The 69,552-nt window shown below is 46.1% G+C and overlaps 6 protein-coding genes across 7 annotated transcripts; 2 read left to right on the top strand and 4 right to left on the bottom strand.

The window, feature by feature from the left end:
- The first annotated feature begins 15,041 nt into the window (after window positions 1-15,041).
- On the top strand, window positions 15,042-15,753 carry LOC100277333 (uncharacterized). The gene has a single exon (NM_001150928.2). It carries the CDS (start codon window positions 15,195-15,197, stop codon window positions 15,504-15,506), a length of 312 nt encoding a protein of 103 aa, NP_001144400.1. The 5' UTR covers window positions 15,042-15,194; the 3' UTR covers window positions 15,507-15,753.
- Window positions 15,754-18,306: 2,553 nt separating this feature from the next.
- LOC100282734 (uncharacterized) lies at window positions 18,307-21,173 on the bottom strand. Its single transcript, NM_001155640.2, has 8 exons — window positions 20,772-21,173; window positions 20,468-20,608; window positions 20,252-20,367; window positions 19,843-19,934; window positions 19,489-19,510; window positions 19,348-19,416; window positions 18,708-18,776; window positions 18,307-18,633 (listed from the first exon to the last, which is right to left on the bottom strand). Exons 1-8 carry the CDS (start codon window positions 20,959-20,961, stop codon window positions 18,553-18,555), a joined length of 780 nt encoding a protein of 259 aa, NP_001149112.1. The 5' UTR covers window positions 20,962-21,173; the 3' UTR covers window positions 18,307-18,552.
- Window positions 21,174-22,868: 1,695 nt separating this feature from the next.
- LOC100274892 (uncharacterized) lies at window positions 22,869-25,356 on the top strand. Its single transcript, NM_001149150.1, has one exon. It carries the CDS (start codon window positions 23,130-23,132, stop codon window positions 25,128-25,130), a length of 2,001 nt encoding a protein of 666 aa, NP_001142622.1. The 5' UTR covers window positions 22,869-23,129; the 3' UTR covers window positions 25,131-25,356.
- Window positions 25,357-25,656: 300 nt separating this feature from the next.
- Window positions 25,657-27,987, bottom strand: LOC100193796 (uncharacterized). The gene is made up of 10 exons (NM_001330768.1): window positions 27,608-27,987; window positions 27,440-27,507; window positions 27,252-27,344; window positions 27,049-27,120; window positions 26,915-26,986; window positions 26,732-26,791; window positions 26,582-26,634; window positions 26,267-26,464; window positions 26,027-26,130; window positions 25,657-25,926 (listed from the first exon to the last, which is right to left on the bottom strand). The coding sequence occupies exons 1-10, from the start codon at window positions 27,879-27,881 to the stop codon at window positions 25,820-25,822; spliced, it is 1,101 nt and encodes a 366-aa protein (NP_001317697.1). The 5' UTR covers window positions 27,882-27,987; the 3' UTR covers window positions 25,657-25,819.
- A 562-nt stretch (window positions 27,988-28,549) lies between these two features.
- Window positions 28,550-32,730, bottom strand: LOC103641797 (protein NRT1/ PTR FAMILY 4.3). 2 transcript variants are annotated; one of them, XM_020545588.1, is made up of 6 exons: window positions 32,486-32,729; window positions 31,237-31,454; window positions 30,692-30,920; window positions 30,474-30,559; window positions 30,206-30,300; window positions 28,550-29,971 (listed from the first exon to the last, which is right to left on the bottom strand). In XM_020545588.1, the coding sequence occupies exons 1-6, from the start codon at window positions 32,574-32,576 to the stop codon at window positions 29,194-29,196; spliced, it is 1,497 nt and encodes a 498-aa protein (XP_020401177.1). In that variant the 5' UTR covers window positions 32,577-32,729; the 3' UTR covers window positions 28,550-29,193. The 2 variants fall into 2 exon arrangements, with proteins under 2 accessions (XP_020401177.1, XP_008663353.1); XM_008665131.2 differs by having other exon boundaries at window positions 30,474-30,920; window positions 32,486-32,730.
- Window positions 32,731-34,056: 1,326 nt separating this feature from the next.
- LOC100285429 (membrane transporter D1) lies at window positions 34,057-39,721 on the bottom strand. Its single transcript, NM_001370712.1, has 6 exons — window positions 39,164-39,721; window positions 38,656-38,726; window positions 38,233-38,568; window positions 35,427-35,534; window positions 35,156-35,341; window positions 34,057-34,976 (listed from the first exon to the last, which is right to left on the bottom strand). Exons 1-6 carry the CDS (start codon window positions 39,306-39,308, stop codon window positions 34,293-34,295), a joined length of 1,530 nt encoding a protein of 509 aa, NP_001357641.1. The 5' UTR covers window positions 39,309-39,721; the 3' UTR covers window positions 34,057-34,292.
- Window positions 39,722-69,552: the final 29,831 nt, after the last annotated feature.

Raw genomic sequence — 69,552 nt, forward strand, 5'->3', positions numbered from 1 at the left:
AAAAGGTATTGAGTCGCTTTGGCTTTAGTGACTGTGATCCTGCTCCAACACCTTATGACCCTAGTGTGCTATTAAGAAAGAATCGAAGAATAGCAAGGGATCAATTGACATACTCCTAGATCATTGGCTCGCTCATGTACCTTGCAAGTGCAACAAGGCCAGACATCTCTTATGCTGTGAGTAAGCTAAGTCGGTTTGTGTCGAAACCAGGAGATGATCACTGGCGTGCTCTTGAGAGAGTGTTGCGGTATTTGAAAGGTACTATGACATACGGTATTCATTATACCGGAAACCCAAAAGTGCTGGAAGGCTATTGTGATGCCAACTGGATTTCTGATGCTGATGAGCTTTATGCCACAAGCGGATATGTGTTTCTGTTTGGAGGTGGCGCTGTTTCCTGGAAGTCTTGCAAGCAGACTATCTTAATGAAGTCTACAATGGAAGCAGAACTCGCAGCATTAGACACTGCTGGGGCTGAGGCCGAGTGGCTTCGTGATTTCCTATTGGACTTACCGGTAGTTGAAAAAACGATACCGGCTATTTCCATGAACTGTGACAACCAAACGGTGATTACAAAGGTTAACAGTTCTAGGAATAACATGAAGTCTACAAGGCATGTTAAGAGGAGATTGAAATCTGTCAGAAAGTTGAAAAACTCCGGAGTTATAACTGTGGATTATGTCCACACATCGAATAATCTAGCAGATCAATTCACTAAGGGTCTGTCACGCAATGTGATAGAAAGTGCATCGAGGGAAATGGGTATGAGGCCCATGTGAGATCTACTCTAGTGGTAACCTGCTCTATGTGATCGGAGATCCCGTGAAGTAGAGTGGAGAAACAAGCTAGGAGTAGATTGTGAGGAAAGATCCCTTCTTTAACTCATTTCTGATGCACATCTTTCCTATCTGTAAGGCAGGATGGTTTTTACCTTAATGTATTCCAAGAGTCTTACAAAGGTGAGATGTTGTCCTACAGAACATCTTCTGAGGAATACACCTATATGAGTCAGACTGCTAGTCACAGTCTATGGGACTTGGGTAATCCCTAAATACTCATGAAAGGCACTGAAGTGTGACTTATATGCTTCTAAACAGCGGGAATACCCTTTTGCAGCCTAGTATCAGCAAAGGATTTGAGTGAATCTTATTTCGCACAAAACTATCAATTCAAGGCATAGTCCATTATTCAGTTGTGAATGAGTGAAACTCTTATTCTAGATGGATGTTCAACTTAACAGTCTCCATCGAAACACTGGTATATCAAAGGATTGTGATTCTGATACTTCATCATTACAAACCCTAGAGTTTGGTGGGGATTGTTGGATCTTTTATGGGCTTGGCCCATTTATTGAATAAATTCTATGGTGTGTAATGGTGGAGAATACCAATAGTACCACATTGGAAGTCCAGGGGTGATAGTCGCCTAGAGGGGGGGTGAATAGGGCGAAACTGAAATTTACAAATATAAACACAACTACAAGTCGGGTTAGCGTTAGAAATAATAATGAGTCCGCGAGAGAGGGTGCAAAACAAATCTCAAGCAAATAAGGGGTGTGACACAAGGATTTGTTTTACCGAGGTTCGGTTCTTGCAAACCTACTCCCCGTTGAGGTGGTCACAAAGACCGGGTCTCTTACAACCCTTTCCCTCTCTCAAACGGCCCTTCCGACCGAGTGAGCTTCTCTTCTCAAATCAAAGCCGGGAACAAAACTTCCCCGCAAGGGCCACCACACAATTGGTGCCTCTTGCCTTGATTACAATGGAGTTTTGATCACAAGAACAAGTGAGAAAGAAAAGAAGCAATCCAAGCGCAAGAGCTCAAAAGAACACGGCAAATCTCTCTCGCTAATCACTAAAGCCTTGTGTGGAATTGGAGAGGATTTGATCTCTTTGGTGTGTCTAGAATTGAATGCCTAGCTCTTGTAAGTGGTTGGGAAGTGGAAAACTTGGATGACTTGAATGTGGGGTGGTTGGGGGTATTTATAGCCCCAACCACCAAACTAGCCGTTTGGTGCAGGCCGGCTGTCGTATGGTGCACCGGACAGTCCGGTGCACACCGGACAGTCCGGTGCGCCAGCCACGTCACCAAAGCCGTTGGGTTCCGACCGTTGGAGCTCTGACTTCTGGGCCCGCCTGGATGTCCGGTGGCGCACCGGACATGTACTGTAGAGTGTCCGGTGCGCCAGTATGGGCGTGCCTGACCTCTGCGCGCGCTGGCGCGCATTTAATGCGCCGCAGGTAGCCGTTGGCGCCAGAAGTAGCCGTTGCCCCGCTGTTACACCGAACAGTCCGGTGTACACCGGACAGTCCGGTGAATTATAGCGGAGCAGCCGAAGTGAATTCCCGAGGCTGGTGAGTTCCTGGGGCCGCTCTTCCTTGGAGCACCGGACATGTCCGGTGTACACTGGATAGTCCGGTGAATTATAGCGGAGTTGCCTCTGGAATTTCCCGAAGGCGACGAGTTTGCGCTGAAGCCCACTGGTGCACCGGACATGTCCGGTGGCACACCAGACAGTCCGGTGCGCCAGACCAGAGGTGCCTCCGGTTGCCCCTTTGCTCTTTTGTTGAACCCAATACTAGGTCTTTTTATTGGCTAACTGTGAACCTTTGGCACCTGTATAACTTGTACACTAGAGCAAACTAGTTAGTCCAATTTATTTGTGTTGGGCAATTCAACCACCAAAATTATTTAGGAACTAGGTGTAAGCCTAATTCCCTTTCAATCTCCCCCTTTTTGGTGATTGATGCCAACACAAACCAAAGCAAATATAGAAGTGCATAATTGAACTAGTTTGCATAATGTAAGTGCAAAGGTTGCTTGGAATTGAGCCAATTTAAATACTTACAAGATAGGCGTGGATTGTTCCTTTATTTTTAACATTTTGGACCACGCTTGCACCACATGTTTTGTTTTTGCAAACTCTTTTGTAAATCCTTTACAAAGTTCTTTTGCAAATAGTCAAAGATGAATGAATAAGATTTTGCAAAGCATTTTCAAGATTTGAAATTTTCTCCCCCTGTTTCAAATGCTTTTCCTTTGACTAAACAAAACTCCCCCTAAATGAGATCCTCCTCTTAGTGTTCAAGAGGGTTTTGATATATCATTTTGAAATTTTCTCCCCCTTTTTAACACAATAAGATACCAATTTGAAATTTACCAATTGAAAATCTCTCCAATTTTAAACTAGGTGATGGTGCGGTCCTTTTGCTTTGGACTCATACTTTCTCCCCCTTTGGCATGAATCGCCAAAAACGGAATCATTAGAGCCCTCGAAGTACTTTCTTCCCTTTGGTCATAAATAAATGAGTTAAGATTATACCAAAGACGAAGTCCTTTTGCTCTCTCCCCCAAAGATGGAGAGTGACACGGAGCGACGGCGAAGGATGAGTTACGGAGTGGAAGCCTTTGTCTTCACTGAAGACTCCAATTTCCTTTCAATATACCTATGACTTGGTTTGAAATAGACTTGAAAAGCACATTAGTCATAGCATATGAAAGAGACATGATCAAAGGTATACAAATGAGCTATGTGTGCAAATCAGCAAAAGAAGTTTCTAGAATCAAGAATATTGAGCTCATGCCTAAGTTTGTTAAAAGTTTGTTCATCAAGTGGCTTGGTAAAGATATCGGCTAATTGATCTTTAGTATTAATGTAAGAAATCTCTATATCTCCCTTTTGTTGGTGATCCCTTAGAAAGTGATACCGAATGGCTATGTGTTTAGTGCGGCTATGCTCGACGGGATTATCCGCCATCTTGATTGCACTCTCATTATCACATAGCAAAGGGACTTTGGTTAATTTGTAACCGTAGTCCCGCAGGGTTTGCCTCATCCAAAGCAATTGCGCGCAACAATGGCCTGCGGCAATGTACTCGGCTTCGGCGGTGGAAAGAGCGACCGAATTTTGCTTCTTTGAAGCCCAAGACACCAAGGATCTTCCCAAGAACTGGCAAGTCCCCGATGTGCTTTTTCTGTTAATCTTACACCCCGCCCAATCGGCATCCGAATAACCAATCAAATCAAATGTGGATCCCCGAGGGTACCAAAGCCCAAACTTAGGAGTATAAGCCAAATATCTCAAGATTCGTTTTACGGCCGTAAGGTGAGCTTCCTTAGGGTCGGCTTGGAATCTTGCACACATGCATACGGAAAGCATAATATCTGGTCGAGATGCACATAAATAGAGTAAAGAACCTATCATCGACCGATATACCTTTTGATCCACGGACTTACCTCCCGTGTCGAGGTCGAGATGCCCATTAGTTCCCATGGGTGTTTTGATGGGCTTGGCATCCTTCATTCCAAACTTGGTTAGAATGTCTTGAGTGTACTTTGTTTGGCTAATGAAGGTGCCCTCTTGGAGTTGCTTGACTTGGAATCCTAGAAAATACTTCAACTCCCCCATCATCGACATCTCGAATTTCTGTGTCATGATCCTACTAAATTCTCCACATGTAGATTCGTTAGTAGACCCAAATATGATATCATCAACATAAATTTGGCATACAAACAAATCATTGTCAAGAGTTTTAGTGAATAAAGTAGGATCGGCCTTGCCGACTTTGAAGCCATTAGCAATAAGGAAATCTCTAAGGCATTCATACCATGCTCTTGGGGCTTGCTTGAGCCCATAAAGCGCCTTAGAGAGCTTATAGACATGGTTAGGATACTCACTATCTTCAAAGCCGGGAGGTTGCTCAACATAGACCTCTTCCTTGATTGGTCCATTGAGGAAGGCACTCTTCACGTCCATTTGGTAAAGCTTGAAGCCATGGTAAGTAGCATAGGCTAATAATATGCGAATGGACTCAAGCCTAGCTACGGGTGCATAGGTTTCACCAAAATCCAAACCTTCGACTTGTGAATACCCCTTGGCCACGAGTCGAGCTTTGTTCCTTGTCACCACACCATGCTCGTCTTGCTTGTTGCGGAATACCCACTTGGTTCCTACAACATTTTGGTTAGGACGTGAAACTAAATGCCATACCTCATTCCTAGTGAAGTTGTTGAGCTCCTCTTGCATCGCCATCACTCAATCCGAATCTTGGAGCGCTTCCTCTACCTTGTGTGGCTCAATAGAGGAAACAAAAGAGTAATGCTCACAAAAATGTGCAACACGAGACCGAGTAGTTACCCCCTTATGAATGTCGCCGAGGATGGTGTCGACGGGGTGATCCTGTTGGATTGCTTGGTGGACTCTTCGGTGTGGCGGCCTTTGTTCTTCATCCTCCTTGTCTTGATCATTTGCATCTCCCCCTTGATCATTGCCGTCATCTTGAGGTGGCTCATTTGCTTGATCTTCTATTTCATCAACTTGAGCTTCATCCTCATTTTGAGTTGGTGGAGATGCTTGCGTGGAGGAGGACGGTTGATCTTGTGCATTTGGAGGCTCTTCGGATTCCTTAGGACACACATCCCCAATGGACATGTTCCTAAGCGCGATGCATGGAGCCTCTTCATTACCTATCTCATCAAGATCAACTTGCTCTACTTGAGAGCCGTTAGTTTCATTAAACACAACGTCACAAGAAACTTCAACTTGTCCAGTGGACTTGTTAAAGACTCTATATGCCCTTGTGTTTGAATCATATCCTAGTAAAAAGCCTTCTACAGTCTTAGGAGCAAATTTAGATTTTCTACCTCTTTTAACAAGAATAAAACATTTGCTACCAAAGACTCTAAAATATGAAATATTGGGCTTTTTACCAGTTAGGAGTTCATACGATGTCTTCTTGAGGATTCGGTGTAGATATAACCGGTTGATGGCGTGGCAGGCGGTGTTGACCGCCTCGGCCCAAAACCGATCCGAAGTCTTGTACTCATCAAGCATGGTCCTTGCCATGTCCAATAGAGTTCGATTCTTCCTCTCCACTACACCATTTTGTTGTGGCGTGTAGGGAGAAGAGAACTCATGCTTGATGCCCTCCTCCTCAAGGAAGCCTTCAATTTGAGAGTTCTTGAACTCCGTCCCGTTGTCGCTTCTTATTTTCTTGATCCTTAAGCCGAACTCATTTTGAGCCCGTCTCAAGAATCCCTTTAAGGTCTCTTGGGTTTGAGATTTTTCCTGCAAAAAGAATACCCAAGTGAAGCGAGAATAATCATCCACTATTACAAGACAATACTTACTCCCGCCGATGCTTATGTAAGCAATCGGGCCGAATAGATCCATGTGGAGTGGCTCAAGCGGTCTGTCGGTCGTCATGATGTTCTTGTGTGGATGATGGGCTCCAACTTGCTTTCCTGCCTGGCATGCGCTACAAACCCTGTCTTTCTCAAAATGAACATTGGTTAATCCTAAAATGTGTTCTCCCTTTAGAAGCTTATGAAGATTCTTCATCCCAACATGGACTAGTCGGCGGTGCCAGAGCCAACCCATGTTAGTCTTAGCAATTAAGCATGTGTCGAGTTCAGCTCTATCAAAATCTACTAAGTATAGCTGACCCTCTAACACACCCTTAAATGCTATTGAATCATCACTTCTTCTAAAGACAGTGACACCTACATCAGTAAAGAGACAGTTGTAGCCCATTTTGCATAATTGAGATACAGAAAGCAAATTGTAATCTAATGAATCTACGAGAAAAACATTAGAAATAGAATGGTCAGGAGATATAGCAATTTTACCCAATCCTTTGACCAAACCTTGGTTTCCATCCCCGAATGTGATAGCTCGTTGGGGATCTTGATTTTTCTCATAGGAGGAGAACATTTTCTTCTCCCCTGTCATGTGGTTTGTGCATCCGCTATCGATGATCCAACTTGAGCCTCCGGATGCATAAACCTACAAAACAAGTTTAGTTCTTGACTTTAGGTACCCAAACGGTTTTGGGTCCTTTGGCATTAGAAACAAGAACTTTGGGTACCCAAACACAAGTCTTGGAGCCCTTGTGTTTGCCCCCAACAAACTTGGCAACTACTTTGCCGGATTTGTTAGTCAAAACATAAGGTGCATCAAAGGTTTTAAATGAAATGCTATGTTCATTTGATGCATTAGGAGTTTTCTTCTTAGGCAACTTAGCACGGGTTGGTTTCCTAGAACTAGATGTCTCACCCTTATACATAAAAGCATGGTTAGGGCCAGAGTGAGACTTCCTAGAGTGAATCCTCCTAATCTTGCTCTCGGGATAACCGGCAGGGTACAAAATGTAACCCTCGTTATCCTGAGGCATGGGAGCCTTGCCCTTAACAAAATTAGATAATCTTTTAGGAGGGGCACTAAGTTTGACATTGTCTCCCCTTTGGAAGCCAATGTCATCCTTGATGCCAGGGCGTCTCCCATTATAGAGCATACTTCTAGCAAATTTAAATTTTTCATTTTCTAAGTTATGCTCGGCAATTTCAGCATCTAATTTTGCTATATGATCATTTTGTTGTTTAATTAAGGACATGTGATCATGAATAGCATTAATATCAACATCTCTACATCTAGTACAAATAGATACATGCTCAACAATAGATGTAGGGAGTTTGCAAGATTTTAATTCTACAACCTTAGCATGCAAAATATCATTCTCAGTTCTAAGGTCGGAAATAGTAGCATTGCAAGCATCAAAATCTTTAGCCTTAGCAAGCAATTTTTCATTCTCAATCCTAAGGCTAGCAATGGAAACATTTAACTCACCAATCCTAGCAAGTAAATTAACATTATCATCTCTAGGGTTGGAAGTTGAAACATTACAAACATGAGAATCAACCTTAGCAATTAATTTGGCATTTTCATTTCTAAGGTTGGCAATAATGTCATGGCATGTGCTTAGCTCACTAGTTAATTTCTCACATTTTTCTACCTCTAGAGCATAAGCATTTTTAACCTTAACATGTTTTTTATTTTCCTTGATTAGGAAGTCCTCTTGGGAGTCCAAGAGATCATCCTTCTCATGGATGGCACTAATTAGCTCATTTAGTTTTTCTTTTTGTTCCATGTTGAGGTTGGCAAAAAGGGTACGCAAATTATCTTCCTCATCACTAGCATTATCATCACTAGAGGACTCATATCTAGTGGAGGATTTAGATTTAACCTTCTTCCTTTTGTCGTCCTTTGCCATGAGGCACTTGTGGCCGACGTTGGGGAAGAGGAGTCCCTTGGTGACGGCGATGTTGGCAGCGTCCTCGTCGTCGGAGGAGTCGGTGGAGCTCTCGTCGGAGTCCCACTCGCGGCACACGTGGGCATCACCGCCCCTCTTCTTGTGGTACCTCTTCTTTTCTCTCCTCTTGCCCTTTTTGTCGTTATCCCTGTCACTATCACTTGATAATGGACATTTAGCAATAAAGTGACCAGGCTTACCACACTTGTAGCAAACCTTCTTGGAACGGGATTTGTAGTCTTTCCCCTTCTGTTGCTTGAGGATTTGGCGAAAGCTTTTGATGATTAAAGCCATCTCCTCATTGTCGAGCTTTGAAGCATCGATTCGTTGTCTACTTGGTGTAGACTCCTCCTTCTTCTCCTCCGTCGCCTTGAATGCCACCGGTTGTGCTTCGGATGTGGAGGGATCATCAAGCTCGTTGATCTTCTTTGATCCCTTGATCATACACTCAAAGCTCACAAAATTCCCGATAACTTCCTCGGGGGTCATTAGTGTATATCTTGGGTTGCCACGAATTAATTGAACTTTAGTAGGGTTAAGGAAAATAAGAGATCTTAGAATAACCTTAACCACCTCGTGGTCATCCCACTTTTTGCTCCCGAGGTTGCGCACGTGGTTCACCAAGGTTTTGAGCCGGTTGTACATGTCTTGTGGCTCCTCCTCTTGGCGAAGACGGAAGCGACCGAGCTCCCCCTCGATCGTTTCCCTCTTGGTGATCTTGGTGAGTTCATCACCCTCGTGCGCGGTCTTGAGTAAGTCCCAAATCTCCTTCGCACTCTTCAACCCTTGCACCTTGTTATATTCCTCTCTACTTAGAGAGGCAAGGAGTATGGTTGTGGCTTGGGAGTTGAAGTGCTCGATTTGGGCCACCTCATCCTCATCATAGTCTTTATCCCCTACGGATGGTACCTGTGCACCAAACTCAACAACATCCCATATACTTTTGTGGAGTGAGGTTAGATGAAATCGCATTAAATCACTCCACCTAGCGTAATCTTCACCATCAAATGTTGGTGGTTTGCCTGATGGGACGGAAAGCAAAGGTGTATGTTTAGAAATGTGAGGGTAGCGTAGGGGAATCTTACTATACTTCTTGCGCTCTTGGCGCTTAGAAGTGACGGACGCCGCGTCGGAGCCGGAGGTGGATGCCGATGAAGAATCGGTCTCGTAGTAGACCACTTTCCTCATCCTCTTTTTCTTGTCCCCACTCCGATGCGGCTTGTGGGAAGAGGATTTTTCCTTCTTCTCTTTGTGGTGTGAAGAAGATTTCTTCTCCTTCCCTTTGGAGGAGTCCTTCTTCTTCTCCTTCCTCTTGGTGCGGGACTCTTCCGATGAAGTGCTCCCGTGGCTTGTAGTGGGCTTTTCGCCGGTCTCCATCTCCTTCTTGGCGTGATCTCCCGACATCACTTCGAGCGGTTAGGCTCTAATGAAGCACCGGGCTCTGATACCAATTGATAGTCGCCTAGAGGGGGGTGAATAGGGCGAAACTGAAATTTACAAATATAAACACAACTACAAGCCGGGTTAGCGTTAGAAATAATAACGAGTCCGTGAGAGAGGGTGCAAAACAAATCTCAAGCAAATAAGGGGTGTGACACAAGGATTTGTTTTACCGAGGTTCGGTTCTTGCAAACCTACTCCCCGTTGAGGTGGTCACAAAGACCGGGTCTCTTACAACCCTTTCCCTCTCTCAAACGGTCCTTCCGACCGAGTGAGCTTCTCTTCTCAAATCAAAGCCGGGAACAAAACTTCCCCGCAAGGGCCACCACACAATTGGTGCCTCTTGCCTTGATTACAATGGAGTTTTGATCACAAGAACAAGTGAGAAAGAAAAGAAGCAATCCAAGCGCAAGAGCTCAAAAGAACACGGCAAATCTCTCTCGCTAATCACTAAAGCCTTGTGTGGAATTGGAGAGGATTTGATCTCTTTGGTGTGTCTAGAATTGAATGCCTAGCTCTTATAAGTGGTTGGGAAGTCGAAAACTTGGATGACTTGAATGTGGGGTGGTTGGGGTATTTATAGCCCCAACCACCAAACTAGCCGTTTGGTGCAGGCCGGCTGTCGTATGGTGCACCGGACAGTCCGGTGCACACCGGACAGTCCGGTGCGCCAGCCACGTCACCAAAGCCGTTGGGTTCCGACCGTTGGAGCTCTGACTTCTGGGCCCGCCTGGATGTCCGGTGGCGCACCAGACAAGTACTGTAGAGTGTCTGGTGCGCCAGTATGGGCGTGCCTGACCTCTGCGCGCGCTGGCGCGCATTTAATGCGCCGCAGGTAGCCGTTGGCGCCAGAAGTAGCCGTTGCCCCGCTGTTACACTGGACAGTCCGGTGTACACCGGACAGTCCGGTGAATTATAGCGGAGCAGCCGAAGTGAATTCCCAAGGCTGGCGAGTTCCTGGGGCCGCTCTTCCTTGGAGCACCGGACATGTCCGGTGTACATCGGACAGTCCGGTGAATTATAGCGGAGTTGCCTCTGGAATTTCCCGAAGGCGACGAGTTTGCGCTGAAGCCCTCTGGTGCACCGGACATGTCCGGTGGCACACCGGACAGTCCGGTGCGCCAGACCAGAGGTGCCTCCGGTTGCCCCTTTGCTCTTTTGTTGAACCCAATACTAGGTCTTTTTATTGGCTAAGTGTGAACCTTTGGCACCTGTATAACTTGTACACTAGAGCAAACTAGTTAGTCCAATTTATTTGTGTTGGGCAATTCAACCACCAAAATTATTTAGGAACTAGGTGTAAGCCTAATTCCCTTTCAAGGGGTCTTTTGGCTTGACTTATATGGTGGGATTTATTCTACCTAACTTGAGAAGTCAAGAAATGGACAAGGACGTGCCACACGCGCGCTCGCCGCCGCCGCCGCCGGCCGGGCCGGGCGGGGCGTGGCGTGGCGAGGCGAGGCGAGGCAGGCGAGCGGGCGTGGTGTGGTTGTGTTAATTTTTAGCACTCACTAACCGCGTTAACCTTTCAGTTGCCTGTCTCTTCGTCAGCCGAGTGACCCTTCTCCTTCAGCTGACCGACTCATGGCGTGACTCGGCGAGAGCTAGCCGACTCATGGCATGACTCGGCGAGAGCTAACCAACTCTTGGCGTGACTCGGTGAGACCTTTCTCTTTCAGCTTCCCTCTGCGAGAGGTTAAATAGAGGAGCACCCCTGTCACTCGGTACACGCGAGAAAACACTTTCAGAATCACAGTCCAGCCGCCGAGTGAGGGTATTTCCATCTCGTGACTCTGCGCGCACAGAGAAGCGAGAGGGCAGGTGCCTCCGAAGCCGGTGCCGTTCGAGACCTTGCACGGGGATCGGCAATTAGGTTTTTGGGGAGCGTCTACGCGACTGCCCAAAACATCTCCAACATGACAAAAGAAGCTGGCCAAGGATCTGGATCATCAGAGCGCATGAGAGGGTATGATCAGTTTATTTACTTACTGTTTTGTGTTCTGGAGATTATATATGTTTCATATATTCATCTATGATGTTTCATATGTAGGAATGATTTTATCTTATCTGTTCTGTCTTATTATAATATGATATATATATGTCTGTTTTAATTTTACAGTCATGTTGTTTATGTTTCTATGTGTTTATTTTCAATTGTTCAGTCAGTTTACATATTTATCGTATTTATATGTTTTATATAATTCATATGATTTATGTTCTCATGATCCATATTGTTATGGATATATTTAATGTCATGATTAATTATCTTTTATATGTCATCATCATAATATTAATTTATGGAACTAAAATGATACGGAAAATGTCTATAATTCTAACAGCCACTGGTACTGTCTGAAACATCGAACTATCTATAGGATTTCATTTCACAAACAAAACATGGGAGTCTCCAACCATCCTTGCCCTTTCCATTTTCATCCCCCTCGCCCTCCCTGCTCTTCCAGTTTCGGACTAGTTTGGCAGCGAAGAGAAAAAATTCCCTTGGAAACCAACCTAGGAGGGGATTTTAGATGACACCTTATTTCCCGGAGAGAATCTCCCCTCTCCGGTGTACTTTCCTGGCGTTATTTGGAAAGTAAGGGGCTAAATACCCCTCTTGAGCAAAAATACATCAAAAATTCAGAAAAAATCAAACAAAAAAGGAATATTTAGAAAACTCATAAACAATAAAACATCACTAAAAATCCAAAAATATGAAGCATATATCAACACTGCAATGTCCGCTTAATATCACCATCACATAATATCATGTAGTATTCAACGAAGCTAATCCATCCATCATCACATCACATAATATCATTATCTCCATCCACACGTACAGATAGACAATATAATATAAAAATAGAGTATTAGAAAGTTTGGCAGTAGAATAAGACATTTAAAACATGCACGCCACATGTCAACTTAATGCATTTTAGTTTTATGCCAGCTTCCTTCTCCATGTCCGCTTCATGTGTTGCTTCCACTTAACACACTGCAAGTAACACCAATTGATACACATTTTAGTTTGTATGGTTACACAATTATATAGTTCAATGCTAGTAACATAGCATAGCAGTGTGGTTAAACAATATATAGCAGTAGGAGTTAGTAGCTGAAATAAATCAATTTATTCTAGTTCCACTAAATAAATTCTCTAAAACCAGAACATATGTGTTGCTTCCACTAAAACCAAAACATATTTGTTGCTTCCACTGAAAAAACTAGAATACCATATGTGTTGCTTCCACTAAATAAATTCACTGAATAAATTCTATATAAAAAAACTTGTGTTAATGCACTAAAATCAGAAAAATAGCAAAGGCTCCTCCTTTTATTCTAGTTCCACTAATAAAAGCTGAAACAGAAATATTGTATCCTTACTAGTAATGTTAAACCTTACTGTATTTAACAAAAAAACTGAATAATTTACTGACAAGTGGCAATGCCAGATATATGAAACAGTTTTAAGTTTGGGTAGCATTTTAGTTCATGGATACTTTCCAAATGTTTGATCCTTGTCATCATCAGCTAGCAGTTACCATCAGCAGCTACTAGCAGTTGTTAAAAACAGTTGTTAAGAAAAATACCTGTAAGCCTATCTCTTCATCGCCACATTCACCTCACATCACATGATAGTAGTGAGCGCTCTACAAGCACTGTGGAGAAAAATAATCAGCAATAATCATATAAACAACCTTCAATTGCATACAAACTAAGAATTAGAACTTACCTAATTTTCCTCTTCAACCAAAGTAATCTAGCATTGTGGTTTTTTGACTTTATAAACACCTCTCGGTTTATCGCAGATTCAAAGACCTCCATTGCATATGATCTATCCTCATCTGTAAACCCATCAATTCTATCCAACTTGCCTAGGACACTTTCCCACTGGTTTGCAGTCAAAGAACATGAGAAATAATCAATTAAATTCAAGAGTGAAGGAACACTTGGTTACCTTAGGTAGCTTATCTATTCAAGGATGATAATTCAGTTATCCTGGACCAACAACCTGTCACATAACATGAAAGGAACTTAGAAAATACCAGAAAAGCAATTCAGTTCAGTTAAACTGCATTGGAGTGTCACATAACAGGAAATCAGTTCAGTTCAGTTAATCTATTAGCTCCGGATACGTCATTATGAACCACACTTAATAATGAAATTACAAGCGCACAGAACTGAGAAACTATGATCATCTCTTATCTCTTAGATAAAAAATAGGTAAAGAAACTGAGGTAAACATGAGCTGCCTGTAAAAGTTGTTTTTTACTGGTGGTTCTATTAGCCACTACAAACTTAATTTACCACGCTATTCCAATGAAGACCAGAAACACACATATATATATACGACCGGAAGGTACATGAAGACCATTTAAATCTGGGATCATTCGATCACACAATGGGTACAGATGAAAGGATTACGCGGTCGTCTCCTAGGAAAAAATACAAGGGAGAAAAATAAAGCTGGCCAGATTATAATCCATATAGAACATGTGGAAAATGTATATCCTATCTATCCCGTGTCTTGGCTCACACACAATCAAATTCAGAGTATCAAACCATATAATTATCTGCGCCCATTTCAGCTTTCACAGCAAAGCATAAAGAATCAACAAAATAAATTCAGATTGCATACGTACAAGAATAAAGCATAGTTAAGGAGGAAAACAAGAAATAACCGATCTAACTTATTTGTGCCGCCTCACTGCTAGTACTAAACCTATTGATCTTGGCATGTGACTTTTTATTACAAAATATCTCTAGATTAATTTTACCGTGGATTGTATGTATTAACTCGGCCACAACACTGCTATTAAAAATTGCTGGATCGTAGCAGGAATTTATAATAATCTTGGCATGTGACGCTAGTAGAGGGAAGAAGCATAGTTAATATCCCTGGATTGGAGGAGGCAGATCTTGGAGGAGGCTGATTATAATACCTCACTGCTGTTACCGAGCGGAACTTGAAAGAGAGCAGAGGAGATGACAGAGCATGTGTGAGTAGAGGAAGAATGCAGGGAGAACGCAGATGAGAGCACAAACCCTAGACCACGTCGTCTGTGGAGGAGGGAGCAGTCGAGACCGTGTCGAGGGAGGGAGGACTGGGGATGACTGCGGCGGCGTTGTGGACGGCGACAGAGTGGACGGAGGCAGCAGAGGAAGTCCGACTCGCGTCACCGCGCCAGCGTCGCTCGCGCCGCCTCCCCCTCGTATGCGGGGAAAGCTGTCCGGCCTCGCTGCTGGTGGAAAGCTGCCCCGGGTATTTTGATCGGGTCGAGGGAGAACTGGCCCGGCAGATTGGCTTCCAAATAGGCCAGAAATTTTCCCTGGGCGCTATTTCCACGCGGACTTCGCTCCCCCGGAAAAGGCCGGGTTCCCCTCCGAAAATCTGACTGCCAAACTAGTCCTTCAATTTTGAACCGTCGCCTTTGGGAATCGAGCCGTGGGTCCCACCTTGTAAAGAACTGATCAAGCCAATCGACTTATCAGCAGTTCAACATCCTCGCTACAAATATCCGCCACCCTAATTTGGCCAGCCTTCCAAACTAGAACAACACAATCCAAGAGCGCGTGGGAGAGCGAGCGAAAAAGCAAGATCAAGAGAGAGCGATCGAGAGAAGACAACACAAGAAGCAATAAAGAGTCGGGGACCGGAGCGAAGGACCGATGGCCGTCTACTTCAGCATCACCGCCTTCCTTGTCGTCATCATCCTGGTCCTGGCCGCGTGCGGCGTCGTTTTTGTCAATGTCGTCGTCATCATCTGGGGCTTCGCCCTCGCCGCGTCTCCGTTCTCGTTCTTACTGTCCAAGGTCAAGTGGCATTCGCGGCTACCGCCATCGTCACGGATGCCGGAGGAGGAGTTGATGTTTCCGTCGCACTGGTTCGACGAAACACTACTGCAGGCGGACTCGGAGGAGGAGGTGCTGCTTCCGACGCACTGGTTCGACGAAACACTATTGCAGGAGTCTACATCGTAGTAGACAGCCGTGATCGAGCTTGGATGGGACGGAGTTGACGCGTCCTTTGGAACTGGATCAGTTCTTGTTCTTGAAGTTGAAGGATTCTTTCGACGTTTCTGTCACTGCATTTTTGGAACTGATCAAGGGTAGTATGCTGGTGCGTGTCGCCTGATAGTCTAGATTAGTTATTGAAACATTTTTTCATTGTTTCTGCCATTCGCTTTCTTGGAAACTATCGAGCTTAGCTGCGTTCATGCTCTTTTGTTCAGATTCGTGTTCAGCTGCGACGAACTGAATTTCTTGATGCCAAGAAACGATGGTTTGTTAGTCCTTGGATCAGTTAGAGTGTTCTGACTGAAGCAAAAAGATCCTTGGTTCATTGCTCTTTCAATTGCTTTGTGCCTCAATGTGAAAATGGTTCTTAATTAGTATATGTTCGCAGCATTGTTTGATAATTTCTTGCGATTGTGTTTGATATCAGTTGCTTCATCTGCTAGTCCTTTTCTTGATCCAAAAACCTGTAGTTGTATCCTGTACGTAGATGGTGAATGTCAAGACTCGAGATTGAAAAAGTTTGTTTACCGCGAAACCTGTCTGTTGGATGAAAGCTTTGGTTCGTGCTGATAGTATGAACTGTGAACCGTATTAAAGATGGACCTATTATGAATGAAAAGTACAATAGCTATACAGACATTTTGATTTGGCATTTGAAAACTTATTACGCTGTAATATTAACTGCACAACATATATATCTCGTTTTTGCTTCTTGTTTGGTTTTTACTTTTTAACTGCTTTTTTTAATGAATATAGTTGTTTCAAGCATTCCCCTTTGTGAATTAGGATTTGAGCTAGTAGAGCCTCTTTTTTTAAGAAAAAATCATACATCTCACCTTGAAACTCTTTGTTTATGCACGTTTTACTGCAACATATTGCAAAACAGTGGTAAGTTCTAACATTTGTTGCAAATTGACTACGTTCGAGTTTTTTTTTAAAGTTATCAAGCGCTACTAGCGAATGCAAATGAGTGCAGCTATATTTGTGAGTATAGTTGCAATTTAACTGTATTGCTCCCTTGATCTCATACTTAGAACTTGTTTGGAAGCACCTAGTTTTTTAGAAACTAGTTTGTGAAGTTTATGAAAATTAGGGTAGTTTCCAACATACCAGTTTATATTACAGTTTATAGAAATTAGATTTCCAGTTTTTTAAAAACCAAGAAGCTAGCCTCGCTTAGCTAAAACTAGTCTATAAAAAATGAGTTGGTTTCCAAAAACCATAAACCATTTTTATTCGTAAACCAGTTTATAGAAACTAGAGATATAAACTGGATTTTTTAAAACTAGGTTGCTTCCAAATATGACCTAACTTAATTATATTTAGAATTTACTTTCTTAACTACTGTCTTACCCACATGTTATCTTGGTCAAAGAAGTTTATATTCAGGCCTCAACTAGAGGCAACATATAGGTTGTAGTTTGCTTCTGTTTGGGGAAGAAAGGGTGGAGAGGAGGTTTTCAGTACAGTGGTTGGAGGAACCGTGGGAGTACGGGAGGGTTATTTTGCAATTTGTGTATCGTCCATTGGACAACAGACCAATGGCCAATGTTTGGTTTGTGCATTTATACACAGGAGCGGGATTGTGCACGTGATAAGAGGACGCTTGATTCAGGACGCAAACTTAAAAAAAATTAAGGTCTTGTTTGAATGCAAGTTAGCTGCTAAAATTGCCTAAAGACATTCAGACATTCTATCTAATAGTTTAACTATTTTTACCAAATTAATTAATAGTTGTTAGATATTTATTAGCTAGCTAATTTCACTAGCAATTTTTTAGCCAACTAACTATTAGCTCTAATACATTCAAACACCATCTAAGCACAAGGGACTCTTCACTTTTGACATTCTATTTACTTTTCCATAAAGATTGTATTTTATATGGAGCATCTCACTTCAACAGACCACTTATCTAGTTTGACCAATCAGAGTAGCTAGCCAATTTAGAAAGTCGGATAGCTTGGCGAGTTAAATGACTAGTTAGTTGAAGAGTTATTTTGATGATGAATAACCAAAATTTGGCTTAAAAAGCCATTTGACTAGTCTTTTAGAGTTGATGTGAAGTTGCTTTAGCTACCCGGCTTGTAGTGAGATTCTATATGAATTATCAAACTCCTTTGTGAAACTACGTCATTTCTCTATCTCTACTTTTCTACCGTGTATAAAGCATTAGGGCCTTGGTTTCCGGGACTAGTTTTCAGTCCATCCTTTTTTTTATCTTTTTAGTATCTAAATTGTCAAACACATAGATTAAAAGATACTAAAACCTTGCTTTTAATCCCTTTTATTCCATGTGTTTGATAATTTAGGGGGTGTTTGAACTTTGAATGTCTAGAGCTAATAGTTAGCTGATAAATTTAGCTAAAGACATCCAAACAGTCTAGCTAATAGTTAACTAGCTAATTTCACTAGTAATTTTTAGTCAACTAATTATTAACTCTAGTGTGTTTAAACACCCCTAAATGGTATGTATTTGAAAATTAAGAACAACTTAAAATTTTAAAGGGGAAATAGCATCGTGTCAAAACTTATAAAAAAATGCTACTAAAATTAGCTAGCTAATTTACTAAAAGTAACTAATAGCTGAACTATTAGCTAAATTGTTTGGATGTATTTAGCTACATTTAACAGCTAACTATTAGCTCTATTGTATTTAAACATCCCCTTATATACTTAGTTTCTAGAAACAGGAAATAAGAATCAACTTATGTTTAAGTAGTAGCTGAGAATAATTAGTATCAACTAGACAACTACCAACCACATATAGCAAACTGAAGTTTGTTTCGTCGTGTTGCAAGTTTTAATCAAATACGGCGCGGCTGGAAATTACAACAGCACCAGCTAACCTGTCCTGGTCATCTCACTTTTCTCAAGTGCTATCAGTATTACTTAGAATAGGACAATAACATTTGAGAAATTTATATCATCCACTCAGCTGCTCAACTTTGTTGGAATGTAAACAAAACACAACTAATGTGAATAAAACATAACTTCATCGCCACAGATGACTTCAGTTTCCGCTGATTTCCTTCTCCTTAGCCTTGCACATATCATCTGACGACTTTATGAACTTTTTGGTCAATTCTTCAATCTGGCGGAAACTTAACAGATTAAATATTCATTGGCATACAACATACTCATTTTAGCACTGTTTAATATATTCACCTCCTTCTCAATCCTCTTTACGTCATCCTTGGGCATACTAGATGCAGACTTCTTTATTGTATCAAGTGCCTGGACAAACATGGTGAAGTTTGTTATGCTACATAATGCTAATAACAGCATAGAGCATTGGAGTTGATGGGAACTAAAATCCAGTAGTACTCAGAAGTCCTAGGCTCCAACCAGCTTTAGTTTAGTGGAAGGTTTTGAACATAATAAATTTAGCTTTGAGAGCCAGATACTAGGCCGAGTGAGATGGCAAAAATACTTAAGCACACCAGTGAACATTACCCACAATAGAAAGGCTCATCACTAAAGATAGACCAATCTATTATTATTCATTTCTGATAATGAAATGGAAGATCGAATGAGCTCAACCACAAATTAGTTTTCTTACTCATAATATCACTAAATGACGACAGAATAACTTGTTAAACTTGCTGCAAGTGTACCCTGCCCCCAATGCATAATAAATTCTAGAAAAATAGGCATATATTTCTCCTAAATTCCAAGTGTCAAACTAATGTTTAGTTTAAAACTTGAATCAACTTAAACTGAAGAATGATGCATATGATTGTCCACATAGCTACTGCCATCACCAGAATAAATTAATTAACTGAAGAAAAGGAGTGACCTGTGTTACCTTTTGGCGTGCTCTTCTAATACTTTGTTTAAAATCCTCCGCTGATTTAGTAACAACCTTGCACAGTGCCTATACTCAGGCACCAAAAAATACGTTAGTTGTTTCCATACAATAAATTAGCGTTAATTCAGCAAATTTTACCTGTATGTTCTCCTTTGTCAACCTAGCATGCATAATAAAACAAAATTAGCAGAAGGAAGCAAATTTAAGAGTGTAGTTACAGAGTTATGTAAACTAAGTTATTCCAACTCTCCATAAATATTAAATGGAATGAAGCTCAAGTTTGTACACCATGCAATTAACTCTTTGAACCAGTAATAATATTATAAAAGTCGTTAAGTAAAAAAAATCATTTCGCCCTTGCAAGCTAGTTCCTGAAAAATTATTGTCTAGAAAGTAGATACCACTGCTAAAGGTAAACCATAACAATACATACATACCAGCTATTGAAATACCAGATAAACAATAACAAACAACAACAAAGGAAACACTTACGGAGGGATAGCTGCAATAATCCTATTCCCATCAGGTGTTGGATTAATGCCCAATGGTGATGAGATAATAGCATGCTCGATCGACTTCATGGACTGTAGAGCAACAACTTAAAAATGAGTCGAAGGGACGCTAAAAGCAGAAGCCCAAGTACAATTCAAATTGTTACGCTATTTTAGTCCAAGGCAACAGGTAACAAACACATTAACATGGCATTTGGCGTTTAGGCCTATAACAGAAACTTGTGATGAAAACAACACCAAACATATCTTCTGTGTATCATGTATCAGATTTTCAGGAAATTTGACTTGATCCTCCGGGGAACAAATTATTGATACAAAAACTGTGTCTACTTGACAATGTAATCTACCGGCTTCAGCTAGTAGAATTTAAGGAAAGATATGCTTCTTACAGTAGGATCATAAGGCATCACTGATAGGGTATGTGCGTCCAGGACAGAAACAACGGCAATGCGATTCAATGCAACTTTAACATCTGCATTCTCCACCATGATATGGTCAAGCATGCCTACAGAAAAAAAATGAATTTTTATCATTAGCCGGAGAAACTGCACTGATCAACAAAAGGAAAATAAGAAAATTATAGCAAAGGCAGCAATATAGGCTACCAGGTGTAGCTCTTCCAGTCCGTAGTTTGCTCAGCTCTCGTGACAGTGCGATCACTGCAGCGTCCATTTGTGCGGTGGCAGCTGATTTGACAGTTGGCCCAATGTCAGGAACAGCTTGAACAGTGTCACCTCGATCATCCTCTACACAAGCACAAACACATAAAAAGCGATTGGTCCATCAAAGGCAATGCTTCCATAACCATGACCTAATGAGTACTAGTAACACACAACTCTCCGAGGAGGTCCGGGTGCCATTCCACATTATCTAACTCCACTGAGGTGCGGATGCGGGCGCGCAACTTACTCGATTTCTTCCCCTTCGCGAAGCCTCTTCGGTTCTCGAAGAAGAAGAGCTGCGCCGGAGCCAATTCCCCGGCGCCCGCAAGGGACGCCCCGGCTGGGAGGCGGTGCACAGTGGTGGAAGCGGAGGAGGCGGCCGCGGCGCGGAAGGAGCGGGCGGCGAGGGCCACGCCTCGGCGAAGGAGGAGCGCCATAAGAGAAGTGGTTGGGAGTTGCGCTGAGGCTGGTCTACAGAAGGCTCAGGTGGTCAGGTTTCCTATCAGCTACGCCGGCTAGCGGCAACGACGGCGGCGGCGGCGGCGAGAAGAAACAGCACAAAGAGGGGGGTTTTGCAAACTTGTCCTGTCCGTGGGTCTTTACCCGTTTGCGACCGAAACGAGAATGGACACTTTGTGATCGCGATCTCTCGCAATGGGCTTTAGCAGCCCAAACTTTTAAGCTTTTGTTTTTTTAATGCTCGGTTTTGCTGTTCAATAGGGGAGCCGGCGTGTGGTGCGCTGGTGTAGAGATGGCAATGGGTACCCGCTACCCGAAACCCGGTGGGTTTTTGCTCTATTAGGATATGGGTTTGGGTCAATTTCTCTACCCATGGGTTTGTTAATGGGTTCAAATGGAAACCCAATGGGTACGTGGGCATGGGTTTGTTCTTCCACTACTCATACCCGCAAACCCGTGGGTTTTTAAAACCCGCCTTAAAATCAACATTTCTTATAAATATGTCTCATAATATTATTAATTGAATATGTTCTAATTGAAATAAACTTCATGTAACAAATTTTAGGCTAAAATTAGTTATCACTTGTTCCTTTTATGCTAGCTTATTAATGTATTGATTGTCATTTACATGATGAATTATTTTTTATGTTGATGTTAGTGGGTATGGGAAACCCGTTGGGTACCCGAAACCCGCCTGGGTATGGGTTTGGGCAAAATTTTATACCCGTCATGGGTATGGGTTTTTTGGCGGGCGTATTTTTTCTTCGCGGGTATGGGTTTGGGCAAGTAATACCCAGCGGGTTTTTACCCATTGCCATCTCTACGCTGGTGCCTAGCTCGGTGCCGGCGAGCCGTGACCGTGCTTTGGCCGGCTCTATGTTGAACCATACCAAATATCCCGTCGTTTGCACATCTACGTATTTTGGGTATGGATTACCTGGCGTACAAATAAATTAGAATGGAGTAACTACTTGACGTTGCATCACTAGTCCCACAAAAAAAGATGGAATTTCTGAATTTAAGTTATTTTAATTCTTTATATTAACTTTTAAGAAAAAAAAACGGGGAAAACAGATCCGACGAGGTTGCTCTAAGAAATTAAATTAGGGTTTCAAAGTAGACGAAGCGTCACGAAAGCAGGAAATATCACGGTGAACACTGAACGAAGTTGCAATTTGCAAACATGAATAACATGTAGTGCCATCGCCTACTTGATTACCAAATGGATGAGGTGGTTGTGCATCGCCTGTGGCTGTGGCCTGTGGGGAAGCATCGGCATCGGAGACCACGGTTGGCACGGTAGGTAAATCGAAAAATTAAGCAGAAACACTTGTTTGCCAATTGGCTAGGCCTTGCGTGGTGGGCCATATTGACATGGGCCGGTAGGCTTCGCGGTTCGGCCCCAATCGCCCAAACGAGACCTATCGCGCGGCACGCAACCGCGGAGTCTGGAGTCTAGACTGGACTGGAAGACCAAGAGCAGCAGCAACTCCTCCTATATCCTAAGAGCAACTCCAGTAGTTCTCTAAAAGACTTTCTAAATCAATAATTTAGGTAATTAACATGAAAATTATTCTCCAACAGTTCTCTAAATGAACTTTCTAAATTTAACAACTTGTCATCTAACCTCATTTTCTCTCTACATTTGGCAACCATTTAACAACTCCCTAAACAAAAATGTTGACTGCATTATATAGTTTTTGTGACTTATTTTTTATGTGGATAAATACAAAACAAAATTACAACCTATATTTAGAGAACTATTGGAGAACTCACATTTTTTTACTCTAAAAGTTATTTAGCAACTTCTTAAATCTGTGATTTAGAGAGCTAAAATTTACATAACTATTGGAGTTGCTCTAACAAAACGCTGTGGAGCGTGAAAAGCAAAGCAACCCAATCCTAGGTCACGCCGCCCATCCGCACGGCACCGAAATTCCCGTTCTTCTCGCCTCCCCTGCAGCCGACGACCGCGGCGGCGGCGGCGGTCCGAGAAGAATCAGCCGCCGTGCAGGCGCATTACCCTCTCCTCGTCCATCTAGGTCCAGCGGAAGGGGAGGAAAAGGCGAAGGCGGGGGCAAGTCAATCGACCCTCCTCGCCGCCTGATCGCGCGCCTTCGCCACCGCCGATGCTGCGGCGCCGTCCATGGCGTCGGCGCTGCTCTCGTACCTGCAGGCCCTGTGGCCGTTCTCTGCCCTCCTGAGGGAGGAGGACGACCTACGCGCGTCAGCGCGGCTGGTCGGGTCGCTCTCTGTGCCGGAGGAGACGAAGCAGTTCGTGCTCGCGCTCCGGGAGCCCGGCGGGTCGCCGCACGACCGGCACCGGGACGGCGCTGGCGTGATCTACATCCTCGCCGCGCAGAATCTGTCGGAGCAGTCCGCCTCGGACGCCGAGCGCCTGATCAGGGAGGTGCGACCGAGGGCCGTGGTCACCCAGGTCGCGCGTCCGGCCCTCGAAGACGTCCGGATCGAAGAGGATTGCCTGGCAGGCAATGGAGGCGGGGGCGTGCCGGTACCGGCGTCGCCGTTTCAGGTGATCAAGCGGTGCGTCACCGAGAAGAGGAGCAGGGACCAGTACGTGAAGGCTGCCGCGTGCCAGGTCCTGCAGGAGATTTTCGGGGTCGGTTTCTATGGCCATCTGCTCGCTGCCAAGAGAGCCGCCGAGGAGACGGGGTCGTGTTTTCTATTGCTTGAGTCTCCCTATGAGAGGAATTGTGGCGGCGGTGGATCGGCCAGCCAGAATAGTACTGCAGACGATAACTCAGCTCAGTCATTACAGGCTAGCTGCTCGCTAGCTCACATCACCATGGATGATGCCTCAGGTTTGCAATTGCAGGCTAACTGCTTGACCCCCAGGAGCGCCACTTCAATTGTGAGCTCCCATGGTAGGAGTATATGCCTTATGGATGATAATGGAGGACAACTCTTGAAGTCACTGGCACCAACTCTTAATTTCTTGATGTCCCAAGCAGCCCCCTCCAATGCTGCCACTGAGTGCAGGCCATCTGAATGCAAGTTGATTGACAGATATGAAGCTCCACCATTTGCTCAGTCTGTCTACCCTTTACTTGCTGATCTTTATCATATATTTGCTGATATTCCATCGATTGGTAGGGCTATGGTTTCTGCTCAGAAGTTGCTTACACAAGTTCACAAGGGGGAGCCAATCAGCAGTGATATGTTGTCTGATGTGTATGTATTTAGAATTGCAATAGAAGCCCTCAGGATGGGCTTAAACAGTGCAGCCAGGTCCCAAATTGATACCGGAGATAAACATGGCTCAAATGATCTGGATTTTTCAAAACTCCAATCTGATGAGAAGTGCCACATTCTTCTTGTGCAAGCTCTCAGGAGTCAACTAAGAGAGTTTGGTTCTGTGGTGGCTATAGTTGACGCGAGCTGCTTAGCTGGAATAAGGAGACATTGGAACACCCCTGTTCCTTCAGAAATCACTCAATTAGCTAGCAGATGCTTCAATCACTATGGTGCTGAAAATGATGATAAAATTGAGGTACCTTCAGCAGACGACACTGACAAAAAAAGTTGGATATCTGAGAAACCTGTGGTTGCTGTTGGTGCAGGAGGGACAGCACTCCTGGGCTTTTCATCATTATCGAAATCTCTTCAGGCTTCTGCCTTCCTTAAGATGGCCCCTTACAAAAGTCCAGCGGTTCTGAAGTATGGATTAATGCAGCTCCAAAGACATGCTGCTATTGTATTAAGCAAGATACTCCCTCACGGGGTTGTTACCGCTGGCTCGAAGGCTTCTGCTTTGCAGTTCACGGCTTCAGCAGAGAAGATTCGAGCGGTCACGCATACCGTAATATCATCGGCCGAGAGAACAAGCTTATTGGTTATGCGGACTTCATTCTACGAAATAATGCAGAAGAGGCACAGGCAGCCTTTCAGAATATTTCCTTGGGCAACATTTGGCTGCAGCATGGCTGCATGTGCTGGCCTTGTGATGCATGGAGATGGGATCGAGTGCGCAGCCGAGGCAGCACCTTCTGTTCCCATGATTGCTTCTCTGGGCCGCGGCCTCGAGAGCTTACGTCTGACATCCCAGGAGGTCAGACAAACGAAGGGCCAAAACGTGAAAGAAGCTTTGCGAGCATTAATGAGCAGCTTGAAGAAATCAGCAAAATAAAGGGCCAGCACTTCACAACTGGAGCTGTATGGATTTTTGTCTTGCGATTTGGGGGCAAGACTAGAATTATCGTAACTGTAAAGTGCACTTTCCTTGTTTGCCGCGATAGTGAAATTATGTGATTATGCTTGTTAGCGTGGCTAGCTTGAAACTAGGGACCCCCTGAGCGAGATAAGTGTGTTTTTATTAACTTTCTGTACATACATACAAGATATAATGTTCTGTTAACTTATTGGCATAGACATAATCCAATAAGGTTTCAATGACCTATGGCAAATTCGAGGTGCTCAGGTGCAATCGGATGCAATGTACAGAAGTACCCCCACTGGCCACTGTTCCTCGTCATAATATCTTTTATTTCATATAAGCAACGCAATTACATTTTCAGTATTCTTTTTTAGGTCATGTTTGCAACTGCCTACTTTGTGCTTTATCACCATTTTGGTAACTTGATGCTGGTACGTTAACAATGGACATATATATGCATTTTGTCTGAAGTAAAAAAAAAGGTTGACTAGAGAATTTAGATTAATTCTTGGCATCCTTATGATATTTGCATGGCTGATGTTGCACATAAAGATATCCCATGATTACACAAGAGTGAAAAAAAACAAATCCGTCCTTTGTATTTCCTTATTCGTTAAAAAAAGGCCGATGCTGACATGCTGTGCAAATGGAACGCGGGCTCTTCAGACAGTTGCTGCTTTGAGGGTGAGAAAATCTGAAATCTGATTCGTGTAGAAATCTGGCTGGATCGAGTTGTCGGGGCTCTGAAGCGTCTGCAGGGAAGTCACGCCTGCAAGAGACAGCCAAGCTCAATACTTATGCTGATGTTAAATCAGCAGTGCCTTGTATCAATCAGAAATCAGAGTTAGAACTGAGGAACTAATGAAAACCTGAGAGGACGAGGAGAGTCTTGCAGCCTCCATTCTGACCAAACAGGATATCGGTATCCAATCGGTCCCCCACCATGCATATCTGGGATGTTGTGATTCCGAACCTGTCATGAAGAAATGTAAGAATCTGGAAAACTTGCCGTGGGCTGTATGGTTTATTATTACACTTAAAACATTCACACATCCTTCGACGAAAATCTCAAACACGGGACATCTTTAGAATTGTTCGAGCCTCTTTACTTCTTTGCCAGGTAGTCCATCATGAAGGTGGATGGCTTCCCGACCACGAGCGGTTCTTGCTTAGTCGAACCGAGAAGTGCACCGACCATTGCTCCGCCACCTGCCCATTCTTGGGCGTCAGTAAGATGGGTGACGGCGTCCCTGTTTGTTGCGATGAAAAGGCACCCTGGGTTCTCACGGATGCACAGTGTCCCGTACCTAAAAAAAACGCATCGGCGGCAAGTTTACAGGCCTTGTGGAACGATATTGGTGTGATTCTGTATGTATGAAGTATGAACATGTAGGCTTCAGCAATGCGAAGCTCTGAAGACTTACTGAACTTTGTAGTAGTTGAAGTAGCGATCAAATCCCACCACGACCGCTCCCACCTGTAAAACAAACCCTCCAAAAGCGTGCCATTTGGTTGGTCTACTTCTAACAGCATGCCACACCCACCCCCAGAACGTGGAGAAGGATCATACGTACATCTTCGTCGTGCTCCATGTAGAGACCAGGCTTGAGCTCTATCTTCTTGTCTCCGTCTGTCTGCAGCACGACGATGAAATCTGAGCTGCGTGAGTCCGTACTTCAGAGACTTCGCACGGTCAAAATTAGCAAATGCTGACTGATATCCATGGGGTGTGAAATTTCAGTGGCATTGTTACTTACGGGCCCACCGAGGTACTGAAATCCAGCCAACTCTAGCTCCTTCAGAATCCCTTCCTCTCCGATGACATACACCTATATTCTGGACGTTAAACTTCGCGCATGTTTCGCACGTTACTTCGAATGGCGAGAGGTACCTTCTTGTCCTTGGGGAAATCGATGGACTGCAGGTACGCGGCGGCTGCGAAAGACGAAGCGAAGATCTCTTCCTGCGCACAAGCAAGCAGCGACCCGCGGCCGGTCTCATCGGTTAGCAGCAGCAGGCAGCAGCAGCAGCAGAGGAAACCGACGAACAGAAGCGGGTTCATGACGAGGAGTGCCGATTAAGAACCCGGCCAACCTCGTCGACGCTCAGCCCCAGCGTCTCGAACTTCCTGCCGTACTGCTTCCTCGACTTGGTGGAGTTGTTGGTCACGAACACCAGCCGCTTGCCCTGAAACGGCCGGCGTACCAGCCAGCAGCACTGCAGCTTCAGTGGGAACGAGAGGGGATCGAGGAAAGCGTTGTGGTTTTGGGACGGACACGGACCTTTGATCGGAGCAGGTCGAGAGTCTCCGGCACGCCGTCGATCAGCTTGTCGCCCTTCCAGATCACACCTGCGCGGCACACGACACGCGGACGCGCGAGTTTAAGGCAGCCAGCAGACCCATTCACGCGTCCACTACCTAAGAAGCCGAAGGCGGCGGGGTGTCTGACCGTCGCAGTCGAAGATGAAGGTCTCCACAGAGTCGATGAGCGCGTCGGCGTCCTCGAGCTTGGCCGCCGCCGGGGCGGCTGCGGCTGCCCCCGCCGCTGCCATCACGGACCGCCTAGCCACGCGGCTCGCCTGCGGCACCGCGATCAGCCCGCCGCGCCGCTGGCTCTTCCCCGAGAGCCGGAACGGCGCTGGCGCCGGTGCCTGCGACGAGGATGGCGGGGAGGGGGAGGAGGTGGAGGGGAGGAAGGCCGAGGACGCGCGAACCTGAAGCATCGTTGCGCCCGCTCGTGTGGCGCTCTGTTTTTATTATCGGGTGGCGTTTGGTTGGCGTGTAGTACGTTAAGGTTTGGACGCTCATGTACGCGCTAGCGACTCTTTGGATTGGTCTCCGGGCCTGTGATCTGTGGCTGGGAGGGAAGGAAGAGGAGCGGGAGGGATTGGCGTCTGAGCTCGTGTTGTGGCTGCTGTTCGATCTAGGGACTAGGAGGTAACGAAAGGCTCAAAGGCGTGTTGTGACTTGTGAGGCCCACGAGAGAGAGAGCGCGCTAGGAGAAAATGATTAAGGTCCCATTTGATTTCAGACTAAATTTTAGTCTCTACTTTATTTAGTTGTACTGACTAAACAGATTCTAAATATATTAAGTGTAGCAAATAAAGATCAAAATATCCCTTTTCTTATTTTCTTTGTATGACACCAGTTTTCTAGACAAGATCAATTAGAGTAAATATTGTTATTTAGTCATTTTTAGCACCCATGTGGGAGACTAGAGACTAAAGCAAATTAATCTCTACTTTAGTCTTTTTATTTGTCAAAATAAAGACTAAACGAGACTAAAAACTATGAAATAAAGATTAATCAATCTAACTAAACGGGGCCTAAGTAGCTTTGGCTTTTGTGGCGAACCCTCTATTTGCCTTTGTAGGCAAGAGAGAGAAGGATATTTTCCAAGAGAAAATAATGCCATATGTTAAAGTAGTACATGCTAGGTCAGTTAGAATTGTCCAGTAGATAATACCACGTATGGATTATCTATTCGGCAGACCAGGATTGAAGCTAAGCCAGAAACCAAACCAACACAACCTACTTTCAGCATAGGAATTAATCCGAATAGTTGGTCACCTAAGTTTATTCTAGGCTAAGGATTGAGGTGGAGGAGTTAAAACAGATGACTTTGTTTCTGGCCTAAGACAAAAGAACAGCTCTAGCAAGCTATATCAAATTCTAAACTAGGCTGATTGATTGGTCAGGCGAAAACGAATGCAGCCTTAACAAGTTTAGATTCAGAAATATGTTTTAAAGTTTTATGTATATACGAGATATACCCTTAAATCCTTACGAGATTATTCAAGGTCCGCCGATACATTTAAGTCAAAATCTATTAAAATACATTTAACATTAGCTTTTAAGAAGAAAAAAAACTGACAAAATTGGTTGGCCTTTACGCCGTTGGAGGCTAGAGAACTATTGTGGAGACTATAGTTGTTTTTGTTCCCACTATATATTTAGCAACTTATTAAATCTAAGTTTATGATTTTTTTAAGAGATGCTCTGTTTGGTTGTGTTTAATTTTTTGAGTCGTTCTCATCAAACGACAGTACTGACACGTCGCAGCTTCCTGGCGTATCTCCTAGCCCAGAACGTGTAATTGACCAGTGCCAGCAGCTCGAAGGCTCCCAGCGACAGAAAGAAGCGATCAAGGCGTGCTCTGTTGAAATCCGTTCCGTCCAGCCACCCTCCGTCTCCACCGCCACCACTCCTCGTCATCCTGTTCACGAGATGGATGAAGGCGCAGCATGACCAGGCAGCCAGTCCAGCCACGCAGGACTGCACTGCTGGCGCGATCGACTTCATCGCCGAAGGCGCCTCGCTCCTGATGAACTCAGCCAGCCCGCCGAAGGATGCCGTGTCCATGACGCTCAGCAGGAAGAACTGGATCACAAGCCAGAAGACAGACAACGCCGGCACACCGGTTCCTGTCGACGTCGTTAGCCCGCGCTGCTCTGCGACGTTCAGCCTTCTTGCCTCCACTAGCGCGGCGACGCACGCTGCCGCGATCCCGCAAGCCGATCCTGCGCCGATGCGCTGCAGCGGGGTGGCCCCGTGCTGGTGTCCGGTGGCTGTTCTCAGCAGCGGCGTCAGGATTCTGTCGTAGCATGGCTGCATCAGCGTGTGGAACGCTGTTGGGATCGCGATGAGAGAGGCGGCGGAGGGTATCTGGATCGCGCCTGCACCTCTGTCCATTGCACGGCCAACCTGTATGGTTAGTGTCATGAGCAGCACGAATGGCAGGTAGACGAGGAAGCAGCTGATGAAGATTGGAAGCATCTGGATGAGGACCCTGGTTTCATCAGCTTGATTGGTTCTGCAAAATGAAAAGCCAGTTGTTGGTGTTACCTCCATCATCTATGTGTATGTATGTATGTATCCAGGCCTTGTTCAACAGTTGTTTGGAGAGGGGAGATTAACAATTGACACAACCGGCATGGTATTGCTACGTCTAGCTAGAAAAATAGTTCATTATTATCCACAGAAATACTGTTTCTTTGTTTTGTTAAAGAAGCATGAGTTCCATGGAAACCTGAACAATGGAACTTACCCAGATTTGAAAACATGACCTTGTGTGTTGGTGTCTTGTAGCTCAATATCATCTACATTGGCAGCTGACTTCTGATTTGATGAAGTGATAAGAACCTGTAGCAGTACCAGTGACAGAACTTGAGAACCTCCGTAAGAACTTTTGTATGGTCAGTGCCATTAGCACGCAGTCCTCTTGCATATGTTCATTAAAAAGAACTAACACAAAAATACTGAATTGCGAAGTACATTGTGTATGACATGCTTACTGTACGTATGAACTTTTTTACCTGCAATGTTCTAGTTAGAGGGCTTCCACATCCACTAGGCTTCTGCATGCGATAGAAAGGACATCCACTGGCTGCCACAAGCAGCCCTACAAGAACAGCAAGAGCACACGTCATAAATCCGATGTCCCAGCCCAAGTTATTCTCAATCCACACTAAGAAGGCCAATCCAATCATCGCTCCGATGGAGTTTGCGAGCTTAAGCCTGGTCAAGAACGTACTCCTGAGCTGTGGTTTCTTTGGGTCACTGTCGCTGAACTGATCTCCACCGAGGGATGGTACGCAGGCACGCATGCAGCCCTCACCAACAGCAAACATGAACAGGCCCAAGTAGAGCAGTGTCAACTTCCAACCCCGAGCTGCCTCACAGCTGTTTGGCTCTTCGTCTATGGCACAGGTTTCAGGATGGAGTGCAGGGAAATGGGCTTGCAGTGCTAGCAACATATAACCCTGCATCGTCCAACAGAAGATTTGTTTATAACCTGAAATTATTTGTTCTTCTGGTTTTTTGCAATTTCAAAAGAAAAAAATGCTATAGAGCACTTTCTATTTGTGCGTTTTTTTATGGAATAAACTAATGTGTTATGTCTGTCTTGTATTATAATTATGGTATGGTCTAAAATAAAAAAAAAACATGAATAATCAACATATTTGATAGAAACAACAATAGTGATTATCTAAAAAAAAATCCAGCTTCAGCATGGAAGTAAACCTAGTTTTTTTTTTTCTTTAACATGGAATTAGCTCGAGAGAAGTAAACTACTACCAGGATCACGCAGGGTCCGAATACAAATATAGCGGTGGTTCGCTTGATCATACACGCATCAGAGATGAAGTTCATGAGAGCAGCAGATATCATCACGGTGCCAACCAGGTAGCCTATCACGGTTGATGAGGTCACAATGTCCAGATGCAACGTGCCGTGCAAATAGGCCACCACGGTGAAGTTTGAGCTGTTAGAGCAGCTTCGTAGCATGAACAAAACTGCAAACAGACATGAGATGAGAGTCGGCTGAAATGATTTTGTGTTGTGTGCCTGTGTGGTTCAGAAATTGCATGTAAGTCCAACCAACCAACATCTGGAGAAATGCATTGAGACTATTTTACCCAAAAAAAATTAAAATTAGAGAAATGATATATTTCATCTATTACTCCTAGCTAGAAAATCATAGATGAGCTTATTAACCATCCGATCTTATATTAAATAAACGGCTTCTAAAGTAGCACGACGAAAACCCTTATTTGTACCTTTAGATTATTTATTTATTGTAAACATATATTCCACGACTGAATTAAATATTAGTTTTTTAATATGTTTGGTTGAATTTGGAACTTTTGGGACGTGGACGGTTTTAGGAACCGAGGGTAGAATCTTTGGTGGGAGGTTGGGGGTTTGAATTGTGGGTAGAACGGTTTTTTTTTTCTTCTTCTGTGCTTGATCGCTTATCACGCGCTCCTCGCACCTGCTAGTCTGCTGCTCTGCACAGATCAGGTTACCCAGAGATTAAAAAATAAAAATAAAAACAGGACGGCCAGATCGTACGTAGTTTATTCATTTCGCGCGCGTTGGATACCTCGTGCCGGCGCAAGCGCAACGCAAGCCCTCCCTTGCGTACAATTCTTGTAGTACTGGTACCGCTTTGCAGACATGGGATTCCCTTTCTGCGTCTGTTTAGTTTCTATGGGATCGAGTTGAGATCGTTTTCGTAGCTCCAATCCAACGCTCGCTACTACGGAAGTTTTCAACCCAGATAGAAGATTCTTTCCCCTTATGAGTTTCTCTCTCTCCCACTCTCTCCTTTTTTTTCCGTATCTATTAGGCTCCAAGCCTCCAACAGCTTACTCTCATTTCAGGAAAAAAAAAACGGCAGAACAGAAATCACGAACAAAGAAAGATGGTCCAGCGTGCAACATTTCTTGGTACTGAGACAAGACAATCTCCCCCTACTGTGCACGCAACGCATGGAACAATACTAGTAATAGGGACAACAATAATAACGGCAGCATCGGCTTACCGTAGAGGAAGACCGTTGCCCTGACGCCTCCGTGCCTCCTCTCGTCCGCCGCATTCCCTCTCCAGTCCACGTACACCTGTTCGCCTTCCATGATCTGATGTGATGATTAGCACGCAAGCAACTGGACCAGTAGTTCTGCTCTGTGCAGGTGCAGGCAATGCACTCTGTCCGCGCCAGCCTAATAAGGGTGCACAGAGAGCAGAAGCTCCCCCCCAAACTCCTCAAGTACAACACATACCTATATGTGTGGTATGGCTAAATAAAGGCTGGTGAGTGAGTCCTGGACGGCGCGGGGTGACGCCGCGCATCGGGCGCGCGCGCGCGGGGGCGTGGTTTGCCTCGTGACGTGCGAGGCGCGCTCTCCCGAACATCTCCTTGGAGTATCCACACGTGGGTTTCATCGCACCGTTTTCAAATAGATGGAATAGGGCGGAGGAGGGAGTACTGACTTAGGCCTTGTTCGTTTCTGCCGGATTGGTGGGTCGGAACGATTCCTGACCGGATTGCTTCTCTAATTTATATAAACTTTGATTAGCTGGAAGATTCCGGGTGTAATCCGACGGAAACGAACAAGGCCTTATTGTTATTGCTGGTTGGTGGGATCACGCTAATTAATAACCTTGTGCAGAATCATTCATCCATCTATTCTATTTATTTTAGCAATGTGTCGTGTGCCCTTCCATTTGACGAAGCAAGCATTTTTTGACTTCATAAATGTGCACGGTGCAGTATCATTGTATCAAGCAACACCAGATCCGATCTCCTGTCGCGTCAGAGAAGACTGCGAAGATAAGATATATATGGATTCCTTTTCTTCGTTCCTCTGGTTAACAGAAACTAAACACAGCTGGTAGGTTCCAGAGCGTCCGCGGCACAGCTGTGGTGAAGAAGTGGATTTTTCGCTGCTGATCTCTAATAGCTCCAGGTAGTGCCATCCACGTCAGCGGTCGGCTCCAATGTGGCATGCTTGTTAGCTGCGGCTTTAATCCGTCCGCGGTTGCAACTTATACAATATTATGTCTATATTAATTGTAGTTGCAGCAGTTGCGGCAGGGCAGCCGAACTCGCGGTCCATACAACATTCAACCTAGTTGTCGACATTTCATTCACGTTTTTAAACACACGAATGCACGCCCTATTCTTATAGTAAGCATTTCTGATTCTGAAGAATTGGGTTGAGTCGATAGATGCTAAGATCCACAAAAGTCGCCATATCTCCTACCACTGAATGAGCATCACAAGGTGGATGATCGCATACTTCCACGGTGCAAGACTGAAACTGAGGCAAAAAAAAAAAAGTTTAGGGACTAAAATAACTGCCATTTTAATAGACGATGGGTGGAATCGTTGCCCATAGCGTGAAAGCTGGAGGACTAGAAACAGATCTTCTACTGATCGTGCTCGTTTGTCATGGTCCGCATGTAGAGCCCAAACACCAACTCACTTGACCAAGGACAACCAAAAAAAAACTCCTGCCCTACTGTCTCTCCAGGACATCATTCATTCATATGCCGGAAACTGTACAAATAATTATAATCACCCATCTGGGGTCATACAACTGGCCTTTTGCCTTAGTTTGACGTCACGGTACGACCTCATATTTTACACCCACTGAACATTTGCCACGACGACAACACGTACAATCAGGCAACAGGATAGCAATATAAGCACCACCACATACAACAGTTTGCATCTGCATCTCCAATCTGTTTTTACTTTCTTCCAACTAATGCCAGGACGGAGCCGATCAAGCCCAGAGCGGCCATACTAAAACTGACGCGCTTGACCAGTGCTGGCAACGGGTAGCCTACGGCGCAGCAGCAGTACCCGCCAAAAGGCTCTCGCAGTTGCCGCCGCTGTTCCCCCACGCTCTCTCCCTCCACATCTGCTCCACCTGCTCAAAAGTCAGGCCCTTCGTCTCCGGCACGTACGTGGCCACGAAGACGAAGGCCAGCACCGCGATCCCGGCGACGATCAGGAACGTCGGGCCGGTCCCGACCAGCCCCACGATCGACAGGAACGTCTGTGCCACGACGAGGTTAGAGACCCAGTTCACGGTGGCCGACATGCCGCCGCACGTCCCACGGTACGCCTCGGGGTAGATCTCCGAGTTCACGGCCCACGGCACGGGCCCCATGCCCGGGGAGAAGAAGGCGATGTACAGAGCGAGGCCGGCCACCGCGAACCAGCCTAGCGCGCCCTGGCACGTGCCGCTGGCGGCGCTCATGCAGAGGCCGGATGATGACTGCAGTATGAAGGCCGTGGCGAGGATGGCCAGGGAGACCACGACCCCGGCCAAGCTTGTGAGGGCCAGACGGCGGCGGCCGCAACGGTCGATTAGGTAGATCCCGACGATGGTTCCGGCGGCGTTCATGGCCGCGACGATCAGGGAGAGGAGCAAGGCCAGCCTGTTGGAGGAGAAACCAGCCATCTGGACTATCGTGGGGCTGTAATACATCACGGTGTTGATCCCGGTAAATTGCTGGAAGGCCTGCATGGTTTTGATAAGCCTAGATGAGAAAAAAGGTACCGCCCAGTTGCCTGCTTGATGCGTCAACTGAATCTAGACAACAGAACATGTAGCCAAGTGGAATATCTGCTTCACTGGCAACTGAAAGAAAATAGAGCACGAACGAACCAACGAACGAGTAAGCAGGCTGAAGAACATACCTGAAGGCCAGCCCCAGCAAAGAAAGCTAGCCTCAATTCTTTCGACTTGAAGACATCCAGATAGCTTCCGGTATTGTTGGACTGGAATTCATGCATGGAGGATGTAGCAAGCAGCTCTACCTCTTCCTCCAAGCGGTCGGATTCATAGATCCTCTCAAGGACGGCAATAGCTTTTGCCTTCTCATCCTGGAAGGAAAAAAAAGTAAAGATAAGAACAGGATACCATACCGAAGGAGACAGCGCAGAACTGGACCAAGAGGCAATAATTAACCTTCCAGTAAAGCCAACGCGGAGATTCTGGCAGGAATAGCATCAGCACAAACTGTATAATGGCAGGAACAGCAGCAACACCAAGCATCCAGCGCCATGTTCCAGGCACCTGTTCCATGTAGCGTGCATATTAGTAATTACCACAATGGCAACAACTAATATGCAATATTCCTATTGGCCATCGTTATAAATGTTTCACATCAACTTGCCATTACAAATAAAAACCATGAAAATCAAACGAGTCGTCAGTTTTAATCATCTGGGCATGTAAACATGTAGCAATTCATGAACAGAGATTGGAACAGAACATCACTATCGTGCCAGGTTTTTGCTATTGCGCAAGAACAGTAGAGGATGAGAGTCAAGCAGGGCTGAAAGAGAAAATTCCTTATTTAGCATTGGATGATGAGGTGGTTCCTTATTTAGCACCCAAAGATAAAAACTCCCTAACAGAGCATTCACATCATTTTGTGTTTCCAATATAGCACTGCCATAAGTTTTCTCCTGTAACAACGTCAGCTGCTATCTGAAAAGACCATTCTACCCCTGTTGTCATGTGTAGCATTTTGACACAACTTGCCAAATATGGACCTCCCCTTAAATTTTGATCGAAATTACCCGCAATTGCCATTGGACAAAAACATAACGAGCCAATTTATGGATTAAACATTTGAGACCATTTTATGCACTACTATGATGGGAATATTTTATATGTTATTGTTTCATAATTTTTTTCCGTATATGCATCCTACTTATTAGTTTGTAACAAAGTTGAACTGCAAAGGGTAAAACAGACAATCGCCACAGACCACCAACTTTCAGAAGACAAGAATCAGTTTACTTGCCAAACGGTTTTAAAAATGATTTTGATTCTCTAGGAGAATCAGGAGGATCAACTCCTCACGAGGATCAGGATCTGGAGCTAAAGAAGCAGAAGCTGGAGCTTTGCCAAACGGGCCCTTAATATATATAGTTGACTAGTTGTATATATCTGGTTAGGATGAATTTTTTACAGTACTTCTTGCAACCTACATAACAACTGATTTGTCTCTAAATCTCGCATTGCTTGTGCGCTACCTGCATAAAATCACTCAGTAGAACTAAAACATAATATGTGAGATGTATTGATGTAACTTCGGCACTACTACACATGAAGAAGCAGATGTTAGTTTGGAAGGTCAGTTAATATCCAGGAAGGATAACTTTTAGTATTTAGGATCAATGCTACTGAGAGATGCATATTGATGAAGATGTTAGCCATAGAATCAAAACAGACTAGAGGAATTGGTGCAAAACATCTGGTGTTCTATGTGATAAAAGGATACCACAGAAGCTAAAAGACAGATTTTATAGGATGGCGATTAGACCTGCTATGTTGTATGGTGCATAATGTTGGACTAAAAGACGTCATTTTTAAACAGATAAGTGTGCAGAAATACGTATGTTGTGTTATATTTGTGGCCATACAAATTTAACGAGTCTAGAACAATGATATACGTGATAGACTAGGGGATAGCACCAATTGAAGAGAAGCTTGTCCAACACCGATTGAGATAGTATGGACTATGGACATGTCCAATGAAGACTTTCAGAGGCAATAATACGTAGTGGAATTCTAAGACGCGATAGTAGTAGGAATAAAGACAGGGGAAAATCAAAATTGACATGGGAAGAGACAATAAAGAGACTTGAAAGGGTGGAATATATCCAAAGATTTAGCCTTGAATAGGACCGAAACTATCCATGTGGCTAAAACTCGATTTGTAGTTTCTATTGGGTTTCAACCCTAGCGTACCCTAACTTGCTTGGAACTCAAAGACTTTGTTATCGTTGTCGTTGTTTGTGAATTCACTTCAATGCTTTTTAAACTGATGTACTTTGTTTATTAATTTGGGTTTAACTGTACACTGAAGAATAGTGAAATTTCATGTTTTTTTACGAAGTGGGTGTGTACTACTGTTCCCACAATTTTCTAACCAGAATATTCATCACAAAATGATGGAGATCTGATCAAACCATATGAACTACTGCCTGTTACTTTCACAAAACATATATGGTCTCTTTTGCAAGGACTTCAGTGGTTATTTTGTTGCTGTCGGGGGGAGGGGGGCACATACAGGCTATTGGTTACCAAAAATGAAGCCAGTGCTATGTTGGGGGAACTTTTTTATCTTTAAGAGCTAAATAAGGAACCACCTCATATTCTAATACTGAATAAGAAATTTTCTCATGCTGAAATGTGCATTTGACAGGAATGCAAAGCAAGGAAGCAACTAGTTCAGTGAACTCTCAAAAGTAGAGAGATCAAGCATCCCACCAACATCAAAGTTGGTGCGCACCAAGCAATGCCTCGTCAATAATACACCCATTGCTGTTGGTAGGGGAAGGCTGACTCTTGGTTCATTTAACAGTAAAGAGTATTACACAATTAACTAGAACCAACAAGGATGTTTGCACCTTGTAAAAATATATATGAAAAGAAAAAAACAGATAAACTTTTCAGTGTCACTGATGCTGAAAACATTTCCCATGAGATGCAGCTTTTCTTAATGGTTCTTGTGAAAGTGAACCACACCAAAATGTAAATGCAAGGAATATCATTTTAACTTGCTAGCATTGCATGTGATGCTGAGTCGTATAACGTATTCACTAGTCAAGATAGATCTTTAATTCAACTGATACAAAAGATAGTTACTTTGAGCTTTACATATAAGATGCAAGATCCCCTAATTTCTAGTTGTCAGCTGAGAGTGGCATAAGCTAAGAACAATTTCAAGGGTCCTGCCTGAGTGGAGATTGAGTATTACCTCAGTAAAGCCAAGATTGATAAGATAGGAGAAGAATTGGCCACCGGTAATCATGAGTACATTAGTTGACACCAAACCTCCCCTGATTTCTGAAGGAGCAGCTTCAGCAATGTATACCGGTGCTGTGACTGATGCAACACCCACACCCAAACCAACGAGGAGCCTTCCGATAATTAGAATGTAAGGACCAGCAGCAGCACACATGACAAGTGAGCCAAGAGCAAACATCAAATCAGCAAGAAGAGTAGACTTCTTGCGACCGTATGCATCATTGATCCAACCACCCCCAGCAGCTCCAATCATAGCTCCGACTAAGGCCATGCTAACAATCGTTTCCTGCGGAAGAAACCAAACCCAGACAATCAGTACATTCATGGAGAGTGTCATATTGTGACAACTAATTATCAGCAGGCTAGACTGAACCTGTAAGAAGTAATTGTCCTTGACCGCTGGAAAATCATCGCGGATATACAGAAGGGCTCCAGATATGACACCTGACAAGTGAAAATTTTCAGCTACATGTGCAAAATTATATTGGTATTTCAGTCGAATTTCATAAGCTCTAAGAAAAAAGGCCGTTGGGAAAAAAAAAACTCGTGCAAAAATTAACTTCAGGTCCCGTGCAAAAGTGCAATTGCGCAACAGGAGTGCGAACTATTCTGCAGGATGTCTGGTTTTCATGATGTGTCCAATTCAGTTCACCAAATTCAATCTGTAACAACTAGAGAAAAGACTAGAACATCAAATTCAACCGAACTAATCATAGAAAAGACTATGTTCCATTTTTTCATATCAAGTGACCCAAAATCAGGCCCTACTCCTAACCAGCCAGAAAGCTGTTATATCCTACAATTAGAACTTTAGGATTTATAGCAAGAGGGGTCCCTGAGGCCTGAGAGCCGCTAGTGTCATCGATTGCTGCTGTACATACCTGTATCGTAGCCAAAGAGGAATCCACCGATTCCTGCAGCGCCCGTGAGCGCAAGCACGTAGGGGTTGCTGAAGAACTTCATGTCCCTCTTCCCCGCAGCGTTCAGCAGCCCGGAGCTCCCGGGAATGGACATGTCGATCGTCATTCCTGCTCCGGCCAAGCCGAATCTCAAACCACCAAAACTTCCCCGAAATCCAATCCCCCGGCAGTACCTCGCAGGGGGAGATCAGGCAAGCACCCCCAAATCGCTTAAAATCCAATCTTTATTATCCAGCAAGATGTAAGTTCACACTCCGAAATCAAAAGCAGTGGAACGGCAGAACCGCCGGACAGAAACGGGGAGACCCTGTAAATGGGAGAAAATTCTGGAACCGGTGCAGAACCAGGGTGGAGATTCGAGAGACTTTTGGACAGGGGAGAGACCAGTATTTGAAGCCAACGACGCCCGTCTTAATTAGGAGGATTTTGTTCGTAGCAGCCTAGCAGCGTAGTAAGTGGATGGATATGATTCGCCTGATAGTAGGGGAGGGAAGCTTGCAAGTCTGCAATGACTTTTGACTCTATGAGTCATCCCTTTGGCATCGCTCAATCAACTTGGACTTGTAGAAATTGGGTGATTTCCCTCCGTGGAATGTTAGTAAAAATAGGGGCAGTGCATTTTTGTTTATGTTAGTATTAGATAAACCGTGTAAAAATAGCACACGAACATGTTAAATCCTCTTTCCCTTGCATGAACCTTTCATTCAGTGGTGGCAAGGTTGTCTCCAGCAGAGCATTGCAACGTCGCGCATGTGAAAAACATAAAAAATCTAAGGACATGTGAAAAACATGAAAAATCTAAGATACTATATTTAAAGGTTGTATATATATATATAATACATCAATAACTGAGGTGTCTCAAGAGAAAAGCTACTACATCGGATCTGTTGTGGATTCAGACTCGAAATCGATAACTCAGACCTAGTAGGACTAAAACTCAGATCCGAAGGGAGTTCGACCCACTCGCCAGAACTAGATTGACGTGTGCAACAGATAAAGGAAGGCGACGCTTTTCCTTATACCAGAATACTTCCGGTTATAAAATTCTCACATGTTAAGGGAATCCCACATGTTACCTCAAAGAATAAAACTCCTAGACAATAGGCCAAACTACTAGAATAGATCCCATTCTATATCCAACACTTTACCAAGTACCATTCTTGTAACTAACCCTCTCCTTCTACTATAAGACGAGGGGTAAAGCACCTCACAAGGGAAGAAGAGGATATAGCCACCAGCAAACTGGACGTAGGGTATTATCTCACGCGAGAGCCCGAAACAATATAAATCTTTGTGTTTCTTATACTTTTATTTTTTGGTTGTTTAATCTTGTGAACACCCACATAGAGAAATCCTCAACAGTTGATGTGCCAGATAGGGGAGTGTGTTGATTATAATAGATCTGATGGAAACAACTTTCGTGTAAGTACAAGAGATCACCTTCAGCATTTTCAAGTTCTTCAGCGATGCATCAAGGAGTCTCAGGCATATAACAGACAACCCGAAAATTGACATCATCTCATTTTGCTCGTTGTGCTTCATCAGCTATGCATTAGGATGGGTCCGGCTAAGGCCTAGCACTTCGACGACACCAACGCTAACGACCCTAGATCCAATCTGCAAAATGCGTAACCAACACCCTCACACCTAAAGGAGCTCGGATATTCGTCCGACCCCGATGACTGTATTGGCTCGAACTCAGACCCTGAGTTCCCAAATCTCATCTCGTGTTCATGGTTGATGGAGAGCATGAAGATCTCCCTCTAGTGCAGGAGAAGGAGATTCGAAGATAAAAAGACATCGAGCTCATGGAGAGCACCCCGACACTAGGAAAAGTGCATAGAATAGAAGTGCACACATCTTCGACACTGGGAAAAGTGTTACACAACAAATATGTCACATGATGAATTGATACATGGGTCATTGAACTCAAAGTGTACGACATCATCTTCAAACCACGAACAACTATCAAGGCCTAGGTTTTTAGTGACTTTGTCATAGAATCGATAGAGATACAGATACTGACCGAGTCAAGGCCCTTAGACTACTAGACTATCAACTTTGACAGATCCCTACAACTCACCGAAGTAGAAGCAGTGATCGTGGTTACTTCACCAAAAGGTGAGAAATTCAAGTATGTTCTTTAGATGCTTTTTCTGTCATCGAACAATGTTACCGAATATGTGGCCATGTTACTCAACCTAAGAATTATTGTCGCTCTAGGTATCTGTCTAGTCCGAATACTAGGTGACCCACTGCTTGTGATTAACCAAGTCAACAAGGAATAGACCTGCAGCAGCAACAAAATGACGCCAACTATCACGAAATTCGAAAACTCGAAGAAAAAATCGATGGAATCGAATTCACACATATCTTACGAGCCAAGAATGAAGAGGCAGACACATTGACAAGGTTAGGACCAATAAGATCCCTCGTCCCTCCAGGAATCTTCTTGGAAAAGTTATTTTCCTCGATCATCCATAAGAGAGCAGAGTTCTCCCCGATCGAGTTGGTTGAAGAGCTAGGCTGGAGGCCCTTTGTGAGGTAAAGGCAAGGTGATAGTTATAGAATCGGATTAGCTCCTTAAAGATACCTAATAGATAGAGTTCTCCCTAAGACCTCCTTTGGCAGCCCAGCCAGAGTAACCCTAGGGGAGCCAGCACTAGGGAGGCAAATCCTTGTCATGCAAATTCCCCGGGTGGACACCGCCCTGCGGTGCTGTCGTGCCCTACTGTTGTTTGGAGCTACGGGGGTGCCATGCGCCTGCCCGCTTCAACTGCCATGTAAGTAGCCGGTCCTGCCATGGAGCCATGGGGTGTCCGTGTACCAGCCCGAACAGTGAGCCTGATGCCATGCTGCTCCCTTCAACTGAGCCAGTCGGCTGCTTCGATACATATATAACAAGTACAAATACAAAGTACTATGGATCAGCTGCTGCCATGTAGCCGCTGCCAAGGATCATCTGCCATCAGTTGCTAGAAGTGTGATCATCATCAAATCACAAGTAAAATAGAAAATTTAAAAATCAGCAAAATCAAACAGTTCCAGTAAAACAAAGCCCTCAAAATATGCACACAAACAACTTTCTACCATGGATTTGCTTGGTTTTTTTATTCATGCCACTAACATAAACAAATTTCTTCGATCACATAAATAGCTCTTAAGAAATGTTTGACAACTCAAAATATGTTTGACAAACTCGTAACCAAAAAATAGTACTTGGCACGCCCAAAACGTTAACACAACAATGACTTTGCTCATCATGAATTTCCTTCGACCAACTTGTGTTTAGTGCCGAAGAGTTCCATCCCTTGTCTCCCTGCAGCAACAACAACAGAAATATTATCGGACCATTCAAGCCAGCTAAAGGTGGAGTTGCTTTCCTTTTTGTGGCCATTGACAAATTTACCAGATGAATTGAAGCAAAACTTGTAGCAAAGATCATGGTGGCCAAGGTTGTAGAATTCATCCAGGAGATCTTTAATCGATTTGGTGTCCTGAGATCCATCATGACTAATAATAGGAGCTATTTTACCTCTCAAACATTCATGGAATTCTGCTCAAAAAATGGGATTATAGTGAACTTTGCTTTAGTTGTTCATCCCTAAAGTAATGTCTAGGTGAAGAGGGTAATGGCCTCATTCTTAAAGTTTTGAAGCCCGAGATTTTTGATTGTCTACATCCTTACACAGGGAGATGGGTTGAAGAACTGCTAGCAGCACTCTAGGGGCTCCAGACGTCGTCGAGTTCTACTATGGGGCAGACCTCATTTTTTCTAGTGTATATATATGAGGCCATGCTTCCATCCAAGATAGAACATCAGCCCTTCATAGTTCCAAACTTCACAGAAGATCGATCCCAAGAAAGTCGGGTTACTGATATGATAAGCTTGAAGAAGCAAGAGACTCAACGATTGTGCAACCAACTAGGTACCAACAGGACATGAGAAAATATCATTCTAGGAATATTCGGGATCGAAGCTTTGTTGTGGGGAACTTGGTGTTATGAAAGACTCAAAGAATAAAAGAAAAACACAAGTTGTCGACCCTTTGGGAAGGCCCCTATATCATCTCAGAAGTGCTCCAGTTAGGTGCTTATTGGCTCTAGAAGGAAGATGGTACTATTATTACTAACCCCCTGGAATATCAAGCATTTACGCCGTTTTTATGTGTAACCTCCTTTTTTGGTAACAAAATTCTCTAGACGTCTCGGTGTTCGCATCGCGTTCAAAGATGTTTTTACCATTTCATTTTATTACATTTTACATATTTTTCATTGACTTTTTGTTAATCACTAATCACTTCTTGAAAATTTTATTGAAGGACAAAATATGGCTAAGTCCCTCAACTCTATCGGATCTGGTCATCACTCAAATGTACTAAGCATTGGTCTTGTTAGAAACAACTGTATGACTTGGCTTAAGAAGAGATGGAACCTCCACCTAGTGTTGCAGAGTAAGGCTCGGCTCTGCTATCGCCTAGTGCCAAGCCTCGAAGGATCCTCCATCGTACTCTCATCACACTTTGATAGTCATCCTAATGGTATTGAGGGGACTCGAGCACCCTGCTAAAATGATATTTGGACTTCAATCTTGAGGGCATGTTTGGAAACAAGAGTATTGGAGAGGATTGAGGGGGCTATAATCCCTTGTTATTTAATTTTGAATAGCAAGGGATTATAATACTTTGAATCCTCTCCAATACTCTTTCTTCTAAACAAGCCCTGATGGAGTAGGGCTCCCTTCGAGGAAGCCAATAAGTATCACCAACACGGCTTTGCTTATTGCACATGACCCATGTATGGGATAGCAAAAGCCCTATTTAGTTTGGTTCACCAACATGACAATAGAAAGACCCTTCTGAGGGAAAAAGGACTTCACCATGAAGAAATGACGGGAATTTCTTCCAAAGGTACAAAATTATAGTCTTTAGACTCGACCACCCTCTCAAGGACTCTTCCAGGAGTCCAAGTATTATTGAATCCCAGGATTTACCCTTTAAAAGCGATCCTCCCAATGATTCGTTTTCACCCTCTTTAAAAGGGTAAAATTGCTAGGTCTCATGATTCCGCCTTTTGTGCATCAAGACTCCATCAGAAGCAACATATTGATAAATCTCTTGATTCATTTAAGGATGTTTTAAAGTTACCTTATGCAAATTTGTTTTGGAGCATCCTAACGACTGTTAGATGATCCATTTTTTAGTCCTTTGGCTTGGTGGCTGGATGCAACTTCATACGACTCAATTGAGTAGACTATCAGGTAGAAATATAGGGTCCAAATTGCATAAGCAGACAACTCTTCCAAGTTAGACTAGGGGGCTACTGTAAAGGATATATATATAGGATATATCAATAACCGAGGTACCAAAAGGAAAAAGGTGACTAACTCAGGGCCCATTGCAAATTCGAACTCAGATTCAATAATTTGGACCTAGTAGAAGGACTCAAACTCGGATCTGAAGGGAGTTCAACCCACTCGTTAGAACTAGATCGACATGCTCAACAGATAAGGTAAATTTGTGCTTTTCCTTATACCAGAAGACTTCTAGTTACATAATTCTCGCATATTAAGGGAACACACATGTAACCTCGAAGAATAAAACTCTTAGATGATAGACCAAACTATTAGAATAGCTTTCATTCTGTATCCTATACTTTAATAAGAATCATTCCTTTAACTAACCCTCTCCTTCGACTATAAAAGGAGGGGTAAAGCACCTCACAGGGGGGAGAAGAGGATATAGCCACCAACAAATTGGGTGTAGAGCATTATCTCACGCGAGAGTCTGAACTAGTATAAATCTCTATGTTCTTGTGCTTTTACTTTTAGTTCTTACATATTGCGAACACCCACATACAAATTCACTATGGAGAAATCTTCGACACTACACATGTCTCCAACAAAGCATGTATGGTGATGTGGTAAAAGAACATTAACTTTCCCTACCCTAAATCTATTGAATCTTTCTTCTCTCAGTATTTGTTTGGGCGTCCACATGCATGCTCTGATAGGAGTAAGTTTAGTTTGTGCTCGCTTCCTTATGTAGTGACCTATTTTCCGTGTATATATTTGTGGGCTATTGGAAACGACCTTAGCTGGTTATGAATTTCAGTTTGTTGATCGTTGCCTCACGGTAGCTCATCGCTGCTATTTGTATGTGATTTTCAGGTCGAGACCTGGACACTTCTTTGCGAAAGAAAACATATACATGCTAGGTGTCAGTATTTTTATTTTATTCAATATTTTTATAATAATCTAGCCTAAAATATATTTTAGATCTAACATTTTTGGTTGTGTCAGCGCCACTAGTGTGAATCCTACTTTATCACACTACATAAATCGATATAATAAGGGACGCCACAGTGGTGATGACCTTTGGTGTGGTCCTACGTCACATAAGGTGGGTCTTATCGTGTTGTGGTGATGACTCAAGCTTGACAGACCTACCGCGCCAAGGTGGGCTAGCACGATAGGATATATATAGGTCGCGAGCCTGACCCACTTTCTCTTATCTCCCCCACTCTCTCTCTCTTCTTTGTGCCCCTTTGCTCACTTAGGTGTTGTTGCCTCCTACTCAATTGCCATTGGCACTGCTCGTGGTCGGTGGTAGGATGGCTCATGTCGGTCACCCTCGTCTAGTTGCTAGGTAGAACTCACTCTCCCCTTGATTTCTTGCTTTTGGTCTTTCTTCATTTCATACCTAAGGTTTCGTAATTCTATATGGTGAATGTTTCATTGAATTTGTTCTTAGGATTGGATGTGTACATTAGGTTTATGATAGATGGATTCGACATAAAGTATGTGTAGCATGAACCTAGGTAGTTGATATATGTGGGGTTAGTTTGTTTGTGATGTTCTAATATATGTTAATATGTTTAATTTTGTTACAATTAAGTGTAGTTGAATTGTGAAAGAAAAATGGGCTTTAAGCCATTTTATATTGATTTTGGTGTTTGATGACCATCACAACATTATGGATTAACTAGTTTACTAAGAGAATGGTTGCAGGTTCATAAGAATGAAATTAAAGTATTCAATGCAATCCATAGCTCAAACTCTAGCTAAGAAGACCACATTTTGGAGAAGATGAACTATGAGTAGTTCAAGTGTTGAATAAGTTCTAAATACCCTTAGGAACACATTTGAGCATCCAAGAGAGGCTAGAAAGTTCAAAAATTGACATTGACACTTTGGAGCTAAGTTTGACTAAGAACTGGAATCTGACTTGGAGAATTCAAAAAGATGAAGAACTATGACTTATACTAGTTGGATAGGCTATAAATATGTTTGTCTAAGTCAAAAGACTGCTCTGTGGCACACCGAACCGAGTCTAGTGGGTCCCGAACCACTTATGCAGAGAAACAATTTTCGAGGCTTATGTGGGATGGTGCACCGGACCACTTATGCAGAGAGACTATCTGGTGAGCACTAGAACTACTAGGGCTCAACTAGAGATGGTAATGGGGACTCGATCCCCAATTCTCCACGGGGAATTCCTCTTTTAGGGGACTGGGGAGTTTCTTCCCCCATGGGGATGCCAACAGGGAAAAAATTCTCCCCGACGGGTAAACGGGGACAGGGATGAGGAAGCATTCCCCATCCCCGTTCCCCGCGGGAACCCATTAAACTTACATGTGATGATGTTTTCATGTAACAGTTAATGATAAAAATAAATAATTACCTTGTCAAGAGATCACCCGTTGTACAAATATGTTCATTTTAATGTATGTATAATGATTTTTTACATCTAACAATGTGTATAAGTGTCGACGTTTCGACCCCGGGGGGTCCCTGGACCGACGAGTAAATTGTCGCCGCGTGTCCCAGCCCAGATGGGTCGGCGCGAGACGGAGCACGAAGGAGGGAAAGGAGACAGGCAAAAAAAGGGGGAAACTCGCGGCCTTCGTGTTGTCCTGCGCACAGGTCGGGTGCGCTTGCAGTAGGGGGTTACAAGCGTCCGCGTGGGAGAGAGCGAGGGACTTTACGCGTCGTCCCGTCCTCCCGCGCAGCCAACCTTCTCGTACGAGAGCCCTGGACCTTCCTTTTATAGGCGTAAGGAGAGGGCCCAGGTGTATAATAGGAGATGTAGCAGTGTGCTAACGTGTCTAGCAGAGAGGAGCTAGTGCCCTAAGTACATGCCGTCGTGGCAGCCGGAGAGGTTTTGGCACCCTGTTCATGTGATGTCGTGGCCGTCGGAGGAGCGCTGGAGCCTTGCGGAAGGACAGCTGTCGGGGCTGTCGAGTCCTTGCTGACGTCTCCTTGCTTCCGTAAGGGGCTGAGAGCCGCCGTCGTCATGGAGCACGCGGGGCGCCATCATTATTTGTTTACCGGGGCGAGCCAGATGGGACGTCGGTCTTGTTCCCCGTAGCCTGAGCTAGCTAGGGGTAGGGTAATGATGCCCCCCTGTGACGTGGCCGGTCCGAGCCCTGGGTCGGGCAAGGCGGAGGCTCCTCCGAGGTCGAGTCTGTCTTCCGAGGTCTAGGTCGAGTCCAAGCCCCGGGTCGGGCGAGGCAGAGACCATCGTCTGAGGCCAAGGCTGAGTCCGAGCCCTGGGGTAGGGCGAGGCGGAGTTCGTCGTCTTCCGGAGCCGAGGCCGAGTCCGAGCCCTGGGGTCGGGCGAGGCAGAGTTCGTCGTCTTCCGGAGCCAAGGCCAAGTCGGAGCCCTGGGGTCGGGCGAAGCGGAGTTCGTCGTCTTCCGGAGCCGAGATGGGGGCCGAGTCCGAGCCCTGGGGTCGGGCGAGGCGGAGCTTCCTATGGCGCCCGAGGCCGGACTTGGCTGCTGTCAGCCTCACTCTGTCGAGTGGCACAACAGTCAGAGCGACGCAGGCGGCGCTGTCTTCTTATCAGGCCGGTCAGTGGAGCGGCGAAGTGACTGCGGTCACTTCGGCTCTGTCGACTGAAGGGCGCGTGTCAGGATAAGGTGCCAGGCCATCCTTGCATTAAATGCTCCTGCGGTACGGTCGGTCGGTGTGGCGATCTGGCCAAGGTTGCTTCTCGGCAAAGACTGGGCCTCGGGCGAGCCGAAGGTGTGTCCGTTGCTTGAGGGGACCCTCAGGCGAGACGTGAATCCTCCAGGGTCGGCTGCCCTTGCCCGAGGCTGGGCTCGGGCGAGGCGAGATCGTGTCCCTTGAGTGGACCGAGCCTTGACTTAATCGCACCCATCAGGCCTTTGCAGCTTTGTGCTGATGGGGTTACCAGCTGAGATTAGGAGTCTTGGGGGTACCCCTAATTATGGTCCCCGACAGTAGCCCCCGAGCCTCGAAGGGAGTGTTGATACTCGCTTGGAGGCTTTTGTCGCACTTTTTTGCAAGGGGACCGACCTTTCTCGGTTACGTTTCGTTCCGGTGGGTGCGCGCGAGCGCACCCGCCGGGTGTAGCCCCCGAGGCCTCGGAGGAGTGATTTGACTCCTTCGAGGTCTTAGCGCGTTTCGTGATGCTTTGGCCGGTCTGGTTGTTCCCTCATGCGAACTGGCCGTAGCCCAGGTGCATAGTCGAGTCCCAAGTTCTTGGGCTGGTATGTTGACGCTGTCAACGGTTTGGCCGGAGCCGGGTTTGCGAGAGCAGCCCCCGAGCCTCCGCACAGAGCAAGAGGACGGTCAAGGACAGACTCGACTTTTTTACATACGCCCCTGCGTCGCCTTTCCGCAAGAAGGAGGGGGGAAAGCGCCATGTTGCCCTCGGAGGGCGCCGAACATGGTGTCTCCAGTGAGTTGCTAACGGGTAATCTGAGTGGACGCCCGTGCCCCATTCGTTAGGGGTCGGCTAGTGGCCCGGAGGCGCGCTCCAAAAGTACCTGCGGGTGATTTGCCGGACCCGGTCCCCTTTTGACGGGGTCCGAGGGCTCGATGCCTCCCTCTGGTGGGATTCCGTTACAAGATCGTTCCCGTTGGTCTTGGAAATGTCCTAGGGTACCTCGGGAGCGTAGCCCGAGCCTTGGTTATGTATCAAACGTACCCAGGGTCATCCCTCGCTCTGCGTCTGAGGCGGCTGTCGAACCCTTCGGGGGCCAGCCTACGAACCCCTGATCAGTAGTGGGCGCGGAGCCCGAGTGGCCTGAGGCGGCCGTTGAACCCTTCCGAGGGGCCAGCCTTCGAACCTCTAACCAGTAGTGGGCGCGAAGCCCGAGTGCTCTGGGGCGGCTGTCGAACCCTTCCGAGGGGCCAGCCTTCGAACCTCTGATCAGTAGGGGGGCTAGGGGCCCACTTCCTTCGCGGAGAAGGATCCCTTTCGGAGTATCCCCTTTCCCGATCCCTGAGGCAAGAGAGAGAAAGAGGAAGTGGAAAAGGATACGAAATTGAATGACGTGGCGCACCTTTTTTGACGCGGTCATTATGGCGGAGGTGAAGCGTCGCCTGCTTCGCCTGCCAAAGGTGCCGGCTCTTCTGCCGCAGAGTTAGTGCGACGGGACGAATGGTTCGTGGGGCGGCCGTTGTTCGTGCGCGAGCCGTTCGAGGAACGGAACACGGACGCGTCGTCTTTACGCCATGGGAGAGGGTTCTCTCGCTGTCCCAGGAGGGGACGTGAGCTTGCTGACGACTTGACCGCTGCTTCCGCCCGCCTGCCACCGCCATTACTGCCGGCCCATTTTTGGCCGTATCGACCGTCGCGCCTTCTTTTGCGGCTGACTGGCCCGTGACTGATGTGCTCGGTTGGCACTGTTGGGCCGTGTGCAGGGTCGCCTTGAGTCGCGGCACTAGTTCCGCAGTCGAGGAGGCGCGGTACTGGCGCAAGTGGCGGTGCAGTTTCTCGCACGTAGTAACCGGCGCGCCGGTTACATGACGTGTGGGCCTGGGCCTCCACGCTGGACGCGTCGAAGTCGAAAGGGTGCGCCCCCTTGGTGCGGTTGCACGTCGCCTGCATAGCGGTCCGCCCTTTCACCCGCTGGTCTGGGCGAAAGTGGAGGAATGCTCGTAACCGCTGGGCAGTTGCGCGCATCGTGCGCGGCGGTTTTGGCTCCTTCTGTCTTGGGTCAGCTTGCACAATGCGTGGGACCCAGCCCCCGTGTCTTAGGGGGAGGACCTTGGAGCGTGTTGGAGAAGACTCAGTCCGTGACGGCTGAGGACGCAAGTGGGGAGAGTTGCCTTTAAAAGGAGGGTGACCCCCTTGAAAGGCAACCATGTCTTCGCGCACCCTTCATGCCTCGCGTCCTTCCACCTTCTGTGCCCCCGGATGGGGAGCACTCGCATTGCTTTCGTCTTGCTGTCGTCGGAGGAACGCAACTTCGCGTAAGTTGGTACCTTTCAGCCATCGTTCGGCTTCAAGGATTTTCATCAGGCAGCCCGACTGCATCCCCTCGCCGGTGGTCACCCAAGACGGTGACCACCAGTTCGATGGTGGGGAGAAGCGAGTCGGGCTGCGATCTTGGTCCCGCCCTCAGCTTCAAGGATCTTCATCATCCTGGCTGGGGTGGAGGCCGGGCTGAGCTAGAGCTCTACCTCCCGCGCGGGTTCGTGGGTCACCTTCTCCCTCAGCATTCAAGGGAGAGGGCGCTCACCGGCCTAGCGGGAGGGTCGGACTTCGACAACGCAGGGCTGGTCAGCGGTGAGCGTCGTCAGCTTCAGCGGTTGGGCTCGCTGGCTCAGCTGGCTCTGGCTCGGCACCCGGTGCCCCCTCCTGCCGCGAGAGCGGTTGTCGCGCCGCACGCACCAGAGGACCGCCCAAGACGTCGCGCGCTGCTAGGGCGGCGTTCGTGCTCTGGGGCTGTCCTGCCTTTGCCCCGGTACGGCGCCTCTGCGCTCGTCCGGGAGGATCCGAGTGGGGATCTGCCGGTGGGCAGATGGCTTCCGTCGTCGGCGCTGAGGTGGTAGCGGTTGAAGAAGTCCTCGTCGCCGACGGGATCACCGCCACCATCCGCGCTCCGGGCCTCCGGCTCTTTGGCTTTGATAGCTTGTCCTCGCCCCTCGAGCGGGGACGTGGGCGAGGGCCTTGTTGCAGCAGCGTCCGTCCTAAGGCCATCGCTGCTGCTGTTTGGCCACCTGGAGCGGAGGTTGTTGTCGCTGCTGCCGGAGCGGGCGTCAGCGAGCCATCCGTCGGTCTTCTGTTGCTCCACAGGCCCTCCAACGTGGGGGGTTGTTCGTACCTGCGGAGGTGGAACCAGAGTTCTGTTTGTAATGGCACCTTGAGTGCCGGTGTCTGTTCATTATGGCTGTCGGGGCCTGAATATGTATGTATTTTTGGCGTGAAGCCGTGTTTTTTCCTCATTTCGAGCACTAGGACTCGCCTGTCGGCTAACTGAACCGCTCAACCAAGTGTGAGTCGCCTCGTGCGAAGGTGACGAGTGAGGTATCCATATCCCGGAGGCGTAGGAGTCCCTTGGCTCGGTCGGCCTTGCCGCCCGAGGCTTCTCTTGCTTAGTTAAAGGAACCCTCGGCCGCTCTTTGATGAGCCGGAGCCGAAGGCAGCGGTGTTAGTGTGGACAGAGGCAGAGCTAGCTCGAAAAGAAGATTTCGTCGGCCGGAGCCTGGCCGGGCCGTCCACTGGCGGGACCGGCGCCGGAGTCGAGTTGCCGAGGCCACGAGCCGAGCTGGTGTCCTCGGGGGACAGCTGGCTGAGGCTTTGGGTGGCCGGCCGAGCCGTCTGCTCGGGCCGGGTTCCTGGAGGAGACCCTAGCGGCGATAGCCTGGGCGTGGTGCTGACATCGTCCTTCGGAGTGGAGACCCTCCGACCGTGTTGCCGTCCGAGGCTCGGTCAGACTTCGCCGAAGGTGGAGTTGACACCGAGGGTGCTGCTGCTCCCCCTCCGTCGACGTCTGAGCGTGCAGGATCGGTTCATCTTGTAGTGTGCGTATGTTTTCTGCGGCCGCCGAGGCCCAAACATACTGTCGTCGCGTTGTAAAGCTGTGTTTCTTTTTCCTCTTGCTTCGAGTATCTGGACTTATTTGTCGGTAACAGAATTGTTTGTCCGAGCAAGAGTTACTTTTCACAGAAGGTGATGAGTGAGGTATCCGTATCTCGGAGGCGTAGGAGTCCCTCGGCTCGGTCGGCCTTGCCGCTTACGTGTACTCTTACTCGGCTATCGATATAGTCGAGAAGGCATGAAAAATTGTTTCGGCAGAAGAGTTTTCGAGCGTTAAGACTTGTTCGGTCCGCGGAATCGCTTATCCGAGCGTGAGTTACTTATCGCAGAAGGTCATGAGTGAGGTATCTGTATCCCGGAGGCGTAGGAGTCCCTCGGCTCGGTCAGCCTTGGCTGCTTATGTGTACTCCGTCGTTTTCAGGATCCCACTTTCGAAGTAGTCGAAAAGCACGAAAGACGTTCTGGCAGAAAAGACCTTTTCTGAGGAAAATTTTGACGCGGAGGGGGTTCCCCCCTTCTAGCCCCCGAGGGAGGGTCAGGCTTTGCCGAGGCAAGGCTGACCCTTCCTTGATGGTTAGACTTTGTATGTGAACGAGGTGTACGAACGACTTGAAAGCATCTTAAGGGTAGAAGCGACGTAGCTGTCGAATGTTCCAAGCGTTGTTGTAGACCTTGCCTTGACTGTTGGCCAGCTTGTATGTCCCGGGCTTCAGAACCTTGGCGATGACGAACGACCCTTCCTAGGGAGGCGTGAGCTTGTGCCGTCCTCGGGCGTCTTGTCGCAGCCGAAGCACCAAGTCGCCCACCTGGAGGTCTCAGGACCGAACCCCTCGGGCGTGGTAGCGTCGCAGGGACTGCTGATACCGCGCTGAGTGTAGTAAGGCCATGTCCCGAGCCTCTTCCAGCTGGTCCAGTGAGTCTTCTCGGTTTGTTCGATTGCTTTGGTCGTCGTAGGCCCTCACCCTCAGGGAACCGTATTCTAAGTCTGTGGGCAAGATGGCCTCGGCCCCATAGACTAGAAAGAACGGTGTGAAGCCCGTGGCTCGACTCGGCGTTGTCCTCAGACTCCAGACCACCGAGGGGAGCTCCTTCATCCATCGCTTGCCGAACTTGTTGAGGTCGTTGTAGATCCTCGGCTTGAGTCCTTGCAAAATCATGTCGTTGGCACGCTCTACTTGCCCATTCGTCATGGGGTGAGCCACGACGGCCCAGTCCACCCGGATGTGGTGATCCTCGCAGAAGTCCAGGAACTTTCTGCCGGTGAACTGGGTGCCGTTGTCGGTGATGATGGAGTTTAGGACCCCGAAGCGATGGATGATGTTGGTGAAGAATGCCACCGCCTGTTCGGACCTGATGCTGTTTAGGGGTCAGACCTCGATCCACTTGGAGAATTTGTCGATGGCGACCAGCAGGTGCATGTAGCCCTCGGGTGCCTTCTGCAAGGGACCGACGAGGTCCAGACCCCACACAGCAAACGGCCAGGTGATGGGTATCGTCTACAGAGCCTGAGCGGGCAGGTGGGTCTGCCTTGCATAGAATTGACACCCTTGGCAGGTGCGGACAATTCTAGTGGCGTCGGCCACCGCGGTCGGCCAGTAGAAACCTTGTCGGAAGGCGTTTCCAACAAGGGCTCGAGGCGCTGCGTGATGACCGCAAGCCCCCGAGTGTATTTCTTGTAAGAGCTCCTGGCCTTCGATGATGGATATGCATCGCTGGAGGATGCCCGAGGGGCTGCGGTGGTAGAGCTCCTTCCCGTCCCCCAGCAAGACGAACGACTTGGCGCGCCGCGCCAGTCGCCGAGCTTTGGCTCGGTCAAGGGACAGCTCTCCTCGGTGGAGATATTGCAGGTATGGGGTCTGCCAATCTCGATTAGGCAGGACCCCATTCTGCTCTTCCTCGACGCGCAGTGCCTCACCTTCGGGGGCCGAGGGTGCCTCGGGCTGAGCTGAGGGCGCCTTGGGCAGAGCCGAGGGTGCCTCGGGCTGGGCCGAGGCCTTCTCGGGCTCGGGCGTGTCGTCGGTCTTGACTGAGGGTTGATGTAGGTCTCGGAAGAAGACGTCCGGGGGAACCGTTGTCCGCCCCGAGGCTATCTTAGCCAGCTCGTCCGCAGTCTCGTTGTATCGTCGGGCGACGTGGTTGAGCTCGAGCCCGTAGAACTTGTCTTCTAGGCGCCGAACCTCGTCGCAGTAGGCTTCCATCTTCGGGTCGCGGCAGTGGGAGTTCTTCATGACTTGGTCGATGACGAGCTGCGAGTCACCGCGAGCGTCAAGGCGTCGGACCCCTAGCTCGATGGCGATGCGCAACCCGTTGACCAAAGCCTCGTACTCGGCCACGTTGTTGGACGCCGAGAAATGGAGGCGCAGCACGTAGCGGAGGTGCTTCCCGAGGGGCGAGATGAAGAGCAGGACCGCGCCTGCCCCTGTTTTCATCAGCGACCCGTCGAAAAACATGGCCCAGAGTTCCGATTGGATCGGAGCTGCCGGAAGCTGGGTGTCGACCCATTCAGCCACAAAGTCCGCCAAGACTTGGGACTTGATGGCCTTCCGAGGGGCGAACGAGATTGTCTCGCCCATGATTTCCACCGCCCACTTTGCAATCCTACCCGAGGCCTCTCGGCACTGGATGATCTCCCCCAGGGGGAAGGATGACACCACAGTCACCGGATGAGACTTGAAGTAGTGTCGCAACTTCCGCCGTGTCAAAATCACCGCGTACAACATCTTCTGAATTTGTGGGTAGCGGATCTTGGTCTCGGACAGTACCTCACTGATGAAGTAGACTGGCCTCTGGACGGGCAATTCATGCCCTTCCTCTTGTCTCTCAACCACGATCGCGACGCTGACCACCTGAGTGGTAGCGGCGACGTAGATCAAGAGGGCTTCTCCGGCGGCGGTGAGAGCACCTAGAGGGGGGGGTGAATAGGTGATCCTGTAAAACTTGAACTTAATGCCACAAAAACTTGGTTAAGCGTTAGCACAGTATTGCCAAGTGGCTAGAGAAGAGTCTTAGCGAAACACAATAACCACAAGAGATCAATCACAGAGATGGCACAGTGGTTTATCCCGTGGTTCGGCCAAGACCAACGCTTGCCTACTCCACGTTGTGGCGTCCCAACGGACGAGGGTTGCAATCAACCCCTCTCAAGCGGTCCAAAGACCCACTTGAATACCACGGTGTTTGCTTTTCTTTTCTATATCCCGTTCGCGAGGAATCTCCACAACTTGGAGTCTCTCGCCCTTACAAAGATGTTCACAAAGCAGCACAGAGTAAGGGAGGGATTAGCAACTCACACAAGACACAAAGATCACAGCAAATACGCACATACAAGACCCAGACTTAAGCTCAAAAGACTAGCACACTAGAACGGAGCTCAAATCACTAGAATGTCAAACAAGTGCGCTAGAATGGAGTGTGAGTGATCAACTATGCTCAAAGGATGCTTGGTGTGCTCCTCCATGCGCCTAGGGGTCCTTTTTATAGCCCCAAGGCAGCTAGGAGCCGTTGAGAGCAATCCGGGAAGGCAATTCTTGCCTTCTGTCGCCTGGCGCACCGGACAGTCCGGTGCGGATTTCCTTCCTTATTTGGCGAAGCCGACCGTTGGCAGGCTTGGAGCCGTTGGCGCACCGGACACTGTCCGGTGCCCCATTCTAGCCGTTGGTTCGGCCACGCGTCGCGCCCGGATTAAGCGGCCGACCGTTGGCCCGGCGACCGTTGGCTCACCGGACACTGTCCGGTGCACACCGGACAGTCCGGTGAATTATAGCCGTACGCCGTTAATTTCTTCCCGAGAGCAGCAAGTTCGCCTGAGACAGCCTGGCGCACCGGACACTGTCCGGTGCACCCAGACAGAACTGGCTTTGGCTGAACAAGGCCATCTCTTCTCCAATTCGATTTCTCCTGTTTTCAGCACTTAGACACAATACATTAGTCTCTAAAACAATATACTAAGTTGGAGAAACATACCTTTTGACTTGATTTTCACTTTGTCCACCACTTTGCATAGATCAATACTTAGGCACTTGTGTTGGACACTAAATCACCAAAATACTTAGAAATGGCCCAAGGGCACATTTCCCTTTCAATCTCCCCCTTTTTGGTGATTTATGCCAACACAACATAAAGCAAATAGAACAAGTGCAAAATCACTTCAAATAATAACTCAAAATTGTTTTGATTCAAATTTGACATATATGGATCATTCTTTGCCACCACTTGGTTTGTTTTTGCAAATCAAACTCAATTTCCTATCTCTAAGTCAAACACACATGTTGAAACATAAAGAGAGATATTTCACGAGAAATTGATCAAGGATTCAAAGACTCCCCCTTTTTCCCATAATTAAGCCTTCTCCCCACAAGAGACCAACTTTTGACAATAAGAGGCAAACAAGAGTATTTTGACAAACAAAAACTCTAACTCTACTATTTCAAAATTCTCAAGTGGTGGCTGATCCATTTATTGCTTTGGCCTTATTTTCTCCCCCTTTGGCATCAAACACCAAAACAGGATCAATTTTGGCCCTTTAACCCCATTGCCTTACCAAAAATCTTCAACTAAGAGTAAAAGGCAATAAGAGTACTAAGATGAACTTGGAAGAAGGTACTCGTTCATCGGAGTGCAGTGGAAGTCTTGCATGGTCCAAGTTCACCTTTTCCCTTTCAATCCTCCTTTGAGACTAAATTAAGCAAACTCAAGCACACAGTTAGTCTCAAAGGGTCAAGTTGTAGCACATCTCCCCCTAAATTTGTGCATCACTTGCAAAAGGACTTGTAAGGTCCGGGGAGTGCTTGTACAACTTGAGCACCATAAATAAACAACAAAATGCATAAGGAACATGATCAAGGGCATAAACACATGTATGCTATAAATCAATCCAAGTTCCGCGAATCTAAGACATTGAGCTCACTACGCAACTTGCAAAAGGTCTGCTCATCTAAAGGCTTGGTAAAGATATCGGCTAGCTGGTTCTCGGAGCTAACATGAAACACTTCGATATCTCCCTTTTGCTGGTGGTCTCTCAAAAAGTGATGTCGGATGTCTATGTGCTTTGTGCGGCTGTGTTCAACAGGATTATCCGCCATGCGGATAGCACTCTCATTATCACATAGGAGTGGGACTTTGCTCAAATTGTAGCCAAAGTCCCTGAGGGTTTGCCTCATCCAAAGTAGTTGCGCGCAACACTGTCCTGCGGCAACGTACTCGGCCTCAGCGGTAGATAGGGCAACAGAAATTTGTTTCTTAGAACTCCAAGACACCAGGGACCTTCCTAAGAATTGGCACGTCCCTGATGTACTCTTCCTATCGACCTTGCATCCAGCATAGTCAGAGTCTGAATATCCAATCAAGTCAAAGGTAGACCCCTTTGGATACCAGATCCCGAAACAAGGCGTAGCGACTAAATATCTAAGAATTCGCTTCACAGCCACTAAGTGACACTCCCTTGGATCGGATTGAAATCTAGCACACATGCATACGCTAAGCATAATATCCGGTCTACTAGCACATAAATAAAGTAAAGACCCTATCATAGACAGGTATGCTTTTTGATCAACGGACTTACCTCCTTTGTTGAGGTCAGTATGTCCGTCGGTTCCCATCGGAGTCTTTGCGGGTTTGGCGTCCTTCATCCCAAACCTCTTGATCAAATCTTGTGTGTACTTCGTTTGGGAGATGAAGGTTCCATCCTTGAGTTGCCTCACTTGGAACCCAAGGAAGTAGCTTAGCTCGCCCATCATCGACATCTCGAATTTCTGAGTCATTACCCTGCTAAACTCTTCACGAGACTTTTGGTTAGTAGAACCAAAGATTATGTCATCGACATAGATTTGGCACACAAAAAGATCACCATCACAAGTCTTAGTAAAAAGAGTTGGATCGGCTTTCCCAACCTTGAAAGCATTAGCAATTAAAAAGTCTCTAAGGCATTCATACCATGCTCTTGGGGCTTGCTTAAGTCCATAGAGCGCCTTAGAGAGCTTACACACGTGGTCGGGGTACCTTTCATCCTCGAAGCCAGGGGGTTGCTCCACGTACACCTCTTCCTTGATTGGCCCGTTGAGGAAAGCACTCTTTACATCCATTTGGAACAACCTGAAAGAATGGTGAGCGGCATATGCTAGCAAAATACGAATGGACTCTAGCCTAGCCACAGGAGCAAAAGTCTCCACAAAGTCCAAACCTGTGACTTGGGCATAACCTTTTGCCACAAGTCGAGCCTTGTTCCTTGTCACCACCCCGTGCTCGTCTTGTTTGTTGCGGAACACCCACTTGGTTCCCACAACATTTTGCTTAGGACGAGGCACCAGTGTCCAAACTTCATTCCTCTTGAAGTTGTTGAGCTCCTCCTGCATGGCCAACACCCAGTCCGGATCTAGCAAGGCCTCTTCTACCCTGAAAGGCTCAATAGAAGAGACAAAGGAGTAATGCTCATAAAAATTAACTAATCGAGATCGAGTAGTTACTCCCTTGCTGATATCACCCAAAATTTGGTCGACGGGATGATCCCTTTGAATCATTGCTCGAACTTGGGTTGGAGGTGTCGGTTGTGCTTCTTCCTCCATTACATGATCATCTTGTGCTCCCCCTTGATCACACGCCTCCTGTTCATCATCTTGAGTTGGGGAATGCACAAATGTTGAGGAAGAAGGTTGATCTTGTTCACTTTGTTCCTGTGGCCGCACATCTCTAGTCGCCATGGTGCGTATTGCGGCTGTTGGAACTTCTTCTTCATCTACATCATCAAAATCAACAACTTGCTCCCTTGGAGAGCCATTAGTCTCATCAAATACAACGTCGCTAGAGACTTCAACCAAACCCGATGATTTGTTGAAGACTCTATATGCCTTTGTATTTGAGTCATAACCTAACAGAAACCCTTCTACGGCTTTGGGAGCAAATTTGGAATTCCTACCCTTCTTCACTACAATGTAGCATTTGCTCCCAAATACACGAAAGTAGGATACATTGGGTTTGTTACCAGTTAGCAGCTCATACGAAGTCTTCTTGAGGAGGCGGTGAAGGTAGACCCGGTTGATGGCATGGCAAGCCATGTTCACGGCTTCCGACCAAAACCGCTCGGGGGTCTTGAACTCTCCAAGCATAGTCCTCGCCATATCGATGAGCGTCCTGTTCTTTCTCTCTACCACACCATTTTGCTATGGTGTGTAGGGAGCGGAGAACTCGTGCTTGATCCCCTCCTCCTCAAGGAACTCCTCCACTTGAAGGTTCTTGAACTTGGACCCGTTGTGGCTCCTTATCTTCTTCACCTTGAGCTCAAACTCATTTTGAGCTCTCCTGAGGAAGCGCTTGAGGGTCCCCTGTGTTTCAGATTTATCCTGCAAAAAGAATACCCAAGTGAAGCGGGAAAAATCATCAACTATAACAAGACCATACTTACTTCCTCCTATACTTAGATAGGCGACGGGTCCGAAAAGGTCCATATGAAGCATCTCCAAGGGTCTTGATGTGGTCATCACATTTTTGGTGTGATGAGAGCCTCCCACCTGTTTGCCTGCTTGACAAGTTGCACAAGGTCTATCTTTTTCGAATTGCACATTAGTTAAACCTATCACGTGTTCTCCCTTTAGAAGCTTATGAAGGTTCTTCATCCCCACATGTGCTAAGCGGCGATGCCACAGCCAGCCCATGCTAGTCTTGGCAATTAAGCATGCATCTAGACCGGCCTCCTCTTTTGCAAAATCAACTAAGTAAAGTTTGCCGTCTAATACACCCTTAAAAGCTAGTGAATCATCACACCTTCTAAAGACAGACACATCTACATTTGTGAATAGACAATTATATCCCATATTGCATAATTGACTAACAGATAACAAATTATATCCAAGCGACTCAACTAAAAACACATTAGAAATAGAGTGCTCGGATGAAATAGCAATTTTACCTAACCCTTTTACCTTGCCTTGGTTCCCATCACCGAATATTATTGAATCTTGGGGATCCTTGTTCTTGACGTAGGAAGAGAACATCCTCTTTTCCCCCGTCATGTGGTTTGTGCATCCGCTGTCGATAATCCAGCTTGTACCCCCGGATGCATAAACCTGCAAGGCAAATTTAGGCTTGGGTCTTAGGTACCCAACTCTTGTTGGGTCCTACAAGGTTAGTCACGATTGTCTTAGGGACCCAAATGCAAGTTTTATCTCTCTTGCATCTTGCCCCTAACTTCCTAGCAATCACCTTCCTATCCTTTCTACAAATAGCAAATGAAGCATTGCAAGCATGATATATTGTAGAAGGTTCATTAACTTTCCTAGGAGCATGAGCAATATTCTTTCTAGGCACATGATGAATAACATTTCTCCTAGACATATTTCTACCATGCATATAGGAAGAACTAGAAGCAAGCATGGCATGAGAATCAAAAGCATCATAAGAATTACAACTCCTATCATGGTACATAAAAGCATGGTTCCTTTTAGCACTACTAGCCATAGGGGCCTTCCCTTTCTCCTTGGCGGAGATGGGAGCCTTATGGCTTATCAAGTTCTTGGCTTCCCTCTTGAACCCAAGTCCATCCTTAATTGAGGGGTGTCTACCAATCGTGTAGGCATCCCTCGCAAATTTTAACTTATCAAATTCGCTTTTGCTAGTCTTAAGTTGGGCATTAAGACTAGCTACTTCATCATTCAAATTAGAAATTGTAACAAGATGTTCACTACAAGCATCAATGTCAAAATCTTTACAACTATTGCAGATCGTAACATGTTCTACACAAGAGTTAGATTTACTAGCTATCTCTAACTTAGCATTCAAATCATCATTTATGCTCCTTAAGCTAGAAATTGTCTCATGGCAGGAAGATAGTTCACAAGAAAGCATTTCATTTCTCTTAATTTCTAAAGCAAGGGATTTTTGAGCTTCTACAAACTTATCATGTTCATCATATAAGAGATCCTCTTGCTTTTCTAGCAATCTATTCTTATCATTCAAAGCATCAATCAATTCATTTATTTTATCCACCTTGGTTCTATCTAGACCCTTGAATAAACATGAATAATCTATTTCATCATCATCACTAGACTCATCCTCACTTGAAGAAGCATAAGTACTAGTGTTACGAGCGCTTACCTTCTTTTCCCTTGCCATGAGGCAAGTGTGATGCTCGTTGGGGAAGAGGGATGACTTGTTGAAGGCAGTGGCGGCGAGTCCTTCATTGTCGGAGTCGGACGACGAACAATCTGAGTCCCACTCCTTGCCAAGATGTGCCTTGCCTTTTGCCTTCTTATAGTTTTTCTTCTTCTCCCTCTTGTTCCCTTGTTCCTGGTCACTATCATTGTCGAGGCAATTAGCAATAAAATGACCAACCTTACCACATTTGAAGCATGAGCGCTTCCCCTTTGTCTTGGTCTTGCTTGGCTGCCCCTTGCGACCCTTTAGCGCCGTCTTGAAGCGCTTGATGATGAGGGCCATTTCTTCATCATTGAGCCCTGCCGCCTCAACTTGCGCCACCTTGCTAGGTAGCGCCTCCTTGCTCCTCGTTGCCTTGAGAGCAATGGGTTGAGGCTCATGGATTGGACCGTTCAACGCGTCGCCGACATATCTCGCCTCCTTGATCATCATTCGCCCGCTTACAAATTTCCCAAGAACTTCTTTGGGCGACATCTTGGTGTACCTAGGATTTTCACGGATATTGTTCACCAAATGTGGATCAAGTACAGTAAAGGACCTTAGCATTAGACGAACGACGTCATGGTCCATCCATCGTGTGCTTCCGTAGCTCCTTATCTTGTTGATGAGGGTCTTGAGCCGGTTATATGTTTGGGTTGGCTCCTCTCCCTTGATCATTGTGAATCTTCCAAGCTCGCCTTCCACCAACTCCATTTTGGTGAGTAAGGTTACGTTGTTCCCCTCATGTGAGATCCTGAGGGTGTCCCAGATCTGCTTGGCATTGTCCAAGCCGCTCACCTTATGATACTCGTCCCTACACAAAGAGGCTAACAACACAGTAGTAGCTTGTGCATTTCTATGAATCTGTTCATTGATAAACATAGGACTATCCGAGCTATCAAATTTCATTCCACTTTCCACAATCTCCCATATGCTCGGATGGAGAGAGAACAGGTGACTACGCATTTTGTGGCTCCAAAATCCGTAGTCCTCTCCATCAAAGTGAGGAGGTTTGCCAAGTGGAATGGAGAGCAAATGAGCATTTGTACTTTGCGGAATACGAGAGTAGTCAAAAGAAAAGTTCGAATTAACCGGTTTCCTTCTCTCGTAGTTGTTGTCGTCGTTGTCCTTTTGGGAAGAAGTGGATTCATCGCTGTCGTCGTAGTAGACGATCTCCTTGATGCGCCTTATCTTCTTCTTCTTCCCATCTTTTCGTTTGTGGCCCGAGCCCGAGTCGGTAGGCTTGTCATCTTTGGGCTCGTTGATGAATGACTCCTTCTCCTTGTCATTGATCACAATCCCCTTGCCCTTAGGATCCATCTCTTCGGGCGATTAGTCCCTTTCTTGAAGAGAACAGCTCTGATACCAATTGAGAGCACCTAGAGGGGGGGGTGAATAGGTGATCCTGTAAAACTTGAACTTAATGCCACAAAAACTTGGTTAAGCGTTAGCACAGTATTGCCAAGTGGCTAGAGAAGAGTCTTAGCGAAACACAATAACCACAAGAGATCAATCACAGAGATGGCACATTGGTTTATCCCGTGGTTCGGCCAAGACCAACGCTTGCCTACTCCACGTTGTGGCGTCCCAACGGACGAGGGTTGCAATCAACCCCTCTCAAGCGGTCCAGAGACCCACTTGAATACCACGGTGTTTGCTTTTCTTTTCTATATCCCGTTCGCGAGGAATCTCCACAACTTGGAGTCTCTCGCCCTTACAAAGATGTTCACAAAGCAGCACGGAGTAAGGGAGGGATTAGCAACTCACACAAGACACAAAGATCACAGCAAATACGCACACACAAGACCCAGACTTAAGCTCAAAAGACTAGCACACTAGAACGGAGCTCAAATCACTAGAGTGTCAAACAAGTGCGCAAGAATGGAGTGTGAGTGATCAACTATGCTCAAAGAATGCTTGGTGTGCTCCTCCATGCGCCTAGGGGTCCTTTTTATAGCCCCAAGGCAGCTAGGAGCCGTTGAGAGCAATCCGGGAAGGCAATTCTTGCCTTCTGTCGCCTGGCGCACCAGACAGTCCGGTGCACCACCAGACACTATCCGGTGCGGATTTCCTTCCTTATTTGGCGAAGCCGACCGTTGGCAGGCTTGGAGCCGTTGGTGCACCGGACACTGTCCGGTGCACACCGGACAGTCCGGTGCCCCCTTCTAGTCGTTGGTTCGGCCACGCGTCACGCCCGGATTAAGCGGCCGACCGTTGGCCTGACGATCGTTGGCTCACCGGACACTGTCCGGTGCACACCGGACAGTCCGGTGAATTATAGCCGTACGCCGTTAATTTCTTCCCGAGAGCAGCAAGTTCGCCTGAGCCAGCCTGGCGCACCGGACACTGTCCGGTGCACCACCGGACAGTCCGGTGCACCCAGACAGAACTGGCTTTGGCTGAACAAGGCCATCTCTTCTCCAATTCGATTTCTCCTGTTTCCAGCACTTAGACACAATACATTAGTCTCTAAAACAATGTACTAAGTCGGAGAAACATACCTTTTGACTTGATTTTCACTTTGTCCACCACTTTGCATAGATCAATACTTAGGCACTTGTGTTGGACACTAAATCACCAAAATACTTAGAAATGGCCCAAGGGCACATTTGCCTTTCAGGCGGGGGGCACCAAGATGGGCGCGTTCGTAAGGAGCGCCTTCAGGTTCCCGAGGGCTTCCTCGGCCTCGGGGGTCCAAGTGAAGCACTCGGCCTTTATTAAGAGGCGGTACAGAGGTAGACCTCTTTCGCCGAGGCGCGAGATGAAACGGCTCAGAGCCGCAAGGCATCCTATGACCCTCTGTACGTGAAAGTCGCCTAGAGGGGGGGTGAATAGGGCGAAACTGAAGTTCTCAAAAACAATCACAACTACAAGCCGGGTTAGCGTTAGAAATATAATCAAGTCCGCGAGAGAGGGCACAAAACAAATCGCAAGCGAATAATGAGACACGCAGATTTGTTTTACCGAGGTTCAGTTCTCTCAAACCTACTCCCCGTTGAGGAGGCCACAAAGGCCGGGTCTCTTTCAACCCTTCCCTCTCTCAAACGGTCCCTCGGACCGAGTGAGCTTCTCTTCTCAAATCAAAGCCGGGAATAAAACTTCCCCGCAAGGGCCACCACACAATTGGTGCCTCTTGCCTTGATTACAATGGAGTTTTGATCTCAAGAACAAGTGAGAAAGAAAAGAAGCAATCCAAGCGCAAGAGCTCAAAAGAACACGACAAATCTCTCTCGCTAATCGCTAAAGCCTTGAGTGGAATTGGAGAGGATTTGATCTCTTTGTATGTGTCTAGAATTGAATGCCTAGCTCTTGTAAGTGGTTGAGAAGTGGAAAACTTGGATGCAATGAATGGTGGGGTGGTTGGGGTATTTATAGCCCCAACCACCAAAAGTGGCCATTGGGAGGCTGTCTGTTCGATGGCGCACCGGACAGTCCGGTGCACACCGGACATGTCCGGTGCCCCCGCCACGTCATCACTGCCGTTGGATTCTGACCGTTGGAGCTTCTGACTTGTGGACCCGCCTGGATGTCCGGTGCACACCGGACATCTACTGTTCCTTGTCCGGTGCGCCAGTATGGGCGCGCCTGACTTCTGCGCGCGCAGAGCGCGCATTAATTGCGCTGCAGGTAGCCGTTGGCACCGAATAGCCGTTGCTCCGGAGTTGCACCGGACAGTCCGGTGCACACCGGACAGTCCGGTGATTTATAGCGGACTAGCCGTTGGAGTTTCCCGAAGCTGGCGAGTTCCTGAGGCCGCTCCTTCTTGGCGCACCGGACACTGTCCGGTGTACACCGGACAGTCCGGTGAATTATAGCGCGAGTGCCTCTGGAAATTCCCGAAGGTGGCGAGTTGGAGTTGGATTCCTCTGGTGCACCGGACACTGTCCGGTGGCACACCGGACAGTCCGGTGCGCCAGACCAGAGGTGCCTTCGGTTGCCTCTTTGCTCCTTTGTTGAATCCAAAACTTGATCTTTTTATTGGCTGAGTGTGAACCTTTTATACCTGTATAATCTATACACTTGAGCAAACTAGTTAGTCTAATTATTTGTGTTGGGCAATTCAACCACCAAAATTAATTAGGGACTAGGTGTAAGCCTAATTCCCTTTCAATCTCCCCCTTTTTGGTGATTGATGCCAACACAAACCAAAGCAAATATAGAAGTGCATAATTGAACTAGTTTGCATAATGTAAGTGCAAAGGTTGCTTGAAATTGAGCCAATCTAACTACTTACAAGATATGCAAGGAATGTTTCTTTCTTATTTAACATTTTGGACCACGCTTGCACCACATGTTTTGTTTTTGCAAACTCTTTTGTAAATCCTTTTCAAAGTTCTTTTGCAAATAGTCAAAGGCAAATAAATAAGATTTTGAGAAGCATTTTTAAGATTTGAAATTTTCTCCCCCTGTTTCAAATGCTTTGCCTTTGACTAAACAAAACTCCCCCTAAATGAGATCCTCCTCTTAGTGTTCAAGAGGGTTTTGATATATCATTTTTGAAATACTACTTTCCCTTTTTGAACATTATAGGATACCAATTGATAAAATTCTTTGAAAACATGAAGTTTTTGAAATTGGTGGTGGTGCGGTCCTTTTGCTTTGGGCTCTTACTTTCTCCCCCTTTGGCATGAATCGCCAAAAACGGAATCATTAGAGCCCTCGAAGTGCTATCTTCCCCTTTGGTCATAAATAAATGAGTTAAGATTATACCAAAGATGAAGTCCTTTTGCTCTCTCCCCCAAGGATGGAGAGTCACTTGGAGCGACGGCGAAGGATGAGTTACGGAGTGGAAGCCTTTGTCTTTGCCGAAGACTCCAATTCCCTTTCAATACACCTATGACTTGGTTTGAAATAGACTTGAAAGACATATTAGTCATAGCATATGAGAGAGACATGATCAAAGGTATATAAATGAGCTATGTGTGCAATTAACAAAAGAAGTTCCTAGAATCAAGAATATTGAGCTCATGCCTAAGTTTGTTAAAAGATTGTTCATCAAGAGGCTTGGTAAATATATCGGCTAATTGATCTTTAGTGTTAATGTAAGAAATCTCGATATCTCCCTTTTGTTGGTGATCCCTAAGAAAATGATACCGAATGGCTATGTGCTTAGTGCGGCTATGCTCGACGGGATTGTCGGCCATTTTGATTGCACTCTCATTATCACATAGCAAAGGGACTTTGGTTAATTTGTAACCGTAGTCCCGCAGGGTTTGCCTCATCCAAAGCAATTGCGCGCAACAATGGCCTGCGGCAATGTACTCGGCTTCGGCGGTGGAAAGAGCGACCGAATTTTGCTTCTTTGAAGCCCAAGACACCAAGGATCTTCCCAAGAACTGGCAAGTCCCCGATGTGCTCTTTCTATTAATCTTACACCCTGCCCAATCGGCATCCGAATAACCAATCAAATCAAATGTGGATCCCCGAGGGTACCAAAGCCCAAACTTAGGTGTATAAGCCAAATATCTCAAGATTCGTTTTACGGCCGTAAGGTGTGATTCCTTAGGGTCGGTTTGGAATCTTGCACACATGCAAACGGAAAGCATAATGTCCGGTCGAGATGCACATAAGTAAAGCAATGAACCAATCATCGACCGGTATACCTTTTGATCCACGGACTTACCTCCCGTGTCGAGGTCGAGATGCCCATTTGTTCCCATGGGAGTCTTGATGGGCTTGGCATCCTTCATCCCAAACTTGTTTAGAATGTCTTGAGTGTACTTCGTTTGGCTAATGAAGGTGCCCTCTTGGAGTTGCTTTACTTGGAATCCTAAGAAATACTTCAACTCCCCCATCATAGACATCTCGAATTTCTGTGTCATAATCCTACTAAACTCTTCACATGTAGACTCGTTAGTAGACCCAAATATAATATCATCAACATAAATTTGGCATACAAACAAGTCATTTTCAAGAGTTTTAGTAAAGAGTGTAGGATCGGCTTTTCCGACTTTGAAGCCATTAGCAATAAGAAAATCTCTAAGGCATTCATACCATGCTCTTGGGGCTTGCTTGAGCCCATAAAGCGCCTTAGAGAGCTTATAGACATGGTTAGGATACTCACTGTCTTCAAAGCCGGGAGGTTGCTCAACATAGACCTCTTCCTTGATTGGTCCATTGAGGAAGGCACTTTTCACGTCCATTTGATAAAGCTTAAAGCCATGGTAAGTAGCATAGGCCAATAATATTCGAATTGACTCAAGCCTAGCTACGGGTGCATAGGTTTCACCGAAGTCCAAACCTTCGACTTGGGAATATCCCTTGGCCACAAGTCGAGCTTTGTTCCTTGTCACCACACCATGCTCGTCTTGCTTGTTGCGGAAGACCCATTTGGTTCCTACAACATTTTGGTTAGGACGTGGAACCAAGTGCCATACCTCATTCCTAGTGAAATTGTTGAGCTCCTCTTGCATCGCCACCACCCAATCCGAATCTTGGAGTGCTTCCTCTACCCTGTGTGGCTCAATAGAGGAAACAAAAGAGTAATGCTCACAGAAATGTGCAATACGAGATCTAGTAGTTACCCCCTTATGAATGTCGCCGAGGATGGTATCGACGGGGTGATCTCGTTGGATTGCTTGGTGGACTCTTGGGTGTGGCGATCTTTGCTCTTCATCCTCCTTGTCTTGATCATTTGCATCTCCCCCTTGATCATTGCCGTCGTTTTGAGGTGGCTCATTTGCTTGATCTTCTATTTCATCAACTTGAGCTTCATCCTCATTTTGAGTCGGTGGAGATGCTTGCGTGGAGGAGGATGGTTGATCTTGTGAACTTGAAGGCTCTTCGGATTCCTTAGGACATACATCCCCAATGGACATGTTCCTTAGCGCGATGCACGGAGCCTCTTCAATACCTGTCTCATCAAGATCAACTTGCTCTACTTGAGAGCCGTTAGTCTCATCAAACACAACGTCACAAGAAACTTCAACAAGTCCTGAGGACTTGTTAAAGACTCTATATGCCCTTGTGTTTGAATCATATCCTAGTAAAAAGCCTTCTACCGTTTTAGGAGCAAATTTAGATTTTCTACCTCTCTTAACAAGAATAAAGCATTTGCTACCAAAAACTCTAAAATATGAAATATTGGGCTTTTTACCGGTTAGGAGTTCATATGATGTCTTCTTGAGGATTCGGTGTAGATACAACCGGTTGATGGCGTAGCAAGCGGTGTTGACCGCCTCGGCCCAAAACCGATCTGAAGTCTTGTACTCATCAAGCATGGTTCTTGCCATGTCCAATAGAGTTCGATTCTTCCTCTCCACTACTCCATTTTGTTGTGGAGTGTAGGGAGAAGAGAACTCATGCTTGATGCCCTCCTCCTCAAGGAAGCCTTCAATTTGAGAGTTCTTGAACTCCGTCCCGTTGTCGCTTCTAATTTTCTTGATCCTTAAGCCGAACTCATTTTGAGCTCGTCTCAAGAATCCCTTTAAGGTCTCTTGGGTTTGAGATTTTTCCTGCAAAAAGAACACCCAAGTGAAGCGGGAATAATCATCCACTATTACAAGACAATACTTACTCCCGCCGATGCTTATGTAAGCAATCGGGCCGAATAGATCCATGTGGAGTAGCTCAAGCGGCCTGTCGGTCGTCATGATTTTCTTGTGTGGATGATGAGAGCCAACTTGCTTCCCGGCCTGGCATGCACTACAAATCCTGTCTTTCTCAAAATGAACATTGGTTAGTCCTAAAATGTGTTCCCCCTTTAGAAGCTTATGAAGATTCTTCATTCCAACATGGGCTAGTCGGCGGTGCCAGAGCCAACCCAAGTTAGTCTTAGCAACTAAGCAAGTGTCGAGTTCAGCCCTATCAAAATCTACCAAGTAAAGCTGACCCTCTAACACTCCCTTAAATGCTATTGAATCATCACTTCTTCTAAAGACAGTAACACCTACATCAGTAAATAGACAGTTGTAGCCCATTTGACATAATTGGGATACGGAAAGCAAATTGTAATCTAATGAATCAACAAGAAAAACATTGGAAATAGTATGGTCAGGTGATATAGCAATTTTACCCAATCCTTTGACCAAACCTTGATTTCCATCCCCGAATGTGATAGCTCGTGGTTATCTTGGTTTTTCTCATATGAGGAGAACATCTTCTTCTCCCCAGTCATGTGGTTTGTGCATCCGCTATCGAGTATCCAACTTGAGCCCCCGGATGCATAAACCTACAAAACAATTTTAGTTCTTGACTTTAGGTACCCAAACGGTTTTGGGTCCTTTGGCATTAGACACAAGAACTTTGGGTACCCAAACACAAGTCTTGGAACCCTTGTGTTTGCCCCCAACAAACTTGGCAACTACTTTGCCGGATTTGCTAGTAAGCACATAAGAAGCATCAAAAGTTTTAAATGAAATAGCATGATCATTTGATGCAATAGGAATTTTCTTCTTAGGCAACTTAGCACGGGTTGATTGCCTAGAACTAG

This window comes from Zea mays, chromosome 10, assembly GCF_902167145.1.
Source record: "Zea mays cultivar B73 chromosome 10, Zm-B73-REFERENCE-NAM-5.0, whole genome shotgun sequence".
Lineage (NCBI taxonomy): Eukaryota > Viridiplantae > Streptophyta > Magnoliopsida > Poales > Poaceae > Zea > Zea mays.

What these genes read in the sequence shown, in the direction of transcription:
- LOC100277333 (NM_001150928.2), top strand. Translation starts at nt 15,195, where the DNA reads ATGGCCGTCTACTTCAGCATCACCGCCTTCCTTGTCGTCATCATCCTG.
- LOC100282734 (NM_001155640.2), bottom strand. Translation starts at nt 20,961, where the DNA reads ATGGCGCTCCTCCTTCGCCGAGGCGTGGCCCTCGCCGCCCGCTCCTTC. An exon ending in CGCGAAGGGGAAGAAATCGA is followed by an intron (nt 20,609 to 20,771) that starts GTAAGTTGCGCG and finishes GTGCTTGTGTAG; the next exon opens with AGGATGATCGAGGTGACACT. An exon ending in TGATGCCTTATGATCCTACT is followed by an intron (nt 19,935 to 20,251) that starts GTAAGAAGCATA and finishes GTTGCTCTACAG; the next exon opens with TCCATGAAGTCGATCGAGCA.
- LOC100274892 (NM_001149150.1), top strand. Translation starts at nt 23,130, where the DNA reads ATGGCGTCGGCGCTGCTCTCGTACCTGCAGGCCCTGTGGCCGTTCTCT.
- LOC100193796 (NM_001330768.1), bottom strand. Translation starts at nt 27,881, where the DNA reads ATGCTTCAGGTTCGCGCGTCCTCGGCCTTCCTCCCCTCCACCTCCTCC. An exon ending in CTTCATCTTCGACTGCGACG is followed by an intron (nt 27,508 to 27,607) that starts GTCAGACACCCC and finishes TGTGCCGCGCAG; the next exon opens with GTGTGATCTGGAAGGGCGAC. An exon ending in TGGGGCTGAGCGTCGACGAG is followed by an intron (nt 27,121 to 27,251) that starts GTTGGCCGGGTT and finishes GCTTGTGCGCAG; the next exon opens with GAAGAGATCTTCGCTTCGTC.
- LOC103641797 (XM_008665131.2), bottom strand. Translation starts at nt 32,576, where the DNA reads ATGGAAGGCGAACAGGTGTACGTGGACTGGAGAGGGAATGCGGCGGAC. An exon ending in CTCTAACTAGAACATTGCAG is followed by an intron (nt 30,301 to 30,473) that starts GTAAAAAAGTTC and finishes GTACTGCTACAG; the next exon opens with GTTCTTATCACTTCATCAAA. An exon ending in GGTCATGTTTTCAAATCTGG is followed by an intron (nt 29,972 to 30,205) that starts GTAAGTTCCATT and finishes TTCATTTTGCAG; the next exon opens with AACCAATCAAGCTGATGAAA.
- LOC100285429 (NM_001370712.1), bottom strand. Translation starts at nt 39,308, where the DNA reads ATGACGATCGACATGTCCATTCCCGGGAGCTCCGGGCTGCTGAACGCT. An exon ending in AGGACAATTACTTCTTACAG is followed by an intron (nt 38,569 to 38,655) that starts GTTCAGTCTAGC and finishes TTTCTTCCGCAG; the next exon opens with GAAACGATTGTTAGCATGGC. An exon ending in CGCGTTGGCTTTACTGGAAG is followed by an intron (nt 35,342 to 35,426) that starts GTTAATTATTGC and finishes TTTTCCTTCCAG; the next exon opens with GATGAGAAGGCAAAAGCTAT.